At 42.7% G+C, this 70,936-nt stretch overlaps 5 protein-coding genes across 7 annotated transcripts in view; 2 read left to right on the forward strand and 3 right to left on the reverse strand.

Annotated features, from left to right (window-relative positions):
• Positions 1–2,651, forward strand: part of slc14a2 (solute carrier family 14 member 2) — a 5,121-nt gene extending 2,470 nt beyond the window's left edge. The window contains exons 3-9 of the mRNA XM_086112190.1: positions 1–128; positions 288–416; positions 920–1,112; positions 1,328–1,475; positions 1,640–1,774; positions 1,863–1,912; positions 2,007–2,651. The exon at positions 1–128 is cut by the window's left edge and continues 62 nt beyond it. Coding sequence (XP_085968316.1) covers positions 1–128; positions 288–416; positions 920–1,112; positions 1,328–1,475; positions 1,640–1,774; positions 1,863–1,912; positions 2,007–2,378 — 1,155 coding nt within the window. The 3' untranslated portion in view covers positions 2,379–2,651. The remainder of the gene's footprint in view (positions 129–287; positions 417–919; positions 1,113–1,327; positions 1,476–1,639; positions 1,775–1,862; positions 1,913–2,006) is intronic.
• Positions 2,652–10,208: 7,557 nt separating this feature from the next.
• lnpep (leucyl/cystinyl aminopeptidase) lies at positions 10,209–27,103 on the reverse strand. 2 transcript variants are annotated; one of them, XM_086111625.1, is made up of 22 exons: positions 26,742–27,103; positions 24,336–24,430; positions 21,391–21,593; positions 21,175–21,286; positions 20,041–20,280; positions 18,174–18,364; positions 17,922–18,060; positions 17,090–17,224; positions 16,871–16,991; positions 16,641–16,792; positions 16,423–16,536; positions 15,570–15,701; positions 15,341–15,479; positions 15,066–15,222; positions 14,862–14,950; positions 13,366–13,549; positions 13,125–13,281; positions 12,542–12,726; positions 12,265–12,426; positions 11,627–11,767; positions 11,467–11,548; positions 10,209–11,386 (listed from the first exon to the last, which is right to left on the reverse strand). In XM_086111625.1, the coding sequence occupies exons 1-22, from the start codon at positions 26,767–26,769 to the stop codon at positions 11,255–11,257; spliced, it is 3,090 nt and encodes a 1,029-aa protein (XP_085967751.1). In that variant the 5' UTR covers positions 26,770–27,103; the 3' UTR covers positions 10,209–11,254. The 2 variants fall into 2 exon arrangements, with proteins under 2 accessions (XP_085967751.1, XP_085967750.1); XM_086111624.1 differs by having other exon boundaries at positions 16,641–16,991.
• A 572-nt stretch (positions 27,104–27,675) lies between these two features.
• On the reverse strand, positions 27,676–36,186 carry erap2 (endoplasmic reticulum aminopeptidase 2). Its single transcript, XM_086111272.1, has 22 exons — positions 36,094–36,186; positions 35,903–36,012; positions 34,172–34,500; positions 33,884–34,070; positions 33,637–33,806; positions 33,430–33,568; positions 33,212–33,346; positions 32,987–33,107; positions 32,758–32,912; positions 32,284–32,397; positions 32,062–32,193; positions 31,629–31,760; positions 31,382–31,450; positions 31,126–31,301; positions 30,968–31,047; positions 30,235–30,418; positions 29,303–29,459; positions 29,045–29,229; positions 28,783–28,944; positions 28,395–28,535; positions 28,215–28,296; positions 27,676–28,046 (listed from the first exon to the last, which is right to left on the reverse strand). Exons 3-22 carry the CDS (start codon positions 34,339–34,341, stop codon positions 27,897–27,899), a joined length of 2,841 nt encoding a protein of 946 aa, XP_085967398.1. The 5' UTR covers positions 34,342–34,500; positions 35,903–36,012; positions 36,094–36,186; the 3' UTR covers positions 27,676–27,896.
• Positions 36,029–38,565, forward strand: LOC147204769 (uncharacterized). 2 transcript variants are annotated; one of them, XM_086111275.1, is made up of 5 exons: positions 36,029–36,386; positions 37,025–37,327; positions 37,405–37,446; positions 37,655–37,760; positions 38,147–38,565. In XM_086111275.1, coding segments are annotated over exons 1-5 (507 nt in total). In that variant the 5' UTR covers positions 36,029–36,331; the 3' UTR covers positions 38,148–38,565. The 2 variants fall into 2 exon arrangements, with proteins under 2 accessions (XP_085967401.1, XP_085967400.1); XM_086111274.1 differs by lacking the exon at positions 38,147–38,565 and having other exon boundaries at positions 37,655–37,764.
• Positions 38,566–49,312, reverse strand: rgmb (repulsive guidance molecule BMP co-receptor b). The gene is made up of 3 exons (XM_086111273.1): positions 48,805–49,312; positions 43,291–43,838; positions 38,566–40,871 (listed from the first exon to the last, which is right to left on the reverse strand). Exons 1-3 carry the CDS (start codon positions 48,920–48,922, stop codon positions 40,131–40,133), a joined length of 1,407 nt encoding a protein of 468 aa, XP_085967399.1. The 5' UTR covers positions 48,923–49,312; the 3' UTR covers positions 38,566–40,130.
• Between the last annotated feature and the right edge of the window lie 21,624 nt (positions 49,313–70,936).

The following is a 70,936-nucleotide window of genomic DNA, read 5'->3' on the forward strand; positions in this document are numbered from 1 at the left end:
GTTAACAACCCGCTGAGCGGCCTCATTATCTTTGCCGGCCTCATCCTGCAGAACTACTGGTGGGCGCTGAACGGCTTTGTGGGGACGCTCTTTGCCACCATTTCAGCGCTCATTCTGCGACAGAGCAGGTGAGTAAGCTCACTCATTTTGTTATCAAAATAGTGGCGTCGGAAAAGAAGGCATATGGACACAAACTCCCATTGGGAGCATCGGTTCAAAAAACATCTGCAACAATTTTGGATTGTCATAATGGAATTATTTTTTTTGTTTGTTTTTTTGTTTTTCAGGGGTGCAATTGCTGCAGGATTGTATGGCTACAACGGTATCTTAGTAGGCTTGTTGATGGCCGTCTTCTCCAATGCAGGGAACTGGTACTGGTGGCTCTTGCTGCCCAACATCTTCATGTCTATGATGTGGTAAGACGTTAAGGTTGATCCCTCAGGGGTAAAATTCCAACAGACACAATTGAGTCCATCTTACAGAAAGTCTTCCCAAGCGAATGGATCCACTTATAGCTGTGACGATAGAAATCAAATCCATGTACAATCCTCTCTGAGAAGAGTCCAAATAGTTTTCATTCATTCATTTCATTGATTTTTCCGATCCGTTTATCCTCACAAGAATCGCAGGGGGTGCTCTAGCCTATACCAGCTGTCTTTGGGCAGTAGGCGGGGGACACCCTGAACCGATTGCCAGCCAATCGCAGGGCACACAGAGACGAACAACCATCCGTGCTCACACTCACACCTAGGGACAATTTTAGAGTGTTCAATCCGCCTGCCATGCATGTTTTTGGAAGGTGGGAGGAAACCGGAGTACCCGGAGAAAACCCACGCAGGCCCGGGGAGAACATGCCAAATAGTTTTCCACATCAAATTATGAATTAGCTGAAGTGATATTTGCATTTGTTTGTTCCCAGCCCAATCGTGTCCAGTGCTCTGGCATCCATTAACAGTCGTTGGGATCTGCCAGTGTTCACGCTGCCCTTCAACATCCTGGTGTGCCTCCACATGGTGGCCACAGGTCACTACAACCACCACTTCCCCCAAGTTCTCATCCAACCCCGCACCGAGCTGCCGAATATCACCTGGGAGGAAATCGACGTCGCTAAGGTTAGGCTTAGTTTGGCATGACATTTTGTACAAAACGGATTCGTAGCAACGTAAATAATCGGCAACGTTTCATTGGCTCTCTCATGCGTCAGTGTCCACAACGATTTTAAGAGGTCCACAAATTGTTTTTTTTTTTTCCAGTACTCTGACATCTAAGCAGGCTGAGTTCTTCTTGTTCACTTACAAATCAAAAAATAAATACAATTTCTCCGCAGCTGTTCATGTCCGTGCCTGTGGGGATAGGCCAAGTGTACGGCTGTGACAACCCTTGGACAGGAGGCATCTTCATCATCTCACTCTTCATCTCCTCCCCCATCACGTGCGCACACGCTGTCCTCGGGTCTACGATCGGCATGCTTTCAGGTAGCCTTGGCGAATAAATTCAATCCTTTCATGATGCCACCGTAATGTTTGATAGAACCCCATTTCCAAAGATGACAATGTGCCAAATGTTGTGAGCAACCCAAATAGATGATGTTGACTGTTGGCGAGCGAGATCCCTTGTGACTGGCATTTTTACTGTGCAGGCCTGGCTTTGGCAGCTCCGTTTGGTGCAATTTATTTTGGCCTGTGGGGATACAACTGCGTGCTGGCATGCATTGCCATTGGCGGAATGTTTTATGCTCTCACTTGGCAAGTGCACCTTCTCGCTATTACTTGCGGTGAGTTTAGCATCTCAATCCTGTTGTCCGCGATGTGACAAACGTCGTCATTCATCATGACGCTCATCTTTTCTTTTCTGCTCCGCAGGGTTTTTCTGCGCATACCTGGGCTCTGCTATCGCCAACATCATGTCCGCGGTATGTTTTCCAAACCATAAATCGGGATTACAGTCTATATAACCTCATCCAAATTGGACCGGTACTAAGTGCAATTCAACATTTCTGTCCGCAGTTTGGTCTCCCAGCCTGCACGTGGCCCTTCTGTCTCTCCGCGCTGACATTTTTGCTCATCACCACGGAGACCAATAAGATCTTTAAGCTGCCACTGGCCAAAGTCACCTACCCCGAGAAAAATCTCTGCTTCTTCTGGAAAATGAAGAAGCAGGAAAAGCAGGAGAAATTGGAGGAAGAGCTGAGAGCTATTGATGACGAGATGATACTGAATGAGAAAGAAGAGCTGAGGCTCAACCTCAGAGCCATGGAAGAAGCCAACGATACGCAAATAGTCTCAGTGCCTGAAGCAGAGAGCGAGCAAAAAGACAATGGGCAACAACAAACCACAGTGGACTACCCGACAGATGAAATGCCTGTGAATTATGTATGAAAGAGAAATAGAGCAGGAGAGAAGGAAAGTTTTCTCATTTCTTTTTTTTTTTTTTTTTTTTGCTATATCAGCTTGTATACCTAAATCCTGAACAAATTCAACTCACTTCCAAGAAAAGAGGATTTTCAATTAGTGCTGCTGACGTGGTGTGGCCCCCAGTGACAGTATATTAGCGGGCATCCCTGCATATTATTGTATTTTTATTGTCAAGTTAGGCAAGTCAAGTTTCCTTTTCTACGTTTTCATACTTAAATAAAAGTATTTTAAAAAAGAGCTTTTCTTGCAATGTCTACTGCATAAATGTTTTTTCTCATATGAATAACTCAAGTTGGGTTAGAAAGGGATAGATATTAATCTAACCCTAAATGTTGGGTCAAATGATTAAAGCACAAAATAACACATATTTTGGGGTATTTTTTTAAAGGAAAACAACCCTATTTTTGGGGTTGTTTTGGGGATTATTTTTGTTCATACTTATACAAACACACTAATATATATATGTATATACACTGTATATATAAAGTGAGTACACCCCGAATTTAAAATGTTCAAATTGGGCCTAAGAATTTTGCCCCTCTGTGTCATGTCATGTTATAAAATCACAGGTACGAATGGGGAGAACGTCTGTTAAATATCTCTCTTCCACTCTCATACTCGTCACTGGATGTTCTGGTTTGACAGGACAGTGTCCACTCAGCACAGGACTCTCCATGGTCGACCAAAGAAATTGTGTTCAGCATCATCGAAAGGGTGTGCCTTCAGAAAATGCATGTACCGGTACATATGAGGGCTACCAGCATTGCTGCAGGGATTGAAGCGGTCGCGTGCCATCCTGTCAGTGTTCAGGCCATCCAGTGTACACTGCATCCATGCCAGAAGGAAGCCCCTTTTACATTGGACAACGCCCGCAGTTTGCTGAAGACAAGCAGACTAAGGACATGTATCACTGGAATCATGTCCTGTGGTCTGATGAGACCACGGTGAATTACTGGTTGGCGCGTCTGCCTCACAGTGCAAAGGTGCAGGGTTCGATTCAGGCCTCGCCGTGCCTGCGTGGGTTTTCTCCGGGTACTCCGGTTTCTTCCCACATTCCAAAAACATGCATGGCAGGTTAATGGAAGACTCAAAATTGTCCCTACGTGTGACCGTGAACGTGAATGGTTTTTCGTCTCTGTGTGCCCTGCGATTGGCTGGCAACAAGTTCAGGGTGTGCCCCGACTACTGCCCGAAGACGGCTGGGATAAGCTCCAGCAAACACGGATGGATGGAGATTCTGTATTTCGATCAATGTGTAATCATTGCATTGAGATATCTCCTAAATGGTACATGTTCGCTGTGTTCAGGTGGATAAGTTCAAAAATGAGGAAATATTTTCAGGTCATGTTTTAATCTCTTTCTTCAGCCTTTTCCTATTTCTTTTGTGAAGGGGATTGAATCGCGTGACATTTAACGATGAATGAAGTACTACCACCTCATGACCTCAAAAGATAGATCACAAGTCTCATTCAAACAACGAAATCTGATCATTGGCATATTGAACACTTTAGAACATCAGCCATGCAATATTCAGATCGATGGCTCAGGGATCAAAATGATTTTGGTGATTTCTGGGGGTTTCTCCAAACGCTAGTGCAGCGGTTGTGAGGGCACATGCGGTGTGATTATTTATGTCGGTAGGGTTATCACAAAATCTCGGCCGGCCTAATCAGGACACCCACAGCTTTTGTATCCTTTGTACAAAATGAAAACATCTTTGATCTAGATGAGACGCAATGTTCTTGGATGAGTCCCTAAAAAAAGTATAAGGGAAAGTTTGAAATGACATAGGAACATCTTTAAATCGCCCACCCACCACTGAACTGTACCAATTTAAATTATATCGAGATGTGTTTCAAATCGCGGTTCCAAACAGGCCAGACTAGACTTTCCCCTGCACCATAATAAAGATGCGGCCGTTTTTATGCTGCGCGCCCAGGGAACCTGCCAACGAAAATAAGAATTGTGTAGCTACAGCCAAACTCGTGACAAACCATCGGCATTGAATGAAAATTAGTTACCGTATGAAAATTAGTTGCAGAACAACTGCACAATGCGACTGAATATTACAGCTGCGTTGTGTGACAGCTGCATACCAGCGCTATCTTCAGATCTGCACGTGACAGAAGTACTGGTAGGTTACAAAACAGAGCGCATGAAAACAGGCCACCATTGACGCACTATTTAGTCACATCGGAGGAAACCGATGTACCTGGAGAAAAATGCCACAAACATGGATTCAAACTTCACCGTGCTGTCGTGAAGAAGAAAAAAAATGCTCAAAATATGTTTCTGACACTTGCTGTCCAATTCAGGAACCGAGCTCAACACTTTTTAAATGCTTCTTTCGACAACTCTCCACTGTCCACATTTATCATCCTGAGCCAGTATCGCAATGTGTGCACAAAAGCCGTAAAAAAAAAAATTGGACACACTTTAGTCTTCTTTGGGTTTCTGCAATGTTAAATGTGGACTATAACGAATATGTGAAAATAAAGTAAAATACCAAGTTGCAGGGAAGCACATTACACAGTGAGTGCTGCTGATGCATTCTTGTGATACTTGCCCTTTGCGGAACATAGTTGAAATGTTTGTCGACCCCCAAAAAAAAAAGTGACTGAATGGGGTCAGCGATAATAAAATGAATAGGTGAACGGTGACATAAGATGTTTTGGCACAGAAGCTGTCCTCGAAAATCGGGAGATATGCGGAATGGTTATATGACATGAAAATGTAGCTCTCCATGTGCCCAGTTGATTTGACAAACACAAAACGATACGCACAAATTCCAGGTCAGAGAATTTTATGCAATACACCGTTTATTGTATTTGACATTCTATAAATTGCATGTGCGTGGTACAATATGTCTAATGTACATTAGCCCATAAGGGCGAGAGTCACTGGCCTTTTGTAACTTTTTAAAAATGAATTCAAATTGTAACTTTTTTTTTTAATGTTCAACATTTATTGGCCTATCTCAGGCAACTTACATTTCTTGACATTATTGTGTTGGAGGTCGCACGGTGATCACTCTAAATTGTCCCGAGGTGCGAGTGTGAGCGCAAATGGTTCATGGTTGTTTTTCTTTGTGTGCCCTGCGATTGGCTCAGTTCAGTCCAGTTCAGGGTGTCCCCGGCCTACTGCCCGAAGACGGCCGAGATAGGCTCCAGCATGGCCCGCGGCCCATGTGAGGATAAGTGGCTCCGAAAATTGATGGATGGATGGATGTTGTATTGCCTTGAACCTCCTAACTTGAGTAACTGGGCTGGAAATAACAGGAGTGACATTTGAAAATGAAACGATAGCCTTACTAAATTACTGACATGACATATCACATGACATTTATGCTAATAGCATGTTGACGCCTAGCACGTTACAGTGATTCATCAACAATGACAAAATTCTTCAAAAAAAACGTGATATCATAAAATGATTTTAACCATGAAGTCAGAGTTAAACATTAAATGTAAAGCAAAATAAACAAGAGAACTCACTTTTGGCGCTTCCCACGTTTATGTACAATCATGGTTACTTTTTGTTGCGACTGTACATTGGACATGTCCAGAATTCAATGCCATTTCTGGCATTTGAACATAGGATGGGAAGACTTTTTATATTCACTTTCGTAGATGTGTTATAAAGATCCAAATCTGAGTTCAACCAGGGTGTATGTATGCGTGCATGTCTGTGAAAGACCTTAAGTTTTAATGGATCGTAAATTAAAATTAAATTCCCACGTGATCCTGCTGATGACACATTGTTTGAATCTTCAAAGCTGTGCCCTTCGGTAATTGGTCAGTGGAGAAAAAAAAAATGAGGCTGCTACACCCACTCAGTGGAAGACCGCCAGATGCAAATTAGCTGGCATGGAAACCTCGTTGGAACTCCATAAGAGACGTTTGACACAATTCATCATTCCGATACAAGGTAAGTCGAAGGTAGCAGGCCCACAGATAATTGATCATTGACAAGAGTTTACACCGGCACAATGGACTGGAAATAAAACAAACAAGAGGTGATTGAAGTGTAAACTTTCACCCACACAATTTAAGCGCTTACATAAAAATATGGCATTTACTGGTTAGAAAGCAGAAGCACATCATCAACAAAAACAATTTGTTTTTATGTTTTCTGTCTAAATCTAATCTGATTTCTGTTTCTTGAATGCTTCTAGTAATTTACAAGTGAAATAGTTTGATCCTCTGAAAATAGTGACACTTTGCATAAAATCGTTTTTAATTCGGTTGCATCTCAAAAGTACGTGGGGCTTAAGGTCCTCAGTCATTTCTCCCCGTGTGGTCGCATCTCATTTTGACAAAGTGTTCATTCGTATTAAAAAACAACCAATCACTTTTAATCACTTTCTGTCATATTAACATCTTCAATAGATCAGCAACATATAACAACTAAGTGTATTGTCGGTCAGGAAAATTAACAAAATAGGTAAAACGAAAGTGGAAAATTTAATTGTTAATGAAAACAAGTGCTTCCAAAAAAAAAAAAACGGTAACTGAATTTTCTTATAAATCTATCTATCACGATAACGAAAGCTTCCTGCCTTCTTTTCATCTTGTCAGTTATTTTCATACATGAGGTTTCAGGGTTTACTTTAAATGGATTTATTTTGGTATTACTGTACTGAGAACAACGATGGTCAAACACGTTTTCCAATTGTACTTTTACTTCATCATACTATAGTTGATGACTTTTTTTTAATCTTGCACTCGGCAGTCTCGTTAAAAAAAAAAAAAAAAGACAATTAGTACTTAATCTGACCCAAAAACATTAACCAAAACAATTGAAAAAAAGTTAAAAAATTTACAAAGCAACATAATGTAAAAGTCAAAAGTAAATAAAAAACGATACCAACAGCAAAAAAATTCTATCCGTGATAGCATACGTCATGACAAATTAAGCTGAATTTAAATGTGACACTGTAATGTAAAATAATTACTGACAATCTCATTCGTGTGAAAGGCAGATTTTTTTTTTAACATTCTATATCCACTAATGTTAATAGAGAGCTAAATTGTTCAACGACATCAGATTTTAACCGTGCATAACATCACTGCCATTTCGAGAATAAAACTCCAACTGTCGTCATAGAACAAAATTCGCAGCCTGTTCAAAACGGGCACTTTATTATCTCTCTAATCCCAAACACTTTTTATCCGGAACAAAGACTAGTGCATGTTTACTTCTAGAAGAACATGGCAATTAAGGTTATAACATTCCCAGAATTGTATAAAAGGTCAAAGAGGTTACTTTTATCAATCATGTACCACTCACTCCCCCTTGGGGGCATATTTGCACAGTAACTGTGGATTAGGATGATAATCTGTGAGAATTAGACCAGCATTACATTCCTGAATTAATTGATTTGAGTTTCTACTTAGTTCGTGGCATTGTTTTGCAGTTAAACTTGATCCTTTCTGTTTGGGGAGTTGTAATATGCAGTGGGGCAGATTTAAATGCCCCCCCATTATCAAACACATTTAAATATAAGTGAAATACACCACAAGTGAACACAAAATGTCGTTTTTAAACAAAGCGTTTCATGATTACATCCATCCATTTTATGAACCGCTTTTCCTCTCCAAAACAGAAAAAAAAAAATCCATGGCCCTGTGTGAACAAGTGATTGCCCTCTAAACCTAATAACTGGTTGGGCCGCCCTCAGCAGCAACAATCGAAATCAAGTCTTTTCTATAACTGGCAACAAGTCTTTCACATTCTCTGTGGGGATAACTTGCTCACTCTTCCTTGCGAAATGACTTTGATTTAGCAACACTGGGGGGTTTTCAAGTATGAATAGTCTTTTAATGGCTATGTCACAGTATTTCAATCAGATTTAAGTCTGGACTGCAACTAAGTTAGTCCAAAATATTGATTCTGTTTTAAGGTCACGAATTGATGACCGATTATTGTCCCTCAAGATTTTCTTTTAACTCATTCAGTACCAGCCAATTCTGGACCAAGTCTGAAAAGATGTTTAAAAACGTCTTTGGGAGTGAATGAGTTAAGAGCAGAATTCATGTTTCCGTCAATCACGGCAAGTCGTTCAAGCCCTGTATGAGCAATGAAGCCCCAGATCATCACCCTGCCACCATGTTTGACTGTTTGCGTGATGTTATTTATCTGAAATGCTGCGTTATGTAACAAGACGCACCCCTTCCAAAATCAGCCCATAGAATATTCTCCTACAGGTCTTGGGAATCATTCGGATGTGTTTTGAAAAAGTATGACAAGCTTTTATGCTCATATAGTCAGCAATGCTTTTCACCTTGGAGCTCTGCCATGGATGTAATTTTAGCTTATTGTTGAGTCAAGGACACTGACCTTAAGTGAGGCGAGTGAGGCCAGCAGTTGGTTATGCGTTGTCCTTGGTTCCTTTGTGACCTCCTGGATGTGTTGTTGCTGTGCTCTTCGGGTAATTTCTGGAGGCTGGCCACTCCTGGGACGTTTCATCACTGGTCCACGCTTAATCAATTTGTGGATGAAGGCTCTCAACCATGATTCGATGGAGCCTTAAAGCGTTACAATTAGCTTTTGTAAGTCTTTCCAAATAGATGTAAATTATTTTATTTCTCATCTGTTCTTGAATTCCTTTGCATCATGGCATTTTGTCGCAGCTTTTTGAGATCTTTTGGAGGACTTCATTTTGTCAGAAGGGTTCTACTTCTGTGATTTCTTGATTGAAGTCTGGTGCTAATCGGGCTTGCGTGTGGTTAACGAAAATGAACCAAAAATGTGATTAACTCCAGTAAATTCATGAGGAATCAACTTTTTTTACACAGCGCTTTTATTAGATCTCATTAAATTGTGAATATGTGACCTGACAGTGTATGTAAATTTAATAGATGGGCTGCACTTTTCAAGGGTTTGATATTTTCTGCCTACTTTTAAATGACTTAGTCGACTGATTGCGGGGCGAACGATGTAGATCATGACGCTGTAGACCCACAAAAAAGTGGAAAATGTGCTCCAATAAAAGAAATGAAATAAATACAAAAACATCCCCTACAGGGCAGCACGGTGTGTAATTGGTTGGCACGTCGGCTTCACGGTGCAAAGGTGCAGGGTTCGATTCCGGCTCCTGGAGCCTTCCTGTGTGGAGTTTGCATGTTCGCCCCTGTGCCTGTGTGGGTTTTGTCCGGGTACTCTGGTTTCCTCCCACATTCCAAAAACCTACATGGCAGGTTGATTGGGCACTCCAAATTGTCCCTAGGTGTGATTGTGAGCACGAATGGTTCTTTGCCTATGTGTGCCCTGCGATTGGCATGCAACCAGTTCAGGGTGATTAGAAAATGGATGGATGGACATCCCCTACAAAAACACCTGCGAACTCTCAATGGGTGGCGTCTTTTTAATCAAGTTTTCCTTTTTGTCTGTACAAAGCACATTACCAGCCGTTCTGTTCCCCAAACACGTGACCATTGAGTCATGTGACCTGATAAGTATCTTTGGCATTGCTCAAGTGTGTCAGCACTTTTGGAAGGCTACGCCTTACGATGATGATATCTCATCTTCTGTCTCATACCACATCATTACACCAACTTATTGCTGGCGCCCAAAACGAAATAGAAACAAACTGACACAAATGAGCGGAGCATCCTAAAAGGGCCCGCTTTAAAATTTTTGTCCATTGCGAGACTGTGTACTATTCATAGGAATCCATGAGAGGTGTGTGAGAGTCAATTAAAGTCTAAGCAGCAAGTGCACAGTACATCTGTCAGAAAAATACACAGTGGAGCAAAACTGATAGTGAGGATGCGGTCAAGTAAAGATGATAAATAGGGTGACAGCTTTTTATTCTGGAGATGGAGTAACTTTAAGCCATTGTATGAGGCAATTGTGGACAATTACCGGTACCCGAAATAAACATTCTTCTATACACGAGAGCCCTTATACAAACAACACCTTCATAAGTGGCCTCCTGCAAACACAGTAAAAAGTATGAGCAGAAGAGCCTTCATCAAATGTTATCAATAAATGTCCGCTATACATTTTATGTACAGAAGAAAAAGCTAAAATTCAAGTGGAGCAAAATCAAGACTAGAGATTAAATAAAAACGGCACATCCAAAACTGTTTCTGTATTTACATTTACATTATAATTCTAGAATTTTACAAGAACATCGGATCATTGCTGCAAACTTTTTAGGTGACCAGTGTGCTGCTTGCTTCAGTTAAGACACGTTGGTTGCTTTTAAACCCGCAGTGGTTTACTGCGCCATCTCCTGTACATTGTGGGAAGGACTTTTTTTTTTTTTTTTTTTTTTTGGCCGACCAACCACTTCCTCACCCCTTCCAAAATATTGAACGCTGCAGGATGCATAATTGCAGGCTGCCATTGTTTCTCTTCAGATTTTATCAAGAGGAGCCAATGCAAATTTGACTTGTGCAGAGGAGTCGGCATGTTAAAGCAGAGATGCCGTCTAGGGCTCATGGAACAGGAAACAGTGTTGACTCATGTACCTGCTCTTTTGGGAGCAGCCATTAAACAGCTCATACAGTCACTGATTGAAAGGGTTTTGTAAAGAAAAAGTGGATCGCATGATTGTCTGATGTGAGGTTTGGTCGACAGCTTCAAGTGTGAGGAGTGTTTAGGTCTGACATCTTTCTGCCAGATACAATCAGAGCCGCCCTGAGCTAGCTAAAAATCTCACGGGAGCCATACACGAGAGGTTACCCCGTCCAGCTCAAATCAGACTACACAGAGCTTAGAGGCAAAAGTGCAAACTTTGCGGTTGTCTTGACAACGTACCCCAGTCGGCCAGCTAAACTGCTACTGGGGGGCAGCGGAGGTGAGTGGAGAACGGAAGGAGTGCCTGGCCCGCATTAAAGCCGTTTACGGAGAGAGGGGAGATTCCTCTCCATCCAACGTTGGTTCAGTCGGATGGTCTCCAGCGCTTCCCGCGCGCTTCGCAACTGAGAGCCGCTCTCCCTCACGCTGGAGAAGAACCATTGCACCTGCACAACGCACGCACGCACAAACAACAAAGTATAAGACAACACCCACTGAACTTTTATTCTTGGATCAAAATATATACCTGATTAAAATGTGACTCTGCAGAAAACTGAGAGGTGACAGCCTTGATGATTGATTGCAGGGAATATGAACCTATGGGAAACCTACAAGCAAAAACACTAATTAGATTCTGTTTTGTCCTCATGTATGAAACCACTTTCTTCTTAAAACACGCCACACACATTTGTGTGATCTGGTTCCAGTTGTCTTGAACGAAGTCCCAAGCAATCAAGTTGCCAGCAAGGTTTTGGCAGACGGTTCTGAAGAGCAAGGGAAGGTACTGTGCCTTGATGGTCTTTCCATTCAAACCGACATTGAGAAGCCTGAAAGGAACAACATAGGCGTAATGAGCAAAAAATTCGTTTCAGGCACACACCAAAAAAATAAAATAAGACCAAACATTTTAATCTCATAACGAAACTTAAATCCAACAGCGTAAACCCAAGAAGTCATACCACCAAGACACAAAATGGCAAGTCAGCTTTTCAATAGACGTATGCGTGTGTACGTGTGCGGGAGCTTTCAAAATTGGACGGTTCTCTCTGGGACTTCATTAAAATGCACTGTATGAACGTTTTGCAAAAATGAACAGGGATCAACTGAAAACTTGTAGGTTCGACTTCATCTTTCTCACCGTCAACGAGTCGAACCACAGTTGCAAAATGCTGTTGCTGCGAACACAATACTGAACAGAATAGTTTTGTTTTGTTTCAGAATGATATTGTTATATTTTTCCGAAAGCAGACCAGAAAACCCTCAACTCTAATCGGCTTATTAGAAAGTATGCGATGATGAATGTGTTGATCCAGGCAACACTTACCACACAATTTTCTGTGCGTCCTGTGTGGAAGCTAAGCCCCGTATCATATTTTTCTTCTCGGAGTCGTAAGTGGCATAGTGATACATGGAGAGCAAAGTCTCCCAGTCTTCATTGGACTGAGCTGCCACACGGAATACAACTCGCTGCAGATCACCCGAAATCCTACCAAAAAGATTTTTTTTTTTAAATCACATTTCAGGTTATGAGCATCTCCTTCTGTCAACAGTAATTTCATTTGAATCATGTAGTTGTAGATTCAGTACAAAACTTTACTCACTGGAAGGTTCCGTTGGATTCGACATACTGCTTAAACATGCCTTTTGCGTGCTGCTTGCATTTGTCTTGCCCCAGATCACAGGCCGTCTCCAAGAGTGCAAATCGCAGATACTGTTTGGACACACTCTCCTCCTTGTCCCAGGTTTGGTTATCCATCAGTGCACCGTACTGATTCAGAATATATCTCTGCAAATATTTCAAGGAGAAGTCAAATGTTAACTTGAAACGTTTAAAAAGAAAAATAAACAGCATGTGGTCAAAGATGGATCAAAAGGTTTTCTCAAAGTGATTAGATCACATTTTTGGGGGGGCATGTGCCATGATTAACTCACAAATTCAAATCAGGGAAACCCAACCGGTCCGGAAGACCAAAAAGAAATTGCAACGTACTTATAAATCTGTTAATGGAAACAAATGTTAAAATGAAAAGTTCCGCATTACATTACACCAAGCCGTCCGTACAGTTCAGGGAGCAAAAGGACAGATCAGATAACTTAGTTTGGCACACTTTTATTCATGTAACCTCCCTAACCAAAGCACACTCAAAAACATTTCCCAATATCCTTTCTACTGTGTGTGCGCACCTTCATGCGGGCGCAGAGGCCCTGCTCGTATCTTTTGTGCAGCATCTGGTAGATGTGGTTAAGCTGCAGCAAGGCCTCCCTTATAGGACTCGTCTCAGTTTCATTTGGCATGTACTTTAGAAGGCTGAAAACTTGGCGGAAGGACACGCGCCCCAGTCTGAGGTGAAGCGAAAAACAGTGTTTAAAAAAAACGATGAAAAATGAACACAACTACATAAGGGTGTTTGATTTGTAAACCCACTCGGAGAGAGCAAAGATGTCATGTATCAGCGAAGCACGATCCTCCTGTGTGAGAACTTGGAAGTCGTTGGACAAGGCGTCTGCCAAAGCAGCCCAGCCTTCGTCTCCATAGTCAACGATGTAGAAGCCTGTGCTCCTGTAGTTCAGCTTCAGCCATTTCACAGTTTCAGGCACCTTCAGAGTGCCTAAGAAGAAGACATGCAAAACGGTTTCAACGAATTAGCACTTAGCATGCGCAAACTTTGGCAACTAATTACACTTTAATAATAGGCCTGCAGCGAGCGTATATTGTGGTATTTGGATATCCGAGCGATTCCTTCAATGAAACTATGAAAATTAAAATAATGCATCAAAACCGAAAATCAAGCAAGGAAATCACAAAATAAATTCTATAGTCCCCCCCTGCAGAATTAATTTTGGCATTTTCTTGAGCGTAGCTCCAGCAGAACGATCAGCCTCCCTCCAGAATTTATTTTGTGATTTCCTCGTTTGTGAATACAGTACACAACAAGGGAATAAATAACAAACACTTCTGAGACAGTCCTGTCACCTACATTTTACTGACATCTGATCGTTCTGTTGGAGCTACGCTCAAGGAAATGCCAAAATTAATTCTGTAGGAGGGAGGGGGGGGGGCTATAGAATTTATTTTGTGATTTCCTCGCTTTATTTTCTGTTTTGATGCATTATTTTCAATTTTCGTAGTTTCGGTGAAGTAATCGTTAATTTACGTTTTTCGGAGGCGGTCTTGAACGCCTCACGAGTCAAACGGAAGGAGCATAGCTCTATCTAGTGGATGCATTGTAGATTGCGTTTTATAATCCAAGGCGTCCAATATATGAAAAAAAAATACAAAATCGGCCATTCATTGAAGGTGCGCCTCATAATTCAGTGCGCCTTTTAGTGTGGAAAATACGGTGGAAAGCACACTTGAGTAAGGCTGGTTTATTAAAAAGTGATCAGCAGGAACGGCAACTCTATCAGGCTGCAAGCATCAAAGTCTGCGGAGTTGTTGACGTCTAGTAACTTGAGCGCTGCCAGCGAAAAATGCTGCTAGCGCTAAACGCTGGCAACAGGCACTATACAAAACAGTATCAGCATAATTAAGTCGTTGTTTTTGTGACCTTTAGTAATTAACGATCCCATACTATTTCAGGACAAGTAGCAACCTTTTGTGATGGCAATAAACACCTCAAACGCAGTCTGGAAGAAAAGTGAAATCAGCCGCATCGCTCCTACATGCTGCTGAGAACAACTTCAACATTAAAGCGAACCTAGGCATTGATGTCCATATATTATTTGGTCAGGTAAGGTTTATTTTGAAGTTGGCTTTCTGGTTTTCTCATGTTGCTGTCATGTGTAGCATGAACAATTGTTGCTGCAATGAATGAATGAAGCGGGTACTCAAGGTAGATTAAAAATCCCGGAGCATTTTTTTTTTAAACTGAGGTACTCAAATTACTAGATATTGATCGATATTAGAAAATTGTCATTCACCTGACTTGGTCTTCAGCATGAACACTTGTCTGCATTCAGGGGCCAAACCACAGCTGTCATTCACATATGTCACTGGAATAGTCCACAAGCTAGGAGAGAGTGCATAATAAAATAGACCTTTGCTCTGGTGATTTCCCATGACCACGTTACACAAGGAAGAAAGAAAAGGGGCAAGAGGAGGGTGAGGAAGGGAATTTAGCTCACCTGGAGGAATATGTGCTGCTGTCTACCGTGAGCTGGAAAATCTCCTGTTTAAGAGTCACTTCATCCCCCTTACGGGAGACTGTAACCAAAGGGAAGCCTTTCTGGGATGTCCATGACCTCATCATTTCTGACACATTTGGACTCTGACTTGAGACCTCTACCTAAGGACCCCCCACCCCCATCCACCCCGCCCAAAAAAAAAAAAAAAAAATCCAAGAGTTGTCAGCATCATTATTCTTTTATCCCAACATAATCACAGAATAACAACAATGCACCTACCTCAGTCAGACTGTTCCAGAGGTCATCAGTGTCAGTGTTTAAACCGGAGAACTGTTTTAGATACTGAATAATACCTTTTCTGAACTGCTGGTCACCAGGCAAAGAGGCGTTCAACATCAGGAGAATGGAAGCCCCCTGCAAGACCAAAAGACAACACATTTTCATGGCGACCTGAATTATTCATCCAATAGACAGGAACTATAATAAAAATATAGAGAAGTGCACCTTCATATAGGACACAGAGTCGAACATCTCTTGCACCTGCTCTGCTGTATTGACTTCGGTAGAGACAGCGTGGGAGGAGTTTAGTGCATCTTGGTCCAATGCTCTGAATCGAACCTCTAAGAACAAGTTGCCCTTCAAACACAAACGCTTAAAACTTAATAGCAAAATACAAACCTGTAGCACAACACCTGAGATGGTGACACACTGACCAACTGTTGTGAAAATGAGATGAGACCATCCAGCATCATTAACTCTTTTATTCCCCATGACGTATAAATACGTCCAGAAAAGCCACTACAACCGCCTACCTACCCATGACGTAATTATATACTTTTTTTTGCGTCGTGCAGTGCAAAAGCGCCTGACGCAGCCTGAAATGAGAATTTTCAAATTGAAAATCTTTTAATAACCACATTTGAGGCAGCTTTCCATGAGGAGTCCAAAATGAATGAATCCTAATCAATCATTTTTCAGTTCAAGGATGTCAGTAAACTATAATTTGACATGTGAAGAAAATAACATTTATAATTTTTTCAGATTTTTATAAAACATTGAATAAAAATAATGACTCATTCTAATTATGATTTTTAGCAAGAAACAATATGTCATATCAGTTAGGACATTTTTACAATATACGTATGTAGTTAACCGTTACAGAAACATGACTGTGAAAACTCTCATTCATCCAAATCGAACAACAGAGCATTATAGAAAATGAAAATACAAATGACTACTACTGCTAATTTAGGGCACTTGTAGCATACAACTGCCTTCAAACTCATCAAACCTTTGACTAACTGGTGGTGTGAAAAGTTTGTTCACCACTTTATGTGTAGACTTGAAGACCACTTACCATGTCAAGCTGTGGCATGAGTATCTGCAGTGACGTGAACTGCATGTAAGTGGCAAAGCCTTCGTTGAGCCACAGGTCACTCCACCAACTCATTGTGACAAAATTTCCAAACCACTGGAACACATAAGTGCTACATTATTTCAGCCGCATCCTCTTATTTCAGTACAATGTTGGTTAAAAAATAATAATAATAAATAAATACAATAACAAACAAGTACCTGATGAGCCAGCTCATGTGCAATGACTGAAGCAACATCTTGTTTTTCCATAAGGGAGGAGTGTTCCCCCACCAGTAAGTTGCTTTCTCTGAAGGTGAGCAAACCCCAGTTCTCCATGGCTCCTGCCAGGAAGTCTGGGATGGCAACCAAGTCTGACAAAGAAGAAAATAAGATTACAGTGTGGTCTTTAATGCTAGGTTGGGGACGGGGGGTACAATGACAAAGTCTACCAAGTTTCTGCAGGGGATAGTCAATTTCAAAGAAGTCATTGTAAAATTCCAGTAGTTTGGCTGCTGTGTCCAAAGCGTAGTTGGTATGCTCTTTCTTCTGGGGTACACTGTACACAGACACCTACAAATCACATGACACAGATCCAGATTGTCAGCCTGAATGATACAAAAAAAAAACGGATTATCCAAATAGGAAAGCACTTCATAAATCAACCCTACCAGAGTGTCAGAGACGTTTCTGCTCACAGCGGCGAAGTTACCAATAATGAATGCCACCAAGTAAGTGCTCATGTTGACACTGGTCTTTGCAAACTCATCCTGCTGGAGGTCACTGGAAAGGTGCGTGGTCTTTGCCTGAGACATACATTGTAGGGTGTGTGGGTTTTTGGTTCCTCAGACAAATTGTACTTATCGGTAAATAAAATATCCGCATGCCAAGAACTTAAAGTTGCAAGGAGGACGAAGATGATGTGTGTGATTCCCAAAAAAAGAAAAAGAAACTAATACTAACCCTTACAATAGAATCACGAGCCACAACATTGAAAAGAGATCCAATATGTGAATTCTGCCTTTACACTGATAAATGACATTCCATTTTGATTGCTCCTCTCAGAGACATAATAAATTACCTAACATGATTGTGTTTTATTGTGGGTGTAGTATTGTGTACACCCAGGACAAAAATAATAAAAATCGTCTTGGTTTTATTTCTCCTTATGATTGCACAGGTAGACTTTATGTGATGGACATAAGGAGTGTCCCCTACTTGGGTCATGCATTCCCATTTTAAACTTCATTCTGTCTCTTACCATCTTGATTGATTGAAAATGGAAAAAGCCATGTAGAGGGGAAAAAAAGTGAAGCTGTGTTAGCGCACCTCCCCTTCAATTCAGAGGCTCTCTTATCACAAAGCAGACAGGCACAAGTCATACTTTATCGTCATTTTCACTCGACAAGTCACCACTTCCAATGACAAAATTCAGGCTGCAAGACTTGAAACGAGAATTGGGAGAAATTAAAAACATGAATAACTACAATAACCCTAAAGTACCTTAGGCATGTTGGAGAGTGCCATGTGCTCTGGTTTCCTGTTGATTTTCACCAGAAAGGTGGCTTTAAATGATGGCTCATCAAAGCAAGGGAAGGCATTTCGCGCATATAATGGCTCGAACTGGGTAGCAGCTAGGACCCTGGGGAAAAAGGATTTCTTATTTAGTTTTCTTTTGTATGTCTAGTGACAAGTGTTAGATTGTAAATAAAGTCTGCGCATTATTTTAGGAGATTCTCCCGTGGCTTGATGTACCTTTTGTTTCCCTCGAGATCTATGTAGGAACTATTGTAGAAACCATTGTAGGTGTGTGACAGACTGGCAGTGTAGTCCAGGGTCAACACACAATGCTGGCCTGCCTTCAGCTCTGCAGACAATTTAACAGCTATCTGCTCCATTGGCTTGTTCTCCAGTATTGTGACATCACTGGCCTCCCCATCACCAAGCTGGAAGAGAGAAAGCTCAAGTTAACAACGACCACACCCCACATTAAAATGATTCCAAGACACGTTTGTCCTAAGTAACAAATTACCGTGCTTTCCACACTGTAAGGCACACCTAAAAGTATTCAATTTTCTCAAAAGCCGATAGTGGGCCCTGTAATCTCTTTATATTGGGTTGTTCCCCTGTTAGTGTTCCTATGACATCTAGTGGTGATTATTAGCAGGAACCAATTGCAACCTAAAAGGGTTCTGCCCGACACTAATTGACATGAGCATTCGCCGACACACACTCAGACTTTGTTAGCTCCGCGCAGCCATGATGAAACTAAGATAATACCAAAAGCACAGTTAACTACTGACTAAACGAAGGAGAAAGGAGACAAGCAAGACTTCTAAGCATATTTAGCCGCTTGTGGATGTGAGCCCATGAGATGTGTGTGCCTTTTTGTTGAATCAATTGTCTTTATAACTTTTGTCTTTCATTTACCGTTTTGTAATGTCATTTGGATTTATATGTTTCATGTCCATGTTTGTGACCAGTTCTCATAGCTTTGTTACAGCTGCAGCGGTTGTGAAGGCTCTGTATATATGAAGCTGTATTCAATTGTATTGTATTCCTTTAGAATAGCACCATCTAGTGGATGCATAGCGCAACCGCAGCCACTATTGGAGCTTTGATTCCATGCGCCTTATAATGCAGTGCGCCCAATATATGAAAACAGTTTTAAAATAGGCCATTCATTGAAGGTGCAATTTATAATCCGAAGTGCCTCATAGTGCAGAAACTACTGTACTTATCATACAACTAGTGCAGTGGTTCTTAACCTGGGTTCGATCGAACCCCAAGCGTTCGGTGAATCAGTTTCAGGGGTTCGACGGAGCCTCTGCCATGGAGGGTAAGTCACACCCGACTGAACATGTCATTTAGTTACGACACACCCGCTTGGCCATCACTGGCTGCAGATGATCACATTACATTGCTTGTCCAATCAGTGCTGCGGGAAATTTAGTTCACTCAGTAGTCTACATGTGACTGTCCTGATCGTACGTAGTGTGATAAAAAAAAAAAATGAATACATGCAATGTCGAGCAAAAAAAAGAAAGTGGTCAGACGAATATGTACAACATGGATTCACATGCATCACAGAACGATAGCGTCCTATCTGCATGATTTGTCAAGCCAAATTGAACAATTCTTGTCTTGCACGGGCAAAACTGAAGGAACACTTCTCGAATCATATTTTTATTTTTCGCTCAGGGTTCGGTGGATGTGCATATGAACTGGTTGGGTTCGGTACCTCTCACAAGGTTAAGAACCACTGAACTACTGTCTTTATAATGATCTAATCTCATGAGATTTGAGTCAGAAATATTATTTAAAATGTTTTTCCCAGCAAAATAAGCATTATTGCCTCGGCACCAGTTCTGTGCATATTCAGAAATCCCCACAGCACATACAGTTGATTTTTCCCTTCATGATTTTTGGATATTACGGGATTTGTCCGGATTAGTTGTTACACCAAATTAACCCCCACCCCCTCCCTACCCAACCCCATTTATCCAGTGCCGGTCCCAGCACTGGATAGCACCAGTGACGAGGTGTTCCACAACACATGCAGCACAGCAATTACAGACTGCATGTTGCTATGCTTTCAAAGCCAATTCAACCTAAATCTCACCTTGAATGTAGCTTTGGTAATATTGAGATGAGCACTGTGCAGGACAATGCGCTTGGTGTTGTGAAGTACAAACATGTTGATGACAGTGTGGCCGCTGAAAGTCATGGTGCTCAAATTAGGGCTCAAGGTGAGATCATAGCTGAGAGGACGTATGCTACGAGGGAGCTGGTACTGTGCCCATGGGAAGAGTTCATCATCAGTGCCATTTGACGTCTTGTTCTCTTGTTTAGGGCATCCCGTCTGAAAAATAAATAAATAAATAAATAAAATATTGGACGATTTTCTTGGAGAAATGGCTGACACCAAGAGTCCATTAATCCATTCCCTTTTCTAAACAATCATCAACTCGACATGGAATTTGAAAAGGTCTCGCCCTACTTGGGAACTTCTTGGCGGTTGTACTAACAATCGGGAGAGGTTGAATCAGTGGTTTCAAGAGCGACGTTTTGGAACACGCAACCCGGACAGGGAGCAATGTTGTTGTGATAATCTGTACAGTTTCCAGCGCCTACCTGAGGATGGGCAGAAGGATTAAGCAGGAAATCTTGTCTTTTCTTTGCTCTTAATAGTTGTGATGTGCATTTTGGAATGCTGGTCGGTAATAACTTATAATTCATAATTTCGGCAAAGACATTCAAAATGGTTTTCGGTCCAGACAATTTAATCTTAAATCAGTGGGGTTGTTATAAGAGTAAGGCTTTGGCTGGGTAATGCGTTTACTTTAAAGTAAGATTGTGTCCAACCTCTTAACAAAACATGACCACATTTATTAATGTATAGGTATTGAAGTGCCTCAGAGCTTTTGTGAGTGCTCAATGGTCACCGACTGAAGCGACAGAATCAGAAAGTGGCAACTTGGATGTTGCCCTCTATCATAGAAAGTGGATTTGCGCAACCAGTTATCATGTAAATAAAAATGAAATTATAATCATCATCTTTTTTTAAATGCAAATATGGCGAGGGCATGCAAACTCCACCCTGAAAAGATGTCGTAAAGATTCTAACTCGGAAAGTCATAACTGTGAGGAAGACACGCCAACTACGAGACCTCCAGGCTGGGTGAGTGAGAGTAACAGAGAGAAATTGTGGAACCTGAAATGTTTCAAATGCACAAGGTTGTTCACTTTTGCCTACCTTTGAAAAGATGCACCCGGGTAAAAAGTACAATACCATGGTCATGGAAGCCACTATGACCAGAAATAGCACACAAACAATCATGGTGCGGGCTGAGGGTGGCGAACATGACCTGGGACACAAGAGAAGTAACCAATTTATCTACAGTGCATCTAATTAGTCGAAAAGCACGAGTTTAATTATGAAAATGTCAAGAAGGGGACGAAATCCTGCTACCTGGGTGGAGGCTGTCTGACATAAGGAGAGGCGCTCGATCTCTGGGTGGCACTGCGGTTCATGAAGGACATGCCCAGAAGACGGGCTGAAGACTCGCAGTCCTCTTCATCATCATCCACGTCGTTCTCGCCCAGGCCTCGCACTAGTAGCCGAGAGCTGCGAGGCTCATACACGGCGTCATCTGGGTCTAGAGCCGGAAAGGTCTGAAAGCGCAGTGCACCATCATTGGCTCAATGGACACAAAATGAAGGAAGTGTGAGCAACCTGTTAATATCCAACATCAACAGTATATTCAAAGGTTTGGGCTTTACAATGGTGTTTTTGTGTAAGGAAAAATATCATATACTTTATTTTTAAAAAATACCGTAATTTAAAAGAATGTAAAGATTGAAACAATTTGTATGTCATTATTTAATGCTGCAATCCAATTTAATGGGCTGTGCCCACTTTGGCCACCAGTTGACAGTACAGTACATACAGAGGTGCTGGCACAAAGAATCTTCTTCGACTACTAGTGTGGGTGAATCATGTGCCAGTCGTATGACTCATTTTAATTCAAGAAATTATGCCTGTGAGTGTTATTTTTTGATCTGTCTAAATATGTTGCTCTATTTCTTGTGTTCAAATGTCTGTTGATGAAAGGTCTCGAAAACCTCAACAATGGATGCTAACATTAACACATCAATGGCATTTACCGGTACATGCCATCACTGGGATAAAACAGATTCCGTTTGTCTGTGTGCGTGTTATTAATATTATATATATTTGTAAGTGTACACTGCACCCTAAGCATCCTATCAGCTTAAGTTTCACCCAAAAAGTATTTCATTCTTTTTTTTTGTTGATTTTTTTGATTATTTGATCCTCTCCTCTTTCATCTCTCACTGCTTCAAACAACAAAGTGTATGCAGCAAAAGTGATTAAGATTGCACGACTGTCTGTGTCTAATGTGTTGTGTTGTGTTGTGTTGTGTTACATTGTTATTTTGACTTCAAGATGGCGCCGCGAGAGTGGCTGCCTTTCCAGCAGCTCCTATATTTTGTTCTTCTACTTCTTACTTTCATAACTTTGCTACTGTGAATTGGGAATTTCTCCATTGCAAGACTAATAAAGGATTTCTTATCTTATTTCTTAAAAAATAATATAAAACAAAAAAAGCAGGTCACCTTTAACCTACGGTAGCGCGCGACCTGCATCACCGGAAGTTGTTCGCGGTCAGCAGTCTGCAATTGTAGCTTGAGATCAGAGCTATTGCAATATCTTTTTTTTTTTTTTTAATTCTCATTCAAACTTTGTTTCATTTGCAATTCACCGGTGGCATTGGCAAAGAGTGGTAATATGGAGCGCCAGGAGAAGCATTTTAAAATGGTACACATGAGCTACAATAATGATGTTCATGCATTTAACACTGCAAAAGTGCATCTCATGCCTCCGCTTCAGGTCACCCACTAGAGTAGGCAGTGATTTCCTTTTCACAAACGCAGTCTTGTCTTGTATCTAGTTTACTTTTCTGTTTTGTTCATGAAAGGGGCCGTTATGGCTGTTGCTCATCATGGCACACGTGTGTCCGTGCGTGCGGTAACAGGTTGATTGCGGGAGGTTGGTTGGCTTGAAAAGTAGATCGTCAGTTAGAAAAGGTTCGACACCCCTGCTGGAGATATTACAACATCATAACTTGTCATGTAATTATCTTTGTTTTGTTTAATATGAACTTTCACTTGAATTTGGAGCGGCATTAAAGCTTGAAGCCTTTTTTTTTTGGAAATGAATTGCTCACTATTTGCCAAGTTGCTGCTTATTATTAAATATTTATTATTTATATGGCTTTATTTATATTCTTCTGAACATACTCAACATGGAGTACAACATGGCGCGCTACAAAAAATAAATTACAAAGTACAAAAACAAAGACCCATCTCAAAACAAGGTCAACAAAAAGTTCCAATCTCTGTGTATATGGTTGAGTGAACGCTGGCGCGTTTTGGCTGCCGCTGCTCAACCCGTATTGTTTTGTGTTTTTTGTTATTGTAAAGTGTCCTTGGGTGTCTTGAAAGGCGCTTATAAATCAAATTTATTATTATTATTATTATTATTGCGAAGTGTGCTAAAGTGAATTCACTACCCACCACACAGCTCTTATATCTCATATTTGAGCTCACAAGTCAAGGCAAAAAAAAAAATTTGTCTGAATCTCCGCACTTTCCTCGAAAAAGCCATAAATTCACTGGCTCTCCATACATTTTAGAGTTATTTTCAAGATCCTCTTATTCGTTTTCAAATATCTAAATGACCTCGCGCCACCTTACCTCTCTGAGCTCATCCGCCCCTACACACCTGCCCGGCGCCTCAGGTCTGCGGACCAGACATTATTAGAAGGACCAAGAACTAAACTGAGGCTCAGAGGGGATCGAGCCTTTTCTGTTGCTGGTCCCTCTCTCTGGAATGACCTCCCACTGAACATTTGGCAAGCCTCCTCGCTGCCCATCTTCAAAACCCTCCTCAAAACTCACTTGTATTCTTTGGCATTTCTACTGTTTGGTGCTTTCTACCGTCTTTGTTACCGATTTGTTTTACTGTTTATTGTGCATGTTAAATTGCTCCATGTACAGCACTTTGTATGCAGCGATGGCTGTTCGAAAGTGCTCTATAAATACAATTGAGTTGAGTTCCCTTTACACCTTAAAGCACAAGGCAGGCAATTGTCTTTGCCCAACCAAAGTTGAATTCAATTTTGGTTGTATGCAGGCTTGTTATCAACCTAACTCATGATTTTATTTACTTGATATGTATTGTCATTTATTTGTTAGGGTAGAATCTAGCATTGAATTGACGTAAACGTGCAGATGTACTTAATGTTGTGTGTAGTAAGTGTAGAACGGTTAGGGTGTTTTAAACTGATTGACGTGATTGATGGCATTGTGTACGGTAAAGTGTCTTGAGAGTACCGGATATGCCGCAGAGTCTCTGGCCAGATCCACAACGTCAGGCTCTTCTTCAAACATGCTGTTCTCAATCATGTTCCTTGGTAGGTTGGCTCGCTCTACAGCAGGAAGAAACAAAGTGTATTTAAAAAAATATATATATATATTTATTTTTTTTACTCTTACTCTTTTACTTTACTTTTTTTACTTAACTCACAAGAGGAAATTCCAGATGTTGTCAAAGATGAACGGAGCGTCTGAATATTTTTCACCTCTTCACTCGTGTTAACTTCGAATGAATTACAACAGGATTCATTGTCAAGCAAACCAACACAATCAGCTAAATAAACCACTTGTCTGTCTGAGGCGAGGGTGTGAAAGCTGGTGAATTGTCTTCTACTTTTTCGAGAGATAAGTCTTCGTTCATGCAACACTAATTTACTGGAAATGCAACGTTATTGACATCCTCGCTAAATTGTCATGATTTCTTTCTTGGATTAATTAATAATCAATTTGGCATGACTTAGCGTAAAGTCGTGTACAACTGCACTGAATTATATCGAAAGATCTTGATCATCTTTTTGGTCATTAGATTCAACACTGCTGCCACTTAGCGTGCACTGTTGCAACGCATTATCATAAGATATTGAGGACATCATATTAACATAATGTTTGGGTTTCCAAGTGGAATGTTGCAAAAACAAATGATTGCCAAAGTGTCTCATTTGACAAAGCACAATCTCAGCTTCCTCCAGCATTAAGAAAGTTTGATTGATTGATGGATAGATGTTTATAACAAGGCTATATGTACATGCCTCTGAGGCAATTACTACGTTTTGTCGCTAGAGTGGCTCTACGAGTTCCAAATAATAGAACAATCAATTACAATGTATTGTCTGCTCTTGTCACATGCTACCACAGCACAAGCATGCATTTCCTCAATCTTCCCTTCACCGTGAGCAGTAGCACAAGATGTTCCTTGTCTATAGAAAATTCTCTGGGAGGGAATTTTGTCCTCTGCTCAGTTCCCAAACAATGAATGGCATGTTTAGCTTCCTAATTCAATATTAGTCCATGTAGTAAAACATGGACCCATGCTAATTCCCTGCATTTCTTCATCCTAAGTTGTGTAAAGATGATATCTGGCCGATAGGTGAAGAGGAAATGATGTGAAGGGGAAATGTGCCTTCAAATGGTGATATTAAAAAGACGTTGCAATGTATAAACGCTAATTGCAAATGGGGGTGGGGGGATGGGGGGGTCAACTTCATACATTCTGGCACACGGGCGTCTGTCTGTTGGCTTCACACTGACTGCACAAATGCCTATTAATAGGTAAGGAACTCTGCACTAGGTAATGTGTAATATCCATAGAAGGAGAGAATAAAAATACTACTTGAAATAAGCCAGATGATAATAGTGTCATATAAACTAAAACAATAAAAATATGTGTATCCAAATTATCAATTAAATCGTACAATCCAGAACTCAGAGAATTATGCCGCTCAAGCTGCAGAAAACAATGTGTATTCAAAACTGAGAGCAAGCCAAGGATCAACGTGTTTTGCTTTTTCTTTGGCTTTCGGAGGACACGGCGCAACAAAGGATGTTAAAAGAAGAGAATAAGAGCAGAAAGCAGAAGAGAAAAATGTAGGCAGGAAGTAACGTAAAGTATACTTAAGTAGCAAGAAGTACGAACGTTAAAAAATTAGATGATGTGGCGTATCTGCGAATCAAAAGATCATCTTATCATACATGTTTAAGTAAATTAGTAATTAAATTGAATGTTTTTTTCTTAATTTTATGATATTTTATCAAAAATAGGTGAGAGACAAACGTTTCCTTTTTTATCACTTGATGTTCAGCACATTGTACACATATCAAAAGAGCAGAGAATAAGGTACTGTATTAGCTTTTGCCCTGTTGTCGACTATAAAAGGAAACTCTTAAAGGTGATTTGGGTCGTTTATCCAAACGACAACAATAAGGAAGTGCTTTTGGCATCCATTGGTAACATTAGTTTGACAACACCTCTCATGGTTTCTGACATCTGACTTACAATGTGATTGTTTGTTTTGTCAATAACGTCCTGGATATATTTGGGACGACAGCAGAGGTTATTGATCATCGGTCGGGAAAGCGAAGCTGAGCACGACTTATGTGCTCAAAACGCCGTGACTAAACGCGGTTAACAATCTCAAATCTAAATAGAAAGCGGAAGCACGACCGTGTTTGGTTTGCTTCTAAGGTGATCGATTGTACGTTGAGTTATTAGCGCCCTCCTAAAAAGCGTCAAATTGACCTCTCGCAACATGTGTCCGCGGCACAAAGTCACTCACAATGAATGGTTATTCTTAGCGAGCTTGCTTGCTGTTAGCATGCTGTCACGTACTGTACACCGCCCGTACAGTAACCTTCTTACTTCCTTACCTGTACTGTTATAGTCAAAGGGATCCATAGCAGGTTATTGGAGGGAGGTCCTTACGTCCAGGGAGCAGGATATTTGGACACGTTTAGATCCGACGTATGGCTATAATGGCCGGGCACCTCACCAAACTGCCTGCCTGCTTGTCTGCAACCCGTCCTCACAACACCAACACCAGCTACGTAGTAGCTAAAGCCAACTTCTCATAATTGTAGTTCACTCACTTCAAAAGATTATTGTATGCAGTCACGTTACACAAACGAAAAGAACATACACATACATACGCCAATATTTGTTCGGGAACGGTAGCTCATATTATGTACTACGACAGATGGCACTCTGCTGCCTCGCTGACCAGTTGTTGACAACTGACCCAAGACTCGCATCCTATTGGCTAACTGTTAAGAGGCGGGGCTACATTAAAAAGCATACAGTACTATCCCGCAGAACCGGAAAAACAAACTTTGACGTCATGGCTCTCAACGATTTTGTACCCCCTCCTACCCCCCACCCACCACACAAACACACACACACTCATCCGAACGAGAAACTTTCTCATCCTAATGAGAAAATTGTCTCGTTCTATTGAGAAACGTTCGCGTTCTAATGAGAAACATCCAGTATTTTTTTTTGCGTCCTTGTTTTGAGAAAAGGGTGTAAGTCCTCTTCTGCTTTCTCAAAATTATTCACACAAATAGATCTGCGATTTTTTTCATGTGTCCACAAATATATTTGTGATTTCCACGCGTTTTTAATGTGCGGACAACTACCTGCACGCCTCAACATTCACGCGTTGAAATGTCATCCTTCTTCTGTCCGCTGGAAGGCAATGTTACCGTCACCATTGAGCCGGAACAAATTATATCCCGTTTCATTTATATATTCAAATTGCAAAACTCAAAACGAGACTTTACATTCACAATCAAATCACAAAAAAAGCGCAGTTAAGCGTTTTATTGTCTTTTGATAAAATAATGTTGAGCTCCATGAATTTGTAAGACTAATATCCTCTGTATTAAGCCAATTATACAGTGACATGTACACACCCACATAAACACCGTCATATATAAGTCAGTACAAATGTTTCGTTATGAAAAACACATTTTTCATTCTCAAATGAAGAGTGTAATTTAAAACAAAAGTGATAAGTCCTTCTTCTGTCACGAGTATGTTTTCTCACTCAGACAGTTTTTTAAAGTCTCCAAGTTCCTCTGCATCCAGCGAACATTTTTCTGCAAGTTGTCCAGTGCAAATTGAGGACTTCTGACCTGGGATGCATGTTCTCTGATAGACTCAAAGAACATCTTTACCTGGATGGTTAAAAATGAAAATAAGAAATCAACACAACTATCTAACATAAACTAGTCATCAACATTCATTTGGGCATACAGTACACTACTACAGCCATTGCTGGTAGAATCACAATGTTGGACATACCGTATGATACTATTTACAACATGTGGTCAAGATGTATATACCTCAGTGTATTCCTCCAAGTATGAAAACTGCCCTGTGGTACCTATGAGGATTTCTTGAATAGTAGATGAACCCAATTGAAATCTGAAGAAGAGAAGTTACGGAGCAGCTAATTAGACCATTTCTCAACCATGACTCCAAATGTTAAAAAAACAGTAATTTTTATCCTGATTGACACAAACTTCTGAACCAGCGTGCTCCAGTTTTTCTTGACAAAGTTCCATGCCATGTGATGTCCCCGAGGGTTTTGTGCCACCCAATAGATGAGCGTGGACAAGTCCTGGGGTCGTATAACCTCACCTTCCAGACCCAGATCCAACAGGCTATAATACCAAACATCCAATTAGTTGTTCTGTATCATAGAGCAGGCAAATACAGATAATTCTTTGCCACATGGTGGCAGCAAAAACCATGTGAAAATATGTTATCATCAGGTATTTGGTACACAGCCTGATACAAGGGTGTGTAAGCTTCAATGTACATGCAGTTCTATCCCATTGCAAACTGCAATTCACAATAACAATAATGGTGTTATTCAGTAATTTCAAAAACGTCATTCGGGGAATGTACCTGTGTAATTGAGTTATGTTTCTGCTGTTAGTAAGAGCAAATAAAATTTTGTCTTTCTGTGCCGGTGAGCTTGAGGTCCTGTACATGTGCAAGAGTGAGGACCATCCATGATGATCTTGGGCACCAACTGCATACACAGTTTGGGCCACATCAGTGGGAAGTCTACGGGTAACACAATCCCAACACAGGTTTGTTAGGTCATCATCAAGTATCAACAGAAATTCTGAAATATACAGTAAGTGAGGCTGATAGATGGACCGACTTAAGAGCTCCATTTGACTGAAGCCAGCCTTTGAAACGCAAGTTTGCCTCATCCAGGGAGGAAGGGTCATTCAGATGGCATGCCAAGGAGAGAACATTTGACCTCAGTCGTCGAGTCGACACAGAACCCTCATCACTCCATGTCTGCTGGTCAATGACATCACGAAAAAACTGCAGAATGTACATCTGCGCCAAAGGAAGCAAACTTAAGTGAAGCTTCATATTTCAGCAAAGTCTTGATAGATTTTTATCTTCTTACCCTAAAATTTTGCACCAGGTCAACATCTCTCCGTTTCTCAATCATATGGTAAAGGGCTTCCAGGTAGCCCAATGCTTGGAGCAGGGGTGCAGTATGCGTTTCCAGATGCAGATAACCAATCAAATCCAATGCTTTGTTGAGCGGAAGATAACCTGCCCTTTAAGTGCACACAAGGACATTTGAAGGGTCACATGCTATTATTCAAAGTGGATGATTCCACCATGTGGTTCGATTCAATTTAGGCAAGTAGGGATGAGAATTTCATTGAATTTCCTTGATGGAATCTGGGGGGGGGGGGGTCAATAAATGACCAATTAGTTGCTCTTTGCTTCATATTTTTTCAATTGATGTTATAATGCAGAACACACTAAGGAATGTGTTTTATTGTATTTTTTTCAGTCAAGTATAATCTTAATAGTAATTTAAGAAACAAACATTAAATGCTCAATTGCTTCAATATGCGATTAATCAACACACTCAACAGAATCCTCACTCATCAAGCAAACAACTGCCGAAAGGTAGTCGTTCCGTTCCTACCAGTGGGGATGCAACCCAGATTTGTACGAGAGTCGGAATACATCGTAGACTAATTCATCTCCACTAACAGTGATAAAGTAAAAAATAAAGGAAATACTTCAAAGGAAAACACTTGTGGGCCATTAATATAAAACAATCACATAAAAAACTGTCAGTATGGCGATAACTGAGCGTGCCTTCTTGTGTCACATGCCGTTTTCTTACATCGCTGCAAGAACTCGTTCATTGTGTAGCATTAGCCACATCCAAATGTCCTATGACAGTATGTAAAACCAAGTAATCCTTTATTATATTAGTCCCTGACAGAAACTGCAATTCGGGCACTTTGGGTGCTACTAGTGACACAAAAACACACTTTCAGTACAGTATGTAGGCTACAATATATACAGTCTTACGTGACCAGTTGAAATGCATTGTGTATCAAGTGCGTCCTGTCTTTGTAGCTCAGGGCGGTGTGGTTTTCCCTCAGAAGCTTTGTTATCTCCTCCCATCCACCATCCTCATAATGAACCACATAATAGCCAGTCATGTCCACATTGACCTTTACCCAGTTGACCTCCTCTCCTATGTGGACACTGTCTGGAAGACACACAGGCAACAATTACAAACAGGAAAGGATTTATGGCAAAGAGTAATTTGAAACAAAAATGTTTATTCACATGATAGTGAAAGCGCATTCATTCATAAACTACGTCAAAGTGCTCTGCTGAGTCTCGAGGGAGACATGAAATAGGCTAACACTGTATTGAAGGGCTTGGGCCAAAGCTATGAAGTATTGCTTTGGCGCCATCTTGTAGCATCTTGTTGGCAAGAAATTATGTTGGAGTAAGTTTAGAAGCTACATTTAGACAAAATTTGTGCTCTGCCTCTATTTTGTGGCATTCATGATAGGGCTCTGTCGCATAAGACAACACATGTTCGACAGGCCGACTATATGCAGCTCAACACAGTTTCATGGAGTGTGTGTTTCATATATGTTATGAGCATGTGGCAGCCTGAGGTGTTCTGTAAACCAATGAAGGCTTTTTTAAACCTTTGGTGGCTTTTTTCACTTTGTGGTGGAAACAAAAGCAAAATAACAGAAGCATTATTGGTAGTAAGAGAATCAATTGAACTTTTCCTGCTAACCTGTGTGAGTTGTCATGAGGTGTCTGTGGATAATGCTTGAAGTATCCGTCTTGTATGTGAGAGGAATATGCCATAAGTAACTGGAGAAAAAGAGTGATGTTTAAATCATGTAACCAGGAAGTGAATACTGAAGAGAACAACTTTGACCGCATGCTCACCCTTGTTGCAATGTGGACCAGAGGGGGTCAGAGGGCAGCTCTGTCCTCAGGAACCTGACCTGTCTGAGCATCAGACGTGGCCCCGCTCTGTTGACGATGACCAGAGGAACACCTTTCTGCATGGTCCAAGTGTTCATTATGGCTGTCAAATCCAAGTGCTGGCTGTCCAAAATGTACTGAATGAAAAAAATAGCCGCGTTATACAATTTAACATTTTCCAGATGGAGGTTGGCAGTTTCAACAGGAGTTTACTTACTGAATTTTTATGGGCCTGTTCTCTGCTGTAACAATGCTGCCCTGAGATGAAATCCTCCTCTGAGCAAATCTGAAAAATCAGAGATTGAATGAATCAAATACAATCTATCGATCAATCGCTCTAGCTAGCCATCCATCCATCCATCCATCCATCCATCATAATGAGGTCTGTAATCAAGTACAATCATGACATTTCTAGGGTATATTCTCAAAGAGGCGAGTGATACTCATTTTAATTATGTTCATACATTGGCAAGACTGTCCCACAGATCTTGGTTTTGTGCGTTTTGGTAGCTAAATTTGCGCAGGTATCGAATGAGCCCACTCCGGAACGCATCTTCTGCCAGAAAATGTCGCAGCATGTGCAGGATGCATGCCCCCTACGGGTACAGAAAGGAAAACAAAGGTGTTTTTCGGAGTCTGATGGGACTAACCGAAAGCCGCAACAACAATTCTGCGATATCGAAAATGGACAGATATTTTTACACAAGCTGTTTGTGATGCTTTGCTTCAGATGCAATCACAGTTGCTTAGAGATCTTGTCGCTAAATTGTAAGAGCAACAAAGTCAACGAATAGAGCATAGATAACAATGTAACCTTCAAAGTTGAATATTTCAAAAGTTTTACCATTTATATATATTTATGAACAGCACTACACTCATGAAAGGCAGAAATCATACTTTGTCATATGAGACGGTGTCAAACATCTCATGGATTTGAGTGGGATTCTCCGCTGGGCTGGATATTGGCCGAGAAGAATTCAATGAATCATGAGCAACCGCTGCAAAGTATGTGCGCAACTGATGTTCCTCCTGTCAGGATGTTGACATTGTGAGATTATCTTATTTTCTTCAGCCTCACAGTGGACTTCACAAGATCATTTCATTACATTAAGCACGTACCACTTTTAGTTCAGGGTAGGTAGCCTCAACTGAAATGTATTCCATATATCTGGCAAACCCTTCATTCAGCCAAGTGTCATTCCACCAATTCATTGTTACCAAGTTACCAAACCACTGAAAGAAAAATAAATAAATAAATACATACATAAACAACAATAATAATGACATTAATAACCCCACAAGAGTAGCAGACTGTACACACCAAGAAATGAGCGTGGCACCGTTTCATGCTTTTGCATAATACTGACAGTTTCTAGAAATGTTTTCCATTTTCAGCGCATTCATTGTAATATGGAAATAAATTCCTGTTGACCAAGCAGTGGCCAGCGGTTTGCTCCACCATCCACATGCCTACTGATTTGTACAAACACATATCAAAAAACGGAAACGCTGGAAGTTTTAGCTTGTTGAAATCCATTCCATCCTGAGCCAAACCACACTGCTTGGTGGAAAAGAGACGAAATACACTCGTACCTGATGGCCAAGCTCGTGCCCAATCACCATGGTAACCCACAGTTTATCAGATACAGATGATAAGTGGGGGTCGAAGAGCAGGCTGCTCTCTCTGTAAGTGGTCAGGCCCCAGTTTTCCATTGCACCCACCTCAAAGTCTGGGATGGCGATCAGATCTGAAAGAGGATGGCCGAAAAGTGACGCAATGTTGATTTGGCTTTGTGGTTAAAAACTGAATAAAAGGTTTTACCATATTTGGGTAAGGGATAATGGATGTTGAAATAGTCCTCATAGAAGTCAAGCATTTTGACAGCAGCTTCGAGGGGATAGTGGGTCTGAGACCCTTTCCACGGATCGGCATAGACGGACACCTTTCACCATGTTACAGTACATGAGGGGACAATTAAAGCCTCAGTGATTTCGATTTTCATTAATAAACTTGGAGAAGAGTTTTTTTTTTCTCAGAGCCCCCTACCTGCACTCCAGATGATGTTGTCGCGGTAACAGATTTAAAATCACAAATGACAAAAGCTACCAGGTACGTGCTCATCTTTACACTTGTGGCATACTGGTCCTCCAGCAAGCCATCATCCACTTCAACTGATTTTACCTGAAACAAGCGGACCCCCTGTCATTTGCCATTGCGTCTGATGCAGAAGACCATATCAGGAATCAAACGGCTACGCTACTTACGATCGGCATGTTGGACAAAGAAATGTACTCGGAGCTCCGTCTGATCCGCACTGAGAAGTTGGCTTTAAAGCTTGGCTCGTCAAAACAAGGGAACGCCATGCGTGCGCTTGTAGGTTCAAAGTGAGTGGAGGCTAAGGTTCTAAAAACAGCCACGGACTCGATTATTATACAGGTCACAACTCCCTTTTCAGCAAATTTCCTTTTCACCTGATCTCTCCTGAACTGGTTGTGTAGGTGCTTTTATAGAAACCCCGGAAGCCCTCTGCCAATTCCGCCTCAAACTCAATATATAGGAAGTACTTCTCTCCACTGCTGAGCACCCTGGGAGAAAAGATGCCGATCTGCTCATGGGCAAGGTTATGAAGACAAGGTAGAACCTAGAACATGAGATGAAGTCAGTCAGTCAGATCAGTATTTATGTGCTAATCTGGCTGCTTTTTAACGACTACGGTACCTGGTCAGAAAGATGAGCATGGTTCTTGTCCAGAATGGTTGCTTTGGAGATCTGCAGGCCCTTACTGTGTAACACAACCCAATTTGTGTTGTTCTGGACGTCAATTTGGATCGTGACTGAGCCGGTGAAATGGAGACTAGTGAGGTTGGGGTGCACCAAGATGTTGTAATGAAGAGGAATAATATACCTAAGAAGAAAAACGAATTCTTAGACTAAATCCCAACAGTTTTTTGTGTGTGTTTTTTGTAATTACTTGACTTTTCCAGTAAAGACAGCAGGGATAATTACCTTGGCAGACGAAAACGGCTCCAAGGGAAGGACAGATTGTCTCTCTCTAAAGGAGTTTGTTCTACAGAAGGATGAGGAGGGCTTGATGCCTGCTGTGAAATTTGGGTGGGCTGCATTCCAACCACATATGAATGGAGAAGAAACAGCACTAACAGCCTCACCAAGACCATTTTGGATGAAATGTCCTTGATTGAACAAAAAGCCAAATCTGTGCAGCAGGCGAACAATGGCTGATGAAAGCAAGCTGTCAAATCCTTCTTTTTGTTCGCCTATGTCCTCCGCCAAAATGCACAGGCAGGTTTTCTTTTCCTTCGCTTTGCTTCTTAAACCTAAAAAACAATTAGGATGATCCGTAAGCGGTCTTTTGTTTTCATATTTAACTAGCATGATAAAGTCGAAGCAGTAGACATTGTCTTCATTATGCTTTAAGGTGTATTCCTGGCTATTAAAACCCGGTAAAAACCACTGTAACCTATATGCCATCCATCCATCCATTTTTCTGATCCGCTTTATCCTCACAAGGGTCGCGGGGTGTGCTGGAGCCTATCCCAGCCGTCTTCGGGCAGTAGGCGCGGGACACCCTGAACCGGTTGCCAGCCAATCGCAGGGCACAGAGAGACGAACAACCATCCGCGCTCACACTCACACCTCGGGACAATTTGGAGTGTTCAATCAGCCTGCTATGCATGTTTTTGGAAGGTGGGAGGAAACCGGAGTACCCGGAAAAAAAACCACGTGCTTGCATGTTTTTTTCCCTCCCAGGTACTTTCTCCTACATGCCACAAACAAGCATTTTAGGTCAGCTGACGATTTTAACGCGAGTGTAAATAGTGGTTTATCTATGTGGACCCTGCTATTGGCTGGCGACCAGTCCAGGGTGTACGCCACCTCTCAACCAAAGCCAGCTGCAAGCATAAAATTAATGAGGACAAGGCCGTAGAAAATCAATGGCTGAATGGGCCCCAAAAACAAGAATAGCAGGAGAACAATGTAACACTGAATAAAATAAATATCCCGTGGCAGTTCCAGCTAGCATTTAAGCTAAATGTGTCAGATGTTAAATCGTGTCAAAAAGATATATTTGTGGGCAAAATTGCTCAACCCCTAATGATCTTTCAATTTGGCATGATTATTGCCACAGTGTTGTCACTCTGCAAACGTTACTGCCAAGGTTGGTGAAGAACCTGAAAAAAATTCAAAAAATATAACAACAAGAGCAAGCACAACAACTGCGATAGTAATAATGATTCCGACAGAGCACGACATCATGACAGCAGCAAGTATCTGATGTCGGCTGAATCGAGAGTGACTCTAAATATACTCCGATTTATGACACATCGGCCGTTACAGGTAGAGCACAAGGGCGGGCAGATTAAAATTGGCACACGAGGACATAGCTTGTAAAGGTCAGGAGTACAAGGAAATTGTCATCGAGTAGCATATAATACCAAACACAAAGTAGAGAAAGAAACATCGTCCAAAAATAATAATAACATAATAGTAATCCATCCGAGACTGGTGTAGCCGACACAACGGCAAGCCACATGCTTGTCAGTGTGGACAAAAGCAAATCAGGCCACAGCTAAAAGTATGAGGTGACAACAGCTGCAGTGGCACAGAGGCAGGTCAAAACTGAGGTAGCATGACAGTCCCCTTTTGAAATGCTCCCAGCAGCCTGTGGGGGATTTTAAGAATAGCTGTGAAGGGGGAAAAAATCAAAGAAAGCTTTACCTTGATCGTTTTAAGCTTCATCAGACATCACTCCAGTCTTGTGCACGGAAACTGGAAACTTTCACTTTCTCTTTTCAACACCCCTCCCACTGTACGGAGTCCACCCGGCACTAGGAGGCATGCCGGTGCAGGAAAAGAGAATCGTTCCGTTGTGGCGCTGTTTGCAAACGTTCAGAAAGTCCGTTTCTTACCTCAGATATGACGGTCTTAGGCAATTTTGCCCCCATCAATCCTTGCGTGTGGCTCGAGGAGGGTCGAGGAGGAATAGACCCAGAATGCACTGCTCCTGAGAAACGGCATTCAACCGATGCACATGTGCCCAACCAACCGCAAGGCGTGCACTCAAGTACGACCACCCTTACAGTTAAAATGATGCGCAAATTGGCCGCACGCAAGTGAACAGAGAGACATTGGGAAACGGATGCAGACATGGCGGGCCGACAAAAAGCATTATTTTACCTTAGTTTTATCATCTTATGGACAGGTGAGAATTTCTACTTTCCTACGTTGTTTTTAAACGCATAAGAATGTGCGCGGGGGGGGGGGCGAGGTCAGCAAACTAAATACCTTATTTTGTGTGGAGAAATGTTGATATTGAGGAAAAATGTTCATGTTATTGTGGTGTTAGAGGTGCAACGAGTGATAAATCGATGAGTAACTGATTAGCATAGTATGTTCATTTATAATCGTTTTGCTAATCGATTAATCGTTGAACCTTAACCAGTTTACCTTCTTAAACATAATTTGTGTGTGTGTGTGTGTGTGTGTGTGTGTGTTTGACAATAAGAGATTTGCACCCAGTAATAATTTTTTTTTGCAGATTTGGTGTTACGGAACAGGTTTTCATTTGAGCTATAGCATATTTCATTTAAAGAATAATGACGATAGTTTTTATTACATTTTTGAAATCAAATATAATTGTCTTTACAACTTTTCACACCTTATTTGATCGTTTTGTGACTTGCTTTCCAACCGGCCCATTTTGGTCCAGTAAGTGTCGATAACGAAACGCAAGTAAATTACAAACATCCAAAACCAAATGAAAAAAAAAACCAAGTCATATTTAGGAATTATTTATATTATTTGATTCCTATTAACCGCCTTCTCCTTCTCTGTTATTAGAAGTTAAATGTGACACGCTGGCATCACTGGCGCCTCCTGTTCACCTGTCGGGGGAAAGACTCGGCTGGACACTTTTGTTTTGCATGGTGAAGAACTTCAGGAGAGGGCACCTGGAGGTCACCTGGAGGTCACCATCAGAAGGTTACAGGTCAAGCGGGCCTGTCCACTTTGCTACAAATAGCAAGCATCTTAACCATGGCTCCGTGGCAGGAATCACAGTGGCCACCAAAGCGTGGACGTCATACAGCTGCTCTGTGAGTCGACATCGCAGGCTGGGCAAGAGACACCACAGCACCTTCACAGGTTGCACAGTTTAGAGTCACTCATCTCCACCATCCGAAATATTTTACATGACAGTAACTCTTTTGTAACCTCTCCAGATGCCCAAGACGACATCTGCAATGAAAATGATGAAACTAAAGGTACACGCTAATTATTGTGGTTGCTCTTGTTCATCTACCTTGTCTGACATCATTTAAAAATCTCATAGACAAATTGATTTTTCATCTTACTTATATTTTTGTATTTTTTTTTAACCATACATTATTTCTTTTAGCTTACATTATATTTATTATCACAATTCAAAAAGATCGGGTTCTTTTTTAATATATGGTGCGGTTTCATCCTCAGATGTTGCAATATGGACAAACATAATAATCGTCTTCATCATGAGGCTGCTTCTTTTGAAGATTCTTGTCCTTAACTCTGTGGTGACAGTGCACGCTGTTATAAAGTGGTAAGAGACTTGTGCAACACACAAATAAGTAAATGAGTCAAATCACCTGTATGTACCTTTTCGTGGTACAAAGTCTTATACCCTTGACACATGACTTGATCAATTTCCATTCTGAAGAACGTTCACACATTTAAGTATGGTAGAGTATTAAAAAAAAGTTTGTATCTGGCCTTGTCGTTTTCTGAATCTCTTTCTTTTTTTTCCATGACTTATCTCAGGCTGCCACTTTGGAACCTGCTGGTGAAGCTTGTGTCTCAAACGGCATCCATTTAATAATACTGCAGCCTTAGCATATACTGTGGAAGATGATTGCCAGATTAATATGTGGTATCAATCATTTAAAAAAAAAAATTCTTTGAGACTTAAACAATATTTTTCACTTTCAGATGAGTTGAAAGTGCCCACTGGCAATCCAAGAGGGAGACTTTTTCCTCGCTGAAATCTGCACGAGGCATTGAAGACTCCCGCCATCCTTGAGAATGTTCTCCATGAAAGGATTTTGGAATCGAATAATTTGGAATGAAGTAAAATGCTTCCCTTTTGACCGTTTTACCCGGCGGCAATTTATTGTTTTGACAAGTTTGCATCCCAGGTGCAGACAACGTTGTCAGTTGAGGTTGCGTCAAAGCCAAACCTCACATCTTATCAGGAGCTTGCTTAACCTCAGACAGACGGTGGTGCATTCTAAGAGTGTCATCCCAGTGTTCCTTCCCATCTCATAGCTTGGAAAGTTGCTTTTAATGAGTAGGTAACACTGGGACGGTTTAGACTTCATTATTTGTTGAAATAAAACACTGAAGACAAATTTCTTTCCTCCACGTTTTAAGTGCCTTGAATAACACACTTGACATAGCAACAGAGAACCACTGGGTGACAGAACAATCACAACTTACAATTTTTAAATTATTCACAGAGGCGAGAGGATGGAGCTATACAATGCAGGAATCGACAGTTCTTAAATAAGTTAAGTATGCCAGCCTCGCTTCACAAAACGCAAAACAAAATTGCAATTGCAAAAAACATTTGCTAAAGCTGATGGCCAAACAAAACAGAATAATTACGGAGAATTTCATAAGACCTATTGGCTCATTGTCCAGAGTTGACATATTTCTATCAGGTATTTAAAAAAAAAAGAAAACAAAAATTTGCAACAAGTGCTGCAATATCCAAAAACGGACACTGGTGAAACGTTTATTTGCTGGGATTTGTCCAATGTTCAGTACTTGACGTGGGATCCCAGCAAGAGACAACTTCCATCCATCCATCCATTTTCCGAACCGCTTGATCCTCACTAGGGTCGCGGGGGGTGCTGGAGCCTATTCCAGCCATCTCCGGGCAGTAGGCGGGGGACACCCTGAATCAATCACAGAGACGAACAACCATCCACGCCCACACTCACACCTAGGGACAATTTAGAGCGTCCAATCAGCCTGACAAGCATGTTTTTGGAATGTGGGAGGAAACCGGAGCACCCGGAGAAAACCCACGCAGGCCCGGGGAGAACATGCAAACTCCACACAGGGAGGCCGGAGCTGGAATCGAACCCGGTACCTCTGCACTGTGAAGCCGACGTGCTAACCACTGGACTACCGGGCCGCCCTCAAGAGACAACTTGTTAATTTAAAGTAGCGCATTGAACAGCAGGAGAGGGGAAGGTGCTGGTTTGATGCTGAGTTGCGTCCTTTGTACATTAAGAAACGGCTGTTTGTCTTTGGCTCAAATCAACTCAACAAAGACTACAGTGAGTAAGAAACACAAGCCCATAGACTGTACTTGCAGCCTATTGGCAAAGAGGCGGGAATGCTCTAAAATGACTCCGAGAATAATGAGAAACACATCCAGGCAAGTCGGCAATTGGATCGAGAAAACACTGACACGCACAAAATGTTGACATCAGGACTGAAGAAGAAGAAGAGCATGTCCATACAAATGTTTTTAGTACAATCAAAAGATAACAACTCACATAATACTTAAAACATTATACCGAGTAAAATCAGCTAGTTTTGAGATTGATGTACAGTATTTTCATTAAAAAATTCCCGACTTAGGCACGGGTAAGAAACACTGATGTGGATTTCAATGAGCAAAAAAGAAATCAAAATAAAGTGCTTCCATGAAGAAAAAAAACTACACTATTACACGGCGTGAGAAACATTATTTACATATTGGGTAATGTTTCACTTATCACCTACAGAGCAACATTTAAGTCATTGTCATGAGCTTCTGATCCAAAGATGAAGAAAGCATGAAAGTGAGACCACTATTTCACCTCTGCTAAAGTAAAACCTTCCTGTTGAGTGATGAACCAGTATTAGCGCTCAGGAAAAAACTCTCTCTAGTGCACTTCATATACATGCGGGACTATCACTTCTACACAAAGTTGAGTGTACAAAGCAGGAGCAGAGTGAGAAGTTGCAAAGGTTGGGGGTGCAAGGTGGAAGGGGCAGAACCTTTCGGGTAGATCCTCCATCTGTCTCTGTGCGGGTGAAGACTCTCCATGTCTTTCTGGGCACTGTATGCTGCCACCGTGAAGTTAGCGTCCCCAGTGGTTAAGAGATCAAACACACAGGAGTGGAAGTAAATATCCTGCACCTCCAGCTGCTCCCGGCAGCGTTCCTTCGCACCCTCCGCGGTGAACACCTGCCTGTCACTGGGGGAGTATAACTGTATCTGCGAGGAGTACCTGGGCCTGTGCGGATGCTGGAGCTGAAGGCCGACCGAAGGCGGCGTAAGGGGGAGGTGGCCGCTCTGGTCGATGCGCTCGACTCTGGGGCAGCCGTTCAGGCACAGCTGCAGGTCCTGGGTGGCATCGTAAGCCTGAGCCAGCTCCTCGGGGATTCGCACCGCCAGGGTCAGATAGCGACCCAGCTGTCGGACGATAACCGTGACGCCGATGTAGCCCGCGTGCAACTCGACGTGGTGGCCCGGACTGCGCTCTGAGATCCAAAGGGCCCTCACTTTGCCGGCGGCGCCGTCGGTTCCCACCGAAACATGGATGGGGTCTCCGCTGCTCACGGTGCCGTCGTCGAAGGCGGCGGGTAGGTTGTCCGTCACGGCCTGGTAGACCCTTTGGTCGGTGCAGCCCTCATAGGGCTTGAAGATAACCGTGACCTATAAGGACGCGGAGAGACCAGCATTAACTGACTGAACAACAGTGAACATATTTATACATATTCCACAAATGTAATATTAATCAGTATGCTGTGTTTAGACTAGTGGGAGTACAAATTTAGGACTACACTTTCCCTTTAAATGTATGAAAGCACTTTTGAAAATTGAATGGGGTGGCATGTGATGTTGGCAAGTCTGTGTTTTAGTGTTAGGTAGTGAGTTGTGCGTGTGTGTGTGTGTGTGTGTGTGTGTGTGTGTGTGTGTGTGTGTGTGTGTGTGTGTGTGTGTGTGTGTGTGTCACACTCACAGCTAGGGGCAATTTAGAGTGTTCAAACAGCCTGCCATGCATGTTTTTATTGGGAATGTAGGAGGAAATCGGAGTACCCGTAGAAAAGCCACACACGCACGGACGGGGAGGACATGCAAACTCCACACGGGAAGGCCGGAGCTGGAAACGAACCTGGTACCTCTGCACTGTGAGGTCGATGCGCTAACCACTCGACCACCAGCCCGGCATGCATACACACACATGCACCCACACACACACCCACACACACATATATACAGTATACTTTATATATATACTGTATACAGTACTGTATATTGTACAAGTTTATTTCAATCACAGGTTTGACAAAAGGTCTCTGAGCAACGCACACACAGACACACACAGCGCAACATTTAAAAAATGTCTAGATGAGTTTTTAACAAGTTGCAATTTGACACAGCTATGCAAACATGCTAGCGCATGCACGCACGCACGCACACACACACACACACACACACACACACAGGACAGTGGAAGCAGTGGTGTGTGTACAAGGGTGTGGTGTGAGCACTGCACTGAGCTTTCGTCCAGCATCATAGTTCCGGTGAATGGCGGCTTTGTTCACATGACAGCCATGAGAAATGGGCCCAGTCAGGCCATTAAGCCTGGAGGGCCGTTAGTGTGTTTGTGTGTGTGCTTGTAAGTGTGTGTGTGTGTGTGCGTGTACACGTGTGTGTATGTTTCTAATAATTGTGACTAATAACATGCCCCACCTCTGACACAAGGTCAGACCTTCATCTCCACAGTGCAGCAACCATACTATTTGCTTTGTGTGTGAGCGTGTGTGCGTGTGTGTGTGTGCGCATGTGTGTGTGTGGGGGGGGGGTGCACAGTGTGTGTGTCTGCCAGGCTGTGCAAGTCTATTTGCTTGTGTAGGTGTGTATGTGTTTGACTGACGAAAGTTGCGCATGAAATGAAGAGGGCAGAACGATACAAGAAACATCAATGTATCTTTTTAAAATGTCCCCTGTTTTTGTGCATCTGTTTTATCAAACGGTGATAAAGGCTTACAACTTACAAGTACCCTTTGAGTGCAAGGAGATGAGGCGCAGCAGTAAACAGCGGGCCCTTTCACACACATCATTCCATGTTATTAAAGGTCAGGCTCTGCGGAGCCATTAACCACGTTAGGTTTCACAAGAGTGCTTCAGTCACAAGAGACAGTCACAAGACTGAGCTGTTGGCTGCACACCTGTGAGGCTGACTGGCCGAGACCCAGAGAGAGATACTTACTTCAAGTAGAACAGATTGATAGGTTGAGAGAAAGTAACATTTTCCACCTATCGGTACCATTTTCAATGTCATCAGTCAAAAAAAAAAAAAAAAAAAAAAAAAAAAAAGAGGGAGCACCAAAATAACACAAACGTATCATTTTTTGACACCTTGAAGCATTGGTGATGTCGGGAAGGAGTGGAGTTTGACACACTGCAGGCCGCTGAATGGTTAGCAGAGAATACTATCATCATACTGAATGTTTATGGAATTCACACAAGGGTAACATTGTTTCACTGTGTAATGATGCCATACCACAGAGGAACTGCGATGGGTAATCATCATCCAGTCAGGGTCAAATTGGACCATCACAGTTTGTTTTTTTAATCAGCAGGCAATAGGTAGGATTTTAATTTTTATTACTGTCATCAATTATTATATACTGTATACTGTCGTTGCTTCTGTTAAAATAAAACCTGAAAATAAAATTCAAATTTTGATGATGGCTGGCTGGAGTGGATAGAGACTGTTTGTGCATTTGATGTGAATAACTAAACATGAAAACCAATCAAAGTTAGCAAAAGGAAATGTAAGTTATCCATCCATCCATTATCTGAATCGTTTAGCCGCACAAGGGTTGCGGGGCATGCTGGAGCCTATGCCAACTGTCTTCCGGCAGTACTCGGGGAACACTCTGAAGTGGTTGCCAGCCAATCCCAAGTAAATGTCGGTTCGTCATAGTAAATCTTATCACAATTGTTGACTTGTGAAATATCGTCTATTATAAAGTTCTGTGGTCATTCTTACATTTTTCTTTAGGGCTTACTGTTGGTTATCATCTTTTAAAATCAGTAAATCAACAAACAGCTTGTCTCTTACCTTATTGGTGGCTGTGGCAGAGGAACCCGTGACCACTGGAACATTGGTGACTTGGACCGACAGATAGTCATTATCGATGAGAGGCCACGCCCCCTCCACCTTGCAAGTCTGGAAGCTGTCCTTGAATGTCCTCAAATGGGGGTCCCCGAAAAGCCCGCAGAAAAGGAATCCCTGCCTCGTGTGGGTGTGGCTGTGGCTGTGAGTGTGCGTGTGCGTGTGCGCATGGGCGGGTGTGTGCGCATGCTGAGTGCGGCTGAAGTAGTTGCAAGGCTCATGGTGGACCTCGGGGTGCACGGAGGAAACGGGGCCGTCTCGGGAGCAGTTTCTCTGGCTCATTAAATCCGAGATGCCCAAAACGGCTGAGTGGAAGACCAAGTTGCCCCTGCAGGACTTTGCTGTCTTCTGTGTGCAGGCTGAGTAAGCTCGCAAAGCTTTGCAGAATTCGACGTGAAAGTCATCCACAGCCGGCGTGAGGTGAGAGGTCAGGGAGACAAAGTCAATGGTGCACTTCTGGATGCGACACTGCGGGGTGATCACCTGGCACTGCCCTACAAAGGGGAGAGAAAAATACAATCAGTAACAAGGGTCAGCTGAAAACCTCCTGAAAGATGAACACGTGTCCGAGAATGCTGGGCAGGTTGATTGTAGGCAGAAATGCAAAGTTGATGTCCCCACTGAACGCACATAAAATGACTGCTTGTAGCTGGCTTTGATCTTAAACTCACAAACTGACTGGCTGGTTTTAATCTGATAAAAGATTAAAACCAGATCAGAACGTTTCGATCAATCAAGCGAAGCCGCACCGTAAGGGTAATAAAGCCAAAGTGTCATAAACCAAAGAGCAGAGAGCAGCAGAAATAAAAAGAGAAAGAATTGTGAAGAATACTGAAGACTGTAAAAGATAAGGCCACATTTATCGGGAACCATAAAAAGCTACTACAAATCTCACCACACTGTGTGTGAAATCGACAGAGACATGTTGGCTTTCCAGGCGAACTTGAGAATTTTCTGATGACTGTTTACTCAACACATTTGAAAAGTGTGCAGAATCTGCACAATTCACCCCTTTGTCAAAATAAGATTCTTTTTTTTTTTTCAATCTCGACATACGAAGACACAATGTTAACAATAAATAAATAGACAAATGGATGGATAAGCAAAGTCAACCACAGATGACATTTCGATTGATAGAAATCTTGCAGTTATTTGGCGGGAGGGAAAAAACAGGGACAGCAGCGACATGTGAACGAGAGATCATGTACTACAATCTCGCAGCAGGTTCAGAAGAAGCAAGAAAACTCCTTTGACTTTATGGAAGGGAATCATTTGATACAGTCGACTCCAATAATGGTTTGGGGCAAATAAGTTGAGACCTAGTCTAAAAACGGACAGATTGTGGCCTCAGAAATGGCTGCCATTTGGAGTAAATATGAATCTAACATGTTGCTACACCTAATATAATAGGCTTAGTAAAGTTACAAAACTTATTGCGTTACTTTTTGACAAAACAAAAATTGGGCCAAATACACAGCTGCAGAATGTTTATCTTCAGGAAAGACAACAGCAGACAATTGTCGCTAGGCAGCAGAAATGAAAAAGTAACATGACACGCGAGTCATTGATCACCACACCAAATTCAGACACGGTCTGGTCCATGCATGGTTTTCACGCGAAACTCAACGACAAGTTAGCGAATAGAGTGTTCCCTCGTGTATCGCCGGGGTTCTATTTCTATTTACAACCACTTCATTAAGATGTTAAAAGTTCAAATGTTTTAGTGCCATTGAGTTTTATCGCAATTTTAGTGACTATATTTTTCTGGCCAAATGGAAAGTTCAGCCACACAGGCGGCTGTTAGTGACAGAGCGTGTCTGTGTGTGGCAGAGTGGCGGCGTGCGGTGTTAGAAGGGTGAAAGCGGGGGTGGGATTGTACGGGGTGAGAGCCATAATTTCATTCTTAATTTAGATAGATAGATAGATAGATAGATAGATAGATAGATAGATAGATAGATAGATAGATAGATAGATAGATAGATAGATAGATAGATAGATAGATAGATAGATAGATAGATAGATAGATAGATAGATAGACTGATTTTTTTTTTAACAAAGATTCAATGCATGCAATTTTGTTTGTGTCCCACTTGAAAGTAAATCTGGATGGTTGTTTTTCCACATTGCTTCATTTTGGAACACGACAAGAGTAAATCGGACATTTTTGTAACGGTGGAGTGAGGGAAGGCAACTGCAGAGCAGATCTAATGCATCCGTCAAAGCATGCCTCGATTAGATTAGGCCAGAGAGGAGAAGGGCTCTGCAGTGAATGAGCAGCTGCAAACGCACATTCAGAGACAAGAGAAAGAATGCCGGTTGTGCGTTCATTTAAACCTCATAAGGTGGTATGATCTCCTCAAAGCCGGTCAGGAAAAAAAAAATCTAAATTATTCAGCTGAAATCAACAAATTCTTTAGACGTCACACCACCAGTTAACAATATTAGATCTGGCTGACACAAAAACAGGCACACAAGCTTGCCTTTGTACACGTTGGTTTTGCGGGGGGGGGGGGGGGGGGGGGGGGGCATGAAGGAGTCTGTACCACCATTTGGGGGCAGTAGTGCTACGAGTTGACAAAACAGTATGAGGGGATGAATATCTACCTCACACATTCGGTGGCCGTCCGACACTGTGAGTACTGAGGACACGTTGTCCCTGACTGAATTAACCTGACTTCTGTTCCCATGTGCAGGCAGCACAAAAATACAGCTCTCATTTATTCCCTTTCAGAAGGAGTCATGATCAGGAACGGTACTAACACTAACAAAAGCCTCCCCCCTTGCGCCACCAGACGCGAGCAGAGTGATGGAGCGAGCCAATGGGAACAGAGATCAAAGCTGAACAAAGAAATGCTTTTGCAAAAAACGGGATCTTGCGATGACGAGTAAAACAACTGTTCGGGCACACTTGGAATGGCCTACTGCCCGAAGACAGCTGGGATAGGCTCCGGTTACCCCGCATGAGGAAAAGCGAATTAGAAAACGGATGGAGAGATGGATAAATGGATGGAAGTTGAATAGAACTGTAACTTTTACACTTTGGAATCTAAACGGGGGCTGCAGGTGCCCTACCAATTTTTGAAACATAAAAACACCACTAATTCCACAGCAACTGAGAGTAATCTATCAATTGTGATGCTCTCAAGTCAAGAATAGGAATACGACATGTTGAACAAAGGATGACAGTCGAGTATTTTGTGCTCGGTCCAATTGGCATGTTACTTTTCATTCCAAGAAGATGAACTCTGTTTATGAGAAAAGTGTTTTATGCGCTCTGTCTATTTCATCCCTGTTGTTGCACAACAGGGAGCCAATCAACTGACTGCAATGTGCAGCTCCACCCTCAGTGCAATTCCACTGTGGCTGGTGCCCAAACTGAAGTTGGCAAAGTTTCATTGTTACAATGCAGATGTAAAACACACACACACACACTAACACAGCTAAGGTGAAAAAATAAATAGGACTACATTCCCTTAAAAAGATGAACACGAGGGCTATTTAGCAAACGGTGAGCCTGATGCGCTTCATAATCAAAGGTGAGTAGAAACAATAAAACAGCATTACACAACAGCAGTATTTGCCTTTCTTGTTTCTTCCATTGCTTCTTCTGCTTCTATTATCTTAAAGGTTCAACACTGTTTTGCTGTGTAGCTGCTACTCTGCTGGTCAAAGTGTTCCAGCCTCAATAATTCGCCGCCATCCGCAATATTTCAGCCGGCAAACAAGCTCCTGCATTCCCCACATGGCTTCCCTGCAAACACAATGGGTTCAAAAGATCCACGATGTGAATCTCCTCGGCTCGGCTTGGGAGTTTTCTTTTGTCTCCTGATTTGGAAGCCTCCAACCACAATCATCTCCAGAGATTTGACAGGGATTATCTCACAACCCAAGTGCTTATTGATCACCTTGTTGTGCACTCGCTCTCTCACCCTGAGCTCGGATCACACAAACAGCCCTCCGAGCACAGGCTGCAACACTTTACGGGAACTCACAACAACACGCACCCTCCTTGACTCGAAAATCAGGAGTGCGAACACAAGATTCCGACATTCCTGTCTTCCTGTCTAAACAAACGCACGGCACTGACGTCCGCGAAGACTAAAACAGCAACGAGAAGTACATCTCAGGAACGATCACGGATAGTACAAGTTAATACAAATCAATCCTCTGTTTGCCAAATGAATGATACACATTCTTTCCAGGTGAGGCCGAGGGGTGCCTAGAAGGTTCTTTTTTTTTTTTTTTAATGGCAAGTGGGTCTCTGTTTTTCCCACCAGGCTGTGTGTAGGCGTGCTTTTGTCCCGCTGCCATGGCTGTGTTAAACTAATTACTGAAGGTGTGACTGCTCTACAGACAGCCAACCCCCTGCACACGCATTATAACACACACACACACACACACACACACACACACACACACACACACACACACACATCCACACAGGCACACTTTTGAACAAGAGGCTACATAAAGAGAAAGTCTGCTTTTAGTCCCATATAAACATGCATTTGTTCTCCAGGATAAAACAACCAAGCTATGTGGGACTGGGAAGTGAATCATGTCCTTAGACAGCTTTGAGATAAAGTTGTCTGCATGTTTTATTTCATTTTTTAAAACATCCTCGTCACGTTTAGCTTCAGGTGAACACGCACGCATCCTTTATACTCTTGTCCTTATTCAGACAAAAACGTGTTTCTCCTGCAGCTCATTTTAGAAGACAGTTTATGCTTGGAACATGCCTTTGACAGCCTATCCTAACATTGTTGAGCGGGATCATTAAAATGAGGCTAACACGAATGGCATTGAACTTTTACGATGACGATATCCCTACCAGAGATGTCAATTATGTTATGCACTACTGGTGTCTCTATATCGAGGTGTATATACAGGATTTGTTAGGATTTATATCAGCTGTAAAACTGCTTCAACTTTGATTTAGGAGACACACCTAATAGAGATTAATATAGATAGAATTTATTAGTATTTATAAAACGTAGAAAACGTGCTTTTCAACTACATTTATTTAGCTCAACTTTTCTTGCGTCCTTGCGCATAGGATGCATTGATTGCTATTCATTGAGCTGCTCCTAAAACTATACATAAAACAAGGCTTTACTTTTATGATGAGACCCATAATTGCTTAGACAATTATTGATAACAACTATATTCACATGTGCAGGAGGAATGCCGCCAGTCTCCCCGACTCTAGTAGCCATGAAGGGGCAGACAGGAGGAGAATGACGGCCCCAGAGAGAGAAGCATGCAGAAACTCGATCCGGGCCGGGACTGCTGCACTCGCGCTATAAGCGGAGCCAATGTCAAGCAGGCGTGGGCCCACAACAAAGAAGAATTTAAAAAAGTGGAAAAAGCAACAACACCGGGTCTCATCATTGTTTACGTGTGGTCTGTTTATTGCACGCTGTGAGCAGAGACTGATACAAGTGGCCGCGATGTGCTTACCTATGCGGGCAGCGGAGGTCAGAGCGATGATCAGTAGCAGCAGTGGCCGGAAGCGGCGCACCGTAGACGGGGAGGCGAGGCGCTCAGCCCCGCTGCAACAGCATCCGGCTCTCCCCATCCCCGTCCATGCAGGGCCAGGAAGGGGGAGAGGACAGCGCTCAAAAAAGGCGAGGAGGAGTGCTGCTCAGGCCTCGGGACTACTACTTCTTCTTCCTCCTCTTCTTCTTCTTCTTCTTCCCCGCTCTTCTCTCCTTGCTGTCCTCCACGGGTGAGCAAGAGCATTAAACCCCTTCCACTCCACGAATGCAGGGCCGAGGTGCACTAGGAGAGCCTAGGAAGAGGAGAAAGTATGGCTGTCAACGATCGTGCTCACGCTTTGACATGTCCTCGCATCCACACACGTGCGTTTGCAGCGCACGACCCGGCCACCACTCGAACTGCTTGCTTTTCACGATCGTTCGCGAGTTGGCGTACTCAAAACACGCACAAGCCCTTCTCTGCTTTTCCCTGCGTGATCTCGCCTCCCCCTCCACTCCTCCCCTTTCACTTTCTCCTCCTCCTCCAACAAATCAATAGAGCTTCAAATGGGCCCTGCTCGCGGGAATCACGCCCACAGTCATTGAGAGAGAGAGAGAGAGAGAGAGAGAGAGAGAGAGAGAGAGAGAGAGAGAGAGAGAGAGAAACAGACAGACAGACAGGGTGACCTTTACAAACATGTATCAGATCATTATGTTTGATAAGTACGAATCAAATGTATGAAAATCGGGCGTAACCCCAAATTTGAGCAAGTTCTCAAAACTATTTCGTCACTGCCTTTTGGAGAAGTCTATTTTCCAAACGTTCTCAATTCAGATTCACAATCCGAGCAATATAAAGAAAATTAAGGCTCTGTAGGGAGCGCTACAGATCCAGTCCCTATATATCAGAGTGAGGGGGGCACCATCTGACTTTCAGGTTAGGGCACCCAAAGGGGTTGCAGAGGCCCTGTGTGTATGCCTACTTTAAGATATTTATATGTTTTGCCAGGTCCGACTTGTGAACCGTGAGTTTTCGTTCATGTATAGGCCCTCAAAAATCTAAATCATTACGGTGAATAAAAATAATTTCTGTCGAAACAATAGGGACCTCGCACCGTACCCTGCTCAGGCCCTAATAAGGAGGTAACAGATTTACAGTGGGACATTAAAGTCAAACACAGTTCATTGCAGCACGCTGATGTGTTTACATACACTGATGGAAAGTAATCAGTAAAGAGTAGTCACGGTCAACAAGGCCTTACCTTCTGGCTTGAACACTATCAGAAGTACTGACATACATTTACAAACTAAATTCAAAAATTCCATAAAATGGTATTAATACTATCTATGCCCAACAGTATATTTTTTTTGGTGGCATTTTGTAGCATTTTGTGGATGTGGTTTCAGATTTCAGCCTCAATGGGGTACCTGTGAAGAGGTGCGTGCAAAGTTGGGAGGGGCGATGGAGAAGTGACCCTACCTACAAACAATCGGTTCGGAATGGGCATCAGACCATTTGATGGCGCACTTTTGACAAATGGGCATGAAGCCCATCAGACGGCAGATGAATATTGACAGATATTTTCCATCCTCACTGCCCTCTCGCCTCCCTGCACCCCTGTCGACAATCATTTTTGAAGGGGCATCAGTTGCATGCGCTCGTACCGGGCAATGGTGCTTTGCATACACTATTGCATGTGAATCTAATCGACTCAGTTCAGAAGAAGTTTTCCTTGGACCAATCAGCATTCAAATTCACAAGACTCAGGCAAAGCAGGAGAAAACAAAATCCGGACACTCTTTGAATTTACCTCATTGCTCTGTCCAAGGTTAAATCGATGTCACATGGTTTGTGGATGCCATGTTTTTGGCAAAATGTTTTGCAAACTCATCCCAGACAAGGCGTGTGAATGCGACTCCATCTTTCAAAATCATCCTTTGTGATTTGCGCACATTTCATAATCTGTATCTTTGGATAGTGTCATGCATGCATTTGCTTAAATTAGGCTATGTATTTGTCTTGCGATTAGATAATAATCCATTTTGAAATGCTCCAGTTGATGTTCATGGCATTGATAATTGCTGCCGCGTTGCATTTGTGCATAGTACTGATGGTTACCGTCGTTTCAGGGTGATAGTGGTGGAATTAGAAGGTGGATAAAGTCAACACAACTACGGTACTGTAATTATTTCTTCCTTTCCTAAAGCTAATCTTAAAAATAATAAATCTGCGAATACTACTACTACCACTACTAATAATAATAATAATGATAATAATAATAATTGAAAATTACATGGTAGGCCTATACTGTACTGTATCTGCTATGGAGCGTTTTGAATGAGCTAAAATGGCAAGTCCCGACTTGCAACAACATGATGTCATAAAAACACGTCTATACATACATCTATGCATACAAACACAACATAGCTAGACATGAAATCACACACAGAGAGCACCTGGCCCAAAGGCCGTTTTTGTTTCTGAACGTCCAGCTTGTCTTCACCTCCACACCTCTGCTTCCCCTCTCCACTATCACCTCTCAACACCCCTTTTTCACCACAGAACCACAAACAAGCCATCATTCAACAAATGCTGTTCTGCAAATGCGCGCGCGTGTGTGTGTGTGTGTGTGTGTGTGTGTGTGTGTGTGTGTGCCTGGCTACAGTAATGCCGTGACTCTTTTCTTTTCTTTTAAAGCATGAAATAAATAAATAAATGACAACGAAATGAAATCTGTTCTCTCCCCTCAAACAAACTTAAGGGGAAGCCGCATGATGACGTGATAAGATAAGATAAGATATCCTTTATTTGTCCCACATTGGGGAAATGTACAGTCTACAGCAGCAAGATTGGATAGAAAGAAGAAAAACAAAGTCTTCGCATTCACAAAATGAATGTATTCGTTATTCCTTTAAAAATAGAACTGTTCTGTATACGAATTGAGAACTTAGAATATCTATAGGATGATTTCCATTAGGTTAATAGCCACTGGGACAAATTAGTACCACAGCTTGACAGTTGTCAGAAGTATTTCCTTGTACCGCCCTATTGCCTTGTTCCGCACTATTACCCAAACAAAGGATCTTCACATCTTGTGCAACATTCATTTTTCCTTGAAACACTTACTGTTGATAGTTAAGTAGCTACTATTTTTAGTGGAGAAAGTTTCGGTTTGAGTGACTATGCCGGGTTTCAACCGCTTAAGATGTCAAGGGGAAGATAATCTCAAAGATCATCACCAAATTCAGACGGAATGAAAAATGTACTTGCCTGTCTGTGTAACCCTCAGTGGCTGAAAGTTGGATTTAGTCACCATTGCCTTTTTTAAAAAATCTGTCAGAGCTGTCAACACTCACTCATTGAGCATTGAGACTGTCCAACGCCATGCTCACCGCTTTACTTTCATTCCTCACGATTAGAAAAAAATACTAACAAAAGAATGAATGAATTCATTTAAAAAAAGGTTTGGTCATTTTTAAAAAGAAGGCTGTTGTTTTGGCGCTCCGATTGGACACGGCTGCTGTCAGTTACGACATGTGCTATGTTTATTTAAAACAAATATTCCTGCAACGGCGAGCCTTGTTGTTTTTGTAAGCGGCAAGTTTAAATGTGAGTGAGTACCCGTTGACTTAAGAACCCGTTTAAGTACACATTAGTGATATAATTTTCATTCACTGCTGTATTTTGACAAATACCTGCTGTCTTTATTTGCTACAAGAAGCAATGCACGATTGTACAAACACCCGTTTTACAGGTTCTTGATAATTAGGGCTGAACACTGCGAAAATGGTGAGTTGTTCATCTTCATGTCACTTTGCTATCATTGCTGCTGACTCACAGCAGTAAGTAGCCATGGAGGGCTCCGCCGATTATTGTAAAACGGCGCCGACAATAGACGAACAAAACCAAAAAGTCGTGGAACAATTTTTATACCATAGTGTAGTCCTCATTTGAATGTTGTGTAATGCTATATTGAAAATATAATTCAATGTAAGTCTGGTTGACATTTTTATTGATGATTATTTATCATTTATTCATCAGTTTGTCAAAACGTTGACAAACTCGCCACAAAACAAGACAAAGATCAAAGTCAAAGTGCTGCAAACTCCTCCAAACAATCCGACCACCCTTCCTTCATTATCTGCAAAGTAACCCTCTTTGGCCTCATTTCCGTCAGCATTTCTTTCTTTGTGTGAACTCTGAAACATTCACAGCCCTCAGTGATGGCATAACAAGAAAGCTTCTATTTCCTCTCACACGCACGCACGCTTACATACACAAAGAGCAGTAAGACGGAAACAGCTGAAGGCTAATAGGGTAGATGAGGATCATGAGGTTGCAGTTTGGTTTTGGGTCAGTGTTTGGCAGCTGCGAGACAAAGATACCATTAAAACGATTCCTTGTGGCCCTCAGCTTGTTGATCAAATGATCAATTTGATAAGCAGAGATGCCTTGTGATTCCATCAGTTCTCACTTTGAAACAAAGGACCTATTTTATGGCACTTCATGGCCATCATGTTCCCAAGATGGGGGTATTTTTAGTGTGTATGTTGCCGGTACCGGAATGCAGCACTGAGTAAGAGACATATGTTTACCTGAAAAACAAGTTCGTGTGATAAAACAGCAGAGCCAGCCACACACTTGACTGTCGTTCATCGGGTCGTCACGGCTATTCACAAAATGTACCCTAACCAAAAATGTTTGCTTGTTTTGTCCCAATCTTCCATACAATCAAAATCACAACTATAACTTCTTTGTCTTTCTCCACCTTGAATTTCCTAACTCCGTCTTTGGATCAATACTGTCGTGTGAGTCCCAAGTTCATATAAAGATGGTAAAGAAACATTGTGACATCCAGTACAATATTTGACAATCGAAATTCTTTCCAAACCAGTTTAAGAACACATAATTTTGAAAATTTGAGCCACTTCATGTATCCAAAAAAAAAAAAGAAATCCACATCCTATTCAAATGGAGACGCTAGACTGCACAGACACAACGAAACGACTCACGTCGCAAAGTCGACGCCATTTTACTGCTCGAAGTTCTGCAACACAAGGTAATGCGCAGCGGCAAAAAACTCATTTTACATGTATCTTTGACTCAACAATGAGATCTAAAATACTCAAACATATGACATCTTATCGCAGGCTGAACCTTGGTCTTACGCTGCTCTTTACCGAGTACTTTTCGTTTGAACGTTAAACCAAAAGATGAGAGAGAAAATAGATTTAAAGTACTGTGAAAAGCCTTGATGAAATAAAATAAACACACACCACTGTGATCGCACTCAGTTGGCATCACATGTACTGAACATAATAATGAAGTAATTATCTCGTGTTCAGACAGTGTCTCACTTTAAGAGCGTACATGTCTAATTCCTCCATTTTTTTTCTTGCGCTTGTCCTCATTGAGCCATACCCGTACTTTCAAGATGAGCTAGCGAAGCATTACGAACTGTTCCTGGGGCCTGGCTTGTCACCAAAGGAGACAGAGACTTTTCTGTCTTGTGCCCCGAGGCTTTGGAACTCCCTCGAGGGAGATTTTAGGCAAGCAAATTCAGTGTCTGCTTTTAGAGGTTTTTTTTCGATTGCTAAGACACATTTCGAGAAGCTACTCTCCTTTTTTCTAAACACAAAACCCGATTTTCAAGCTACATCCACAAAACCTCAGACTCTTCTTACAAAACCAAACTTTCAACTCAAAAACAGTTTCATTGGTGCCCAAAAGTGGCCTCGCAGCTCAAAACAATTCAATCATTGCCCAAAACTGAACTCTAAACTCAAAGCGATTCATTGTGTACTCAAAACTGAACCATGTTGTCAAATGGTGCCCCTAGTCAATCAATATCAAAAACAAAACTGAGTAGTCAAACTACACAGAAAAATAGAAAACACAACACTCAAAATATGAAGCCCGAGAAATAAATATTTATTCTTCACTGTCAGCTAAATGCACGTTGCAATACAAAATATTTGTGCATAGCAACATATTGAAATGTCCATAAAAAACAGAACTCTTGTACAATACAAAAAGAAATCTGCATTTTGCGCATGTATACAGCAAGCCAAAAATAAAGTACGAAAATATACATCAAATGCTAGCCAACAAACTGACTAACCCCGCATGACACTATTCCAGTACTTGGCACAGTGATGTACTGAAACATATATTGAAGTGTACTGTGGGACAATTTTTAGTCCTCATACAGTAATTGCTGTCAATATAAACATTTTAAAAAAAGCTTATCTCTTTTCTAAATCTTTGGATTATGGTGGACACAATGAATCAGCAAATGTTTGGTTGCTATTCTTTGTCCAGCTTCCCCTCATGCGCATATAACTCAAATGTGAAACGCGTCAGCTCCATTTTGATGTTACTTTATAGAATGAATACCGGAATGGATTTTTATGTGCTTTAATATGAGTATTTTGACCAGTTATTCAGTCTCAGCTGGCCATCAATTCACATTCTACAGGAAAATGCTGCTCCTGTATCTCATGCATGACGCTTCTTTTGAGTTCCCGATTGAAAGAAGTTATATTGAGAAGACGAACTAATTACAGAGGAACTTCATGAATAATAATAATAATAATAATAGATTTTATTTATAAGCGCCTTTCAAGACACCCAAGGACACTTTACAATAACAAATAACACAAAACAATACGGGTTGAGCAGCGGCAGCCAAAACGCGCCAGCGTTCACTCAACCCGAAAGTCAGAAAGAACCTTCCATCCAATTACACTTATTTGAGTTGCTGAAATGCCTTCAAGGGCACTCGACTAGGCTGACAAGGGCAACTTTTGATTCAAATAATCGTCAGTTTACTTTATCCTGATCAGAGGCCAAGACAAGTATCATGATGTCAATGGTTTCACTAATAGCCCTTTTTTTTTTCAGACTGAGCACAAATACAGCTAACAACTTACATTCGAGTCCTCAATAATGCCATTATGTCTTTCAATTGTGATGAAAATATCTTTTACTTCACAATTTTAATGCTGTTGAAATATTGTTCAAAAACACAAGCTATTTTTGAACACAGCATACACGAAGATTGACTCGGTTAATAAATTCCATGAATAGACAATGTATATATATATATTTGAGTATGTTTTTATTTACTTCTCACGGAAGCTAAATAGCAATTGGTAAGAATTTCTGAATGAATGTTAAAGTCATTTTCTCCAGTGCTGAACACAAAAAGGGCATATCGGCTCAATCGGCTCAAGCTCCATCCTATGCCTTTTCGATGAGCTGATTCCTTTCCTGTATTGCCTGCGTTTCTTCTGATTGATTAAATAAATGAACCAACAAATGAACCAACATGCTTGATGCGAGACAACATGCAAACTCTACTCAGGAAGGCAGAAGCACAGCTTTGAACCCGAGCAGAACGCTGTTTCTCATTCAAGCATCTCACCTTCCTTTCCTCCTGCCTTATCCATACACACACACACAAACACACGCACACACACACACACGCACGCACACATCTCTGTTGATCCTTGTTCAACACACACATGCACATTTAAGAGCATAGTTTCTTCTGCACATGGTTTATCTCCTACAGAGCCACTCTCATCCTCTGTTAGTAATCACAACCACTTGAACACGCACAGCAGAGGTAACAAAAAGAAAACGACAGATGCTTACACTTGTGTGTGCGCGTGTGTGTGTGTGTGTGTGTGTGTGTGTGTGCGTGTTGATGTCAAGGAAGCCGAAACCCAGGTGAGTCCCATTCCTACCCCCAAACATCCTAGCATCCGCACACAGTGACAGATAAAGAGAAAAAGTGAGCGAGATTTTTTTTCCTGTCTACATCCAGCTGTGAGAGCTTCCCTCTCTTCTCCTCCCCCTCTCGCTCCCCTCCCGATACCCCTTGGGATAGAGTGCTCACATGACGGCAGATGGGCGGAATGCATAATGCATCGACTATTTGAGGGGCTGGGAGGGTGTGTGTAGTCTTCTGGGAGTGGGCTGTGCAGTCGTTATAGATCGAATGGTTGTGCACTGTTCCAATCTCATTTGAAGTGCAAAAAGCCAAATGAGTGTGAAGCGTTGCATTACTCATGCTCTGTGCGCTTCGGGCTGACTTGAAGCACACGCGCTCGCTGATGCAGTCACAACTTTTGACAAGTGTGTATTTTGAAGGACATTTAAAAGGAGCGCTTAACCGGTTGCGTATGAATATGAATCTTTTGTTCTTCACAGACGCGCTCCTTCCGCCTCCCGGCTCATGTAAAGCCACTTTATTTCCCTAATTGCTCTGATTACTGCAAGATGAGGCCTATGTATCATAATGCCGTGTAATTAGTACTCAGTTGTGAACTAACAAGGCTTCCTCAGGCATAGGTAATGGATTTAGGATAGACAAGCTGAGCTGAGGCGTGACTAATACAGCGTGGTAGTATAATTAATACCTCCGCCTCTGTGAAAGGAGTTCCTAGACACGTTCAGATGCAATATTTCATGTCTGAGTTCTTGTGTGTGTCAGAAAATGAGGATACAATTCGCAAATGCTTGCATTGGTTCATACAAACGTCAATGTCGAAAGAGGAGCATGAGGAGAGGGGTGGGGAAAAGAACAGAGAACAATGAAGACAAGACGGAACAGGAGAGAGTTGGCAGGTAACGCTTCTCTGGAGATTCATTAGGCTTGTCAGAAGATGCTGGCTGTGAATGTGCTAGCGCAGCAAGCTTCTTGGTGAGGACACACAAGCACATTCAAAACGCACACAAACACTAAGGCAGTTTGGTGCAGGTGTGCAAGGATCTCATCTGCTGACGGGTTGGAATAAAAGAGCCAAAAGAAGGGCGCGGATGGATTTGGAGTCCCGCTGAGAAGACATCAAGCTGTGTGTCTCCAAATAACTATGGCGGAAATTAACATATCCTGGATGGCATTCAGTTCTGCCTGTCATAGTACGCAGTACGTGCTGTGAAATGTTAGTTTAATGTTGCAATATATTTAAAATGGCAGAAGGAAACAAGGAAGAGTGGCTCTTCCTTATGCAAAAAAAAAAAAAAAAATCTTCTCTACCAAGGAAAACTGGCTGAAAATTCAAAAAAAGAGAACATAGTGTGCATGTGGGATTGTTTATGAAACAACAATCACCTCATGTTCAAGGGGAATTGATTAAGGTCAAATGCTCAGTTGAAAAATTACAAGCAAATGATGAAATGATGGAAAACGTCATGCAATGTGCTCGAGTCCTGTGTGTGTGTGTGTGTGTGTGTGTGTGTGTGTGTGTGTGTGTGTGTGTGTGTGTGTGCGTGCGTGTGTGTTTAGTCTTGGCACAGGGGAGCTGCGGAAATAAATAAATAAATTGTGTGTGTATATGTGTGTGTGTGTATATATATATATATACACACACACACACACTGTATTATGATACCTGTACCACAATACCTGCATCCAATGGCTTTGAGTTCAAGTATTGTATTATATTTTACTCTACACCCAACTGACTGCATATACTTCATAACCTTTTATATTGGGTTTTTTTTTGGGGGGGGGTGTGAATTGACTATTGCCTCCCCCGGTCTCGCTCTCTCTGGCACATTTTGACATGGTGTGACGGTACATATTGCCACCTCATTTTGTGTCCAAATCACCAGGATCATTTTCTATGTCTATCCAGAGGGGACCCAGCTGTGAGCTTGAGATCATGGGACCATGTTTCCGTGACAACCAGACATCATCACTGACACTACAATAACAGACTGAATAATTCAGGCAGATCCATTTTTAAATAGCATGTCAATTCACATTGAAACACACCCCAAAAGACACACCCAGACCATGTGAAGAATATGATAAATAACTGTAGGGTATTTGCAAAATCATTAGAAAAATTTTTTAATCCAGGGCGAGAGGAATCATAAAACCTCAACCATTGTGCTTTTCTAATACCCGGAGTGATACAGTACTGTGAACTGAAGGTAGCCAGTGAGGAGCTGAAGTCAAAACTTCAAGAGAAAAATGTCTATTCAAAAATTTAATTTTTAAAAACTATTTTCAAGCATTCTTTGAAGGGGTTCTCCAGAAAATAAAATAATAATTACAGCAGTGTAAATATTGTGATCCAAGTAATTTAAAAAAACTTAACACATTTGAATGATATATATGTTACAAAAGTTTGAATAAAGAGAAAAAGCTTTTTTCCTTTGATGAGAGGAATGAATGACAATCGCAGCAGCTTTGCCAGCATATGTGCTAAATTTTAAAAAATTATTTGAGTTATTTTTATCCTATTTTACTGCTCAAGCAATCCTGTTTGATGAGAGTAGCACACTGCTGTTGATTGCAGATGATCAAATGACATCATATTCTTTGACTGTCCGTGTTTTATGTTATGTGTTGTGTTTATTATTTTACTTTATGTTAACTGTTTTGTTAAGCGCTTTGTTACAGCTGCCGCTGTTGTGAAAGCGCTATATAAATCAGCATGTATTGTATTGTATTGTATTGTATATTCCTGTCGAATTTATTCATTTAACTTTCATACGAAGATGCTGCATTATGAACACTGATGGATCATTCATCAATGTGGTATTGTGATGTGTTGCTTCAATATGAGGATAAGTGGGTCAAATGAACTGAGACACATGTACAATGGACGTTCTGTCAGGGTGTAAAATGGGACTTCGGCAATTGGGGTCGACCAACAAGGATTATCCAGTCTCAGCAGTTTCTGTGTATTTTACTCATCTGGCACATTTCTTGCTCTGTTTCACATCAACTCTTTCAATGTATTCCAACACTGACAGCACACTCTCTCCTCCTTTCATCCCCCTCGGCTCTCTGCAATGCCTCTGAGTTTGAAGACGATCGTTTCTTTGTTTTACAACGCAGGGGGAAGCATTCCCAACATCACCGGTTCTAAAGCTGAGAAGAAAAACGAATCCACAAAGGAGAATGTAAAACCAGACACGTCGACAGACATATTCAAATACAGTATCACACTTCCATAATTAGCAACCGATGGTGTATTCAGAGAGAACCTCGGGCTGCGAACCAAATATTTGCACTCATGATTTATTCCTTCTTTCCTCAAGGCCAAAGTGTTGAGAAATATCCATTGTGTCTGCACATGTTTGTGAGCGTGGTTATTCCATAAACTTGTTTCCACATCCTCGCATGGTCAGGCAGCAGAAGCACAAACATAAAGCTGCTTGGAAGGATGATCGTGGCCAAAGTGTGCTCCTTTCTGTCTGTACTTATGACTTAAATCCACGTAGCCGAATGGCTGGAAGTTGATTTATTGCAGGGGTGTCAAACTCATTTCACTCGCGGGCCAGTTTGGAGTTACACCTTCCCTCGGAAGGCCGTTATGACAGTGAAACCACAAAATTATCACTTGTACACAACATTTTAATAGATTATTAGTTTTGAAATGAGTCAAGTCAATTATAATAGTGTGTTCAATTATTCCTCTCCGGGAGCCGTCACCTTACCGTGGTGGAGGGGTTTGTGTGTCCCAATGATCCTAGGAGCTAAGTTGTCTGGGGCTTTATGCCCCTGGCAGGGTCACCCATGGCAAACAGGTCCTAGGTGAGGGACCAGACAAAGCACGGCTCACAAAACCCCTTATGACAGACAAAATCGATGGCACTCAGTTTCCCTTGCCCGGACGCGGGTCACCGGGGCCCCCCTCTGGAGCCAGGCCTGGAGGTGGGGCTCGTTGGCGAGCGCCTGGTGGCCGGGCCTACACCCATGGGGCCCGGCCGGGCTCAGCCCGAAGAGGCAACGTGGGTCCTCCTTCTCATGGTCTCACCACCCGTGGGAGGGGTCAAAGGGGTCGGGTGCAATGCGAGCTGGGCGGCAGCCAAAGGCGGGGACCCTGGCGGTCCGATCCTCGGCTGCAGAAGCTAGCTCTTGGGACATGGAATGTCACCTCTCTGGCAGGGAAGGAGCCCGAGCTGGTGTGTGAGGTAGAGAAGTTCCGACTGGATATAGTCGGACTTGCCTCCACACACAGCCTGGGTTCTGGTACTAGTTCTCTCGAGAGGGGTTGGACTCTCTTCCACTCTGGAGTTGCTCATGGTGAGAGGCGCAGAGCAGGTGTGGGCATACTCATTGCACCCCGGCTCAGTGCCTGTACATTGGGGTTCACACCGGTAGACGAGAGGGTTGCTTCCCTCCGCCTTCGGGTGGGGGGACGGGTCCTGACTGTTGTTTGTGCATATGCACCAAACGGCAGCTCAGCATACCCACCCTTTTTGGAGTCCTTGGAGGGTGTGCTGGAGAGTACTCCTGCTGGGGACTCCCTTGTTCTGCTGGGGGACTTCAATGCTCACGTGGGCAATGACAGTGAGACCTGGAGGGGCGTGATTGGGAGGAACGGCCCCCCCGATCAGAACTCGAGTGGTGTTTTGTTATTGGACTTCTGTGCTCGTCACGGACTGTCCATAACGAACACCTTGTTCAAACATAAGGGTGTCCATATGTGCACTTGGCACCAGGACACCCTGGGCCGTAGTTCGATGATCGACCTTGTGGTTGTATCATCGGATTTGCGGCCGCATGTTTTGGACACTCGGGTGAAGAGAGGGGCGGAGCTGTCAACTGATCACCACCTGGTGGTGAGTAGGCTCCGATGGTGGGGAAAGATGCCGGTCCGTCCTGGCAGACCCAAACGTATTGTGAGGGTTTGTTGGGAGCGTCTGGCGGAATCCCCTGTCAGAAGGAGTTTCAACTCCCACCTCCGACAGAGCTTTTCCCATGTTCCGGGGGAGACGGGGGACATTGAGTCCGAGTGGACCATGTTCCGTGCCTCTATTGTTGAGGCGGCCAATCTGAGTTGTGGCCGTAAAGTGGTTGGTGCCTGTCGTGGCGGCAACCCTCGTACTCGCTGGTGGACACCAGCAGTAAGGGATGCCGTCAAGCTGAAGAAGGAGTCCTATCGAGCCTTTATGGCCTGTGGGACCCCAGAGGCAGCTGACGGGTATCGACTGGCCAAGCGGAACGCAGCTTCGGTGGTCGCCGAGGCAAAAACCCGAGCGTGGGAAGAGTTCGGTGAGGCCATGGAAGCCGACTTCCGGACGGCTTCGAGGAAATTCTGGTCCACCATCCGACGTCTCAGGAGGGGGAAGCAGTGCACCACTAACACTGTGTACAGTGGGGATGGGGCACTGCTGACTTCGACTCGGGACGTTGTGAACCGGTGGGCAGAGTACTTCGAAGACCTCCTCAACTCCACCAACACGTCTTCCTTGGAGGAAGCAGAGTCTGAGGACCCTGAGGTGGGCTCTCCTATCTCTGTGGTTGAAGTCACCGATGTGGTTAAAAAGCTCCTCGGTGGCAGGGCCCCAGGGGTGGATGAGATCCGCCCGGAGTTCCTCAGGGCTCTGGATGTTGTGGGGCTGTCCTGGTTGACACGCCTCTGCAACATCGCGTGGTCAACGGGGAGAGTGCCTCTGGATTGGCAGACCGGGGTGGTAGTCCCTCTTTTTAAAAAGGGGGACCGGAGGGTGTGTTCCAACTACAGAGGGATCACACTCCTCAGCCTCCCTGGTAAGGTCTATTCAGGGGTGCTGGAGAGGAGGGTCCATCAGGAAGTCGAGCCTCAGATTGAGGAGGAGCAGTGTGGTTTTCGTCCCGGCCGTGGAACAGTGGACCAGCTCTACACCCTTAGCAGGGTCCTCGAGGGTATGTGGGAATTCGCCCAACCAGTCTACATGTGTTTTGTGGACTTGGAGAAGGCGTTTGACCGTGTCCCTCGGGGAGTTCTGTGGGGGGTGCTTCGTGGGTATGGGGTACCGAACCCCCTGATACGGGCTATTCGGTCACTATACCACCGATGTCAGAGTTTGGTTCGCATTGCCGGCAGTAAGTCGGAATCGTTTCCAGTGAGGGTAGGACTCCGCCAAGGCTGCCCTTTGTCGCCGATTCTGTTCATAATCTTTATGGACAGAATTTCTAGGCGCAGCCGAAGCGTTGAGGGCGTCCGTTTTGGTGGCCTCAGTATTGCATCCCTGCTTTTTGCAGATGATGTGGTGCTGTTGGCTCCTTCAAACAGGGCTCTCCAACTCTCACTGGAGCGTTTCGCAGCCGAGTGTGAAGCGGTTGGGATGAAAATCAGCACCTCCAAATCTGAAACCATGGTCCTCAGTCGGAAAAGGGTGGAGTGCCCCCTCCGGGTCGGGGAGGAGATCTTGCCCCAAGTGGAGGAGTTCAAGTATCTTGGGGTCTTGTTCACGAGTGGGGGCAGGAGGGAGCGGGAGATCGACAGGCGGATCGGTGCAGCGTCTGCTGTGATGCGGACGTTGTATCGGTCTGTCGTGGTGAAGAAGGAGCTGAGCCGAAGGGCGAAGCTCTCAATTTACCGGTCGATCTACGTTCCAACCCTCATCTATGGTCACGAGCTATGGGTCGTGACCGAAAGAACGAGATCCCGGATACAAGCGGCCGAAATGAGTTTTCTCCGCAGGGTGTCCGGGCTCTCCCTTAGAGATAAGGTGAGAAGCTCGGTCATCCGGGAGGGGCTCAGAGTCGAGCCGCTTCTCCTCCACATCGAGAGGAGCCAGATGAGGTGGCTTGGGCATCTGATTCGGATGCCTCCTGAACGCCTCCCTGGTGAGGTGTTCCGGGCATGTCCCACTGGGAGGAGACCCCGAGGAAGACCCAGGACACGCTGGAGTGACTATGTCACCCAGCTGGCCTGGGAACGCCTCGGGATCCCCCGGGGAGAGCTGGAAGAAGTAGCTAGGGAGAGGGAAGTCTGGGCTTCCCTGCTAAAGCTGTTGCCCCCGCGACCCGGCCCCGGATAAGCGGTAGAAGATGGATGGATGGATGGATGTTCAATTATTGTTCGAGTGAGTATAAACAGGGTCCCAAAATTATTGCAAAATCTCAACGTTATGTATCACGCATGACAAGTTGATATTTCAGTACAGATTTTAGCAAGTTGACACACATGATTTGCTTTCACGGGCCACATAAAATGACCTGGCGGGCCGGATCTGGCCCCCGGGCCTTTAATTTGACAGTCGTGACTTATTGAGTCTGCAGGTGCTATAAGATCACAAGAAAAATAAATGTTCACTGCTTATATGCAAGCTTCTCTGTTGTAGTTCACATTTGTCATCGGCTTTTCTGTTTTCAGCTTAATCAAATCGACCAAAATTGCGTTACAGCACTTACACCACAAATTAGACCTGCTCTGAGCTGGTCTCAAGTTTAGTCGACTTTCAGCCATCAAATTGTCAGGTCAAAAGAAAACGCCCTCGGTGCATGCGCAGCACAGTCTGTCAAATTCCTAAACACGCTAAACAAGGCTTGCACCTGCAGGAAAATCAAGACGTGCCAGTTTTTTACACCCGAGCGCATGTGCGCTGTCTCTGAGAAATAGAGCCTGTCATGTGAGGGTGATTCGCGATGCGGATGTGCTTTGTGCATTTAAATTTGAATTTGGTGCAGTTTGAGAGGCAGTTTTTTTACTGGAATATATTGTTCAAATTCTGAACGCATGACCTCCAGGGCATTAAATGTTCGAGGTTTTACTGTACAAGGTAAGCTCAAAAAATGTAGCATTCATCATTTATGGTTAACACTTTGACATTGCTATGTTGAGTTGTTTTAAATAATCCTTTTCAAATCTGTATCAACACAACACATGCATAAAAAAAAAGAGCAGCCCCTCATATTACATACTAACCAGGGGCGAGGTAAGGGCAGGGAGTTACACGACTGTATATTGCACAAATAAACACATACTTTTGAGTTGAACCAGGGGCGAAGGTTAAAAAAAATGTCTTGGAGCACCTGTCATTGAATTCAAGAATTTCCCTGTAGACTTCCTGGCATTTTGCAGCCAGCAGAATTCCCCTTTAAGATGTCTCTTACATCGTTGTTATTTTCAGCCTCCTTGCAGGATTGCTTCAGGAAGTAAATGGCTTGACACAGTTGGCATCCTCCAGTCAGGATTGGGGGGGTGGGCTAATCAATATCATGGCGGGAGATCAATCCTCCCTGCTGTTTTCCTTCCACTGCGTGTGTGTGGATGAGCATGTATCGTCTCCCAGATGATCATGTGACATGTTGTGAGGCCTCCTGATGATGATGGCTAGGTAACAAGTCCTGCAATCGGTTTTGGTGATCTTTGTGCAGCTGCTTGGGAATGTGTAACTGCATATGTGTATATATATGTGTACGCATGCAGAAAATGAATCATGCATGTGTGCTGTCCCCAGGTGCACCGCCTGGAGGTTGTATGTCTATGTGTGCGTGTACGTGTGTGGGCGTGCGCTTTTACTGAACTTTATTTTACTTAGCAACGAAGCCTACAATAGTTATAGTGTGACAGTCTTTTTACTTTCATTTTTACTTTGGATGGATGTACTGTATGTGTTACATCACAATGATGCATCCTGAGATAATCATAGCCGTGATAGTGATGGGAAGCAAGGCTAACATAACCCATTTGTTTCACAAAGATCCATCCATCCATCCATCCATTTTCTGATCCGCTTCCCCTCACAAGAGTCGCAGGCGTGCTGGAGCCTATCCCAGCTCTCTTCGGGCAGTAGGCGGGGGACACCCTGAACCTGTTGCCATCCAATCGCAGGGCACGCATAGACAAACAACCATTCACTTCCACAATCACACAAAGGGACAATTTAGCATGTTCCATTAACCTGCCACGCATGTTTTTAGTATGTGGGAGGAAACCGGAGTACCCAGAGAAAACCCATGCACGGGGAGAACATGCAACACGGGAAGGCCAGAGCCGGATTTGAACCCTGCAACTCGGCACTGTGAGGCCGGCGCGCTGGCCAATCGACCGCCCGGGAAGACGAACATTCCGATGACATTTATGAGTCATCTTTGTCAAAATAATCACAATCCAATCAATCATCCCAGAGTTCAACCACATACCACCGTGTTTGGACTTGAGATTTGTTTTGTCTTTGAGCTTCACTGATATCTCATACTGAGACTCCCTCATTTCCCCTCACTCAGTATTTTGACAAGTTGTCACCCTCCAAGAGCACCGTCAAAATGTAGAAAATGTGTAAGAGATGTTGAGGAGGCCAGAGAGGGGAGACGACAAGTCGGAATTTGAAACATTTTTTTATTCAAGGAGAGGTGAGAGAGAGAGAGTGAGAGTGAGGATAGATCTAAGCACTCTGCGGTCAAAGACAATAAAGTGTGGAAGCTTTTTCCTTTGTTTGATGTCCTCTCCCCTCGAGGGCTCGGTGACAGAGAGAGCAGCGCCAGCCCAGTTAAAAGAGAAAAAGAAATGACAGCAGTCATTTCTCTCCGCTTCTCTTGTGGCCCTTCACGATGGAGGTATAGAGTGTGTCAAAGAGAAAGAGAGCAAGGAAAAGAGGAAAATAGAGAGAGAGAGAGAGAGAGAGAGAGACAAAACACCAAAGAGGAGCCTTTGGGGTCTCATAAATCAGGATCTGCACTGAAAGGGAGCGTCCTGGAGGTCCTTGCGTGAGAAGACAGGTGTCCAAAGCATTCTGGGCCAGAGGTTACGGTCACCACATCAATCACCACCTACGACTAATGCCCACATTCAGATATTATCTTGAGACCTCATTAAAGTTTTGCAAGCCTTCGTTCTGATTTTGTTTTACATGATATCAAGTGCAAGCCAACTTTAGAAATAGTTGATTAGTCCAGAGCTGATTGAGTTTTTATTTCCATGTATGAATAGAACCGACGACATTATAGGGCCTGCCGACAACATGAGCTTAGTAATAATGCACACGCTGGAGTTGTGGAAATGAAATCAAAAAGTGTTGAATTGCCATGCAACAATATATATTTTATGAAAACTGTGGACTCTGTGATGATTTTCTTTTTCTTAGTTGTCATTATATTTCTTTTCTTAAAGGGGAAGTCAACCCTAAAATTTACAATACAAGCTTGACAATAATGTGCTGTAACGCAACTTCACTAGTCTAAACATGACATTCGAATTCATCCTGCGCCTGTGGAATATGAGTTAAGCAGCAAGAATCCACCTGTTAGCCATCTCAGCGGGCGGCAGTTTTGCCACTTTTTGTCAACTGAAAATGACATCACAGTTGCTCAGAGCTTAGGTGGCCACCAATTGTGTCACGGCTGTTTTCTGAAGCTGAGCGATGATTGGTCGTTACCTGAGCCATGAGCAAGTGTGATGTCATTTTCAGTCAACAGCAAGTGACAAAATAACTGCCCCCCCCCCCCCCCCCGGAGATGGACAAAAACTGGTGGATTTTACTGCTTAGTTTCTATTCCGCAAACGCAATATGAATAAGAATGCCGTGTTTAGACTAGTGGGACTGTATTGAACATATTCTTCAAAAGAACATTTTGGGGTTGACTTCCCCTTTAAGAGAGGGTGCAGAAAGAGAAATCACAAACCCTTGGCATTGAAGGCATAGTTTCCTTTCTATCGGTTAAAGTTAAAAATAGTGTAACAACTTCATGAATATTGCACTCCATCTGCTTACTAAATTTGTCCCCAGTTGTTGGCAAATGAAGAATGCCCTTTATTTCCCCCAAATTTTTATTTTATCTTCCAGAAGTGGACATTCTGCCATACTTTCAGCAAGCCCCCTGGGTTGTGCCCGCAACGAATGTGCCTGCGAGTGGACAGTAAATGTGGACACCTAGTCAGTAACACCTCAGTCACAGCCTGGTTGTTTTTCCTCGGGCACTATTGTTTATTGCAAATCAAATTAGAGATAGGGGGATATCTTTTTTTTATGACTACTGATACTATCAGATCACGCTGATATTTTGACAAATATAACAAAAAGTGATATTTTTCACAACTGAACCACCCCTCCCCCCCCCCTTTATTCCAAGAGGGTTTTTCAGCATGCTCCACAACTTGTTTTATGAACCGTGAACATGAGTTTAATCACAGAGTTAGACCATAAACAGCTCCTTGTGTTTCTCAGACACTCGTTGTTTCCACACATCATCATCATCATCTTACAATGTGAAATGGAGCAATTTCTCGGAATGTTCTTTGCATTCTGCTATGACTCCTTTGTTGTTTCCACGAGTCTTACACAATCATTGTGCAATTTCCTAGCTGCTCAAAAGAAGAAAAAAAAAACGTGCACAGGACTACAATTGCAATGAAATCAAATCTACGGCCCTTCTGTGTCAGGCTGTATTCTTCACCACAGCTGCATTTTATTAGACACTTTGGAAGCATCTCCAGCCCTGACGCTTATCCTTACCCTGGGTGAAAAATAGCAAAATCACTGTTGTGGTTTAATGACCTATTCCCTGCAAAGATGCGCGTGTTGGTCGTGTGTGTTTGACTCGTCTGGGTGAATTGTTGCCATTTTGTTACCTCATTTCATTTGTAAGCATAAAAATGAAGCCCTGCATACCACATACACAAACACACACACACACACACACACACACACACACACACGTGTAGACAGTCAAAAAGTGAAGGGTTCTGCAGAGTTCATAAGCTAGTGAATAATACAAGCCCCGCATCGGACCCTGTAAAAATGGCCTGTGTGTGACATGCATACGATGTTATGCGTGTGCACATACATGCTTGTGAGTGAGTGTATGAGTGTATTTGCTGCGGTAACAAGATGAATTATTCACAGTTTACTGATGAGAAGGCATTTTAGGCTCCCAGGAGTGGCATGCAGACACGGGCTTCACCTCTCCGCTCTTTCGCCGTCATCTTTTATTCACCTCTTGCTTTCTTCACCGCTCACAAGGTTCTGGTTTGAATCGTTCTAATCAGATGCCTTTGCGGATGACAACAAGATTCATTCCAATCAATAAATAAATAAATAATAGACTGTTTAAAACGTGCTCTTCTAATCTCGAGCCGTCTGATCCTGCTGACCTAGTTGAGAAACATGCCTCTGTTGAAAATGTTTGATTGTACACCGGAAGAATACATTTGCATGTTTTATTTCAAGAAAGGGCGTCCTCTTTGGAGCTGGCTGGACGCCTCACCTTTATTTGATGTTTTGCACAGAAAAAAATGTATTTTATTACCGGGACTTGTAAAACAAGAAATGTAAGATTGTTTAGAGAAAGAATTGCGCTATGCTGCATGATGGCTTCTTCATCTCTCTCTCTCTCTCTCTCTCTCTCTCTCTCTCTCTCTCTCTCTCTTTCTCTCTGTCTATAGACTTAATGATTTAAATGTTCAAATGTTTCTTAGAATATTTCCTGTTAAGTAAAAAAAATGTTTTCCATTATTTGTTATGGAAAACATTGATTCAATATCCAAACAAATGAGAGGTCAACCATGAGCCTCTTGGGAACAGATTGTATTGGACCTCAAAGGTTCCACTGTCCAACCAATAATCAAGCTTCCGTTACCAGAAGGAGGCTTTCACACCTGAGGACCACGCAACTCCTTCATCTAATTGGTCTGCTGAGAAAGGTCTGATGATTTTCACATTTAAAGGAACAGAAATTCACATATGCGCGCGCACACACACACACACACACACACACACACACACACACACACACACACGCACGCACGCACACACACACACACACACGCACACTGACTCGGAATGAGCCTACCAGTGCAGACATCCTGTATTCCCTGGTTCATCCCTCACTTTCAGGTCCATCAGTCCCAATTACCAGGGCCAAGAAGCCTGGTCAAACTCACGCATGGTTCACTTAGCCTCTTAGCTCAGTCCAGCTTTGACCGTAACAAAACCACAGCTCCGGGTCCTTTAACCCAGTGTGCTGGTGTGTGGGAGTGCGAGTGTGTGAGTGTGTGTGTGTGTGTGTGTGTTTGTGTATTTGTGTGTGCACATGCCTTTGTGCGTGTGTTTTTGGAGTTTCCCATCCGGTGCAGCCGTTGTGCTGCTTATTAAATAAAGCCTGTCTAAAGCCATCCTAATCCTTTCCCATGGCTATCACTCAATGCACATATAGACACATGCACATTTCTGCACGCTTGGGGTTGAAGGCTGAGCAACTCTCTTTTTTTGTGTGTGTTTTGTCAACATGAGCAAATAGAGACTGAAAGACAGTAGGAGAAAATTAGGGTTATGTTGTACAAACGCATGTGCTCCATGGACTTGGCTTTGTGTACTCCTGGTACAGAATGTTAGTCTATAGTTCATTTGACAATAAAGTTGTATCCAATCCAATCCAAGTTGCTCTACACTACCAATAATAGACATCAGTCTTCTACCTAAATGTGTCATTTATAATCCGTGACAGAATACACACTTTTTCTCTCATGCAAATTAAATAGCTATGTTGAAAAAAAAATGTCTTGTCACATTATAATTGCAGCAACTGGATTTTTCTGTTGTTTTCTTCATTTGTATTGTGTGTTGTAAGTATTAACGAAACATTAGGACCGAAATGTCTTTGTCCGTATGAGTTTGGGCAACAAGTCAAATAAATTTTATAATTACATCAGGACGTGTCTGCTCTCCAAAATCATCACTTATGATTGTCTCCATGCATATGCAAGAGCACACTCTTACTCCTGACACATCATCACGCAGACACACGCACACATACGTGCCCCCCACACACACACACACATTTGGACACACTAAACCCGACAATTAGACCGTAGGTTGGAGGTGTGAAGAGCCACTTGAGACACACGTCACCAAAAAAATCATTGCATCTCAGTGAAGGGTCCTCAAAATGCATGCAGCTTGTAGAGAGATGTGCACGTCACATACGCTTAGACACACACCTCACTTACTCTGTATTATACGTGTGTGTGTGTGTGTGTGTGTGTGCGTGTGTGTGTGCGCGTGTGTGTGTGTGTGTGTGTGTGTGTGTGTGTGTGTGTGTGTGTGTGTGTGTGTGTGTGTGTGACAAAGAAGAGTGTGGCCAAGTATTTCTTTGTTTCAGGACAAAGAACAGGTCACAATATTATTAGTGTTGTCCATGTCTGCAGGATACACCCCCCCCCCTCCCCACACACACACACGCATAAAGATGCTAATAGATTTGCTTGTAGGGGTTCTGGTCCCCAGTGAGACTCTGCAGGCAATCATTAGTGCGAGTACAAGGTGGTCTCTTCTGGCTCTCGGGCTTAGGCACATGAAAGTACAATACATTACACCCCCCGGTGACCAAAAAAACGCAGCATTTATGGGGGTGTAAGGAGAGAATGTAATACAGGTA

This window comes from Hippocampus guttulatus, chromosome 5, assembly GCF_054856545.1.
Source record: "Hippocampus guttulatus isolate MCC_2025c chromosome 5, RoL_Hgut_1.0, whole genome shotgun sequence".
Taxonomy (NCBI): Eukaryota; Metazoa; Chordata; class Actinopteri; order Syngnathiformes; family Syngnathidae; genus Hippocampus; species Hippocampus guttulatus.

Bases quoted from the DNA above. Each gene is read 5' to 3' on its own strand.
- lnpep (XM_086111624.1), bottom strand. From the start codon at position 26,769: ATGGATCCCTTTGACTATAACAGTACAG. The intron at 21,287-21,390 runs GTAGCAGGATTT...CTTGTGTCCCAG, and splicing joins GTCAGACAGCCTCCACCCAG to GTCATGTTCGCCACCCTCAG. The intron at 18,365-20,040 runs GTGAGATTTAGG...TCTCTCTTCCAG, and splicing joins TTACCAAAGCTACATTCAAG to CTTGGTGATGGGGAGGCCAG.
- erap2 (XM_086111272.1), bottom strand. From the start codon at position 34,341: ATGGTCTTGGTGAGGCTGTTAGTGCTGTTTCTTCTCCATTCATATGTG. The intron at 30,419-30,967 runs GTTAGCAGGAAA...TGTGTCTTCCAG, and splicing joins CCTCATGACAACTCACACAG to ACAGTGTCCACATAGGAGAG. The intron at 28,297-28,394 runs GTTTGTGTCAAT...TCTCTTCTTCAG, and splicing joins TGGAGCACGCTGGTTCAGAA to ATTTCAATTGGGTTCATCTA.
- LOC147204769 (XM_086111274.1), top strand. From the start codon at position 36,332: ATGGCGGGCCGACAAAAAGCATTATTTTACCTTAGTTTTATCATCTTA. The intron at 36,387-37,024 runs GTGAGAATTTCT...CTCTGTTATTAG, and splicing joins TTTTATCATCTTATGGACAG to AAGTTAAATGTGACACGCTG. The intron at 37,447-37,654 runs GTACACGCTAAT...TTTCATCCTCAG, and splicing joins TGAAAATGATGAAACTAAAG to ATGTTGCAATATGGACAAAC.
- rgmb (XM_086111273.1), bottom strand. From the start codon at position 48,922: ATGGGGAGAGCCGGATGCTGTTGCAGCGGGGCTGAGCGCCTCGCCTCC. The intron at 43,839-48,804 runs GTAAGCACATCG...TCCCCTTTGTAG, and splicing joins GACCTCCGCTGCCCGCATAG to GGCAGTGCCAGGTGATCACC. The intron at 40,872-43,290 runs GTAAGAGACAAG...GCGTCCTTATAG, and splicing joins CTGCCACAGCCACCAATAAG to GTCACGGTTATCTTCAAGCC.